General features: G+C 45.0%; 2 protein-coding genes across 2 annotated transcripts in view; both read right to left on the reverse strand.

Moving 5' to 3' along the window:
• Positions 1–30,812: 30,812 nt before the first annotated feature.
• DAGLB (diacylglycerol lipase beta) lies at positions 30,813–47,887 on the reverse strand. The gene is made up of 16 exons (XM_077275038.1): positions 47,691–47,887; positions 42,041–42,192; positions 39,728–39,902; positions 37,548–37,809; positions 35,971–36,093; positions 35,771–35,898; positions 35,393–35,519; positions 35,231–35,314; positions 34,743–34,820; positions 33,023–33,103; positions 32,810–32,937; positions 32,448–32,516; positions 32,295–32,367; positions 31,898–32,148; positions 31,433–31,625; positions 30,813–31,324 (listed from the first exon to the last, which is right to left on the reverse strand). The coding sequence occupies exons 1-16, from the start codon at positions 47,783–47,785 to the stop codon at positions 31,298–31,300; spliced, it is 2,046 nt and encodes a 681-aa protein (XP_077131153.1). The 5' UTR covers positions 47,786–47,887; the 3' UTR covers positions 30,813–31,297.
• Positions 47,888–61,596: 13,709 nt separating this feature from the next.
• The window catches only part of KDELR2 (KDEL endoplasmic reticulum protein retention receptor 2), a 19,566-nt gene continuing 9,073 nt past the window's right edge, over positions 61,597–72,089 (reverse strand). Inside the window, exons 3-5 of the mRNA XM_077275039.1 lie at positions 69,331–69,489; positions 67,825–68,077; positions 61,597–62,819 (exon numbers count right to left, since the gene is read on the reverse strand). Coding sequence (XP_077131154.1) covers positions 62,785–62,819; positions 67,825–68,077; positions 69,331–69,489 — 447 coding nt within the window. The 3' untranslated portion in view covers positions 61,597–62,784. The remainder of the gene's footprint in view (positions 62,820–67,824; positions 68,078–69,330; positions 69,490–72,089) is intronic.

A 72,089-nucleotide genomic window follows, 5' to 3' on the forward strand; every position in this document is an offset into this window, starting at 1 on the left:
TCGGTCTTACCGGTGGAGGATTCAGGAGTCCTGACAGACCCGCTGGACCGTAAAGCGGAAGCTTTACTAAAAAGGTCGTGGGAAGCCAACAACGGGGGCGTTCAGGCCCGCCATATCTAGCACCTGCACTGCGAGGTCACTACTAGTGTGGATGGAGCAACTGGAGGAACAGATTAGAGGTAGAACTTCGAGAGAGTCAATCCTGCCGAAATTCCCTCTAATCAAAGAAGCAGTAGCATTCCTGGCTGATGCCTCTGTGGATTCGCTACGCCTAGCAGCCAGGTCAGCCGGCCTAGTGAACACAGCCCGGCGAGCACTCTGGCTAAAGAACTGGAAAGGGGACGCACAGGCCAAAGCAAAACTTTGTGCGATCCCCTGCCAGGGTGAGTTTCTTTTCGGAAAAGCGCTGGATGAGCTCCTGAGTAAAGCAGGAGAAAGGAAAAAAGGCTTCCCTAACCAGTATCTTCCATCCTACAGGAGAGCCTTCAAAAGACGTCCCTTTACCAGGAACAAGCCGTTCGAACAAAGGGAGCGATGGGAGTCGAAGGACCCGAAACAAAAAGGTGCCTTTTTTAGCGGGTCCCATAACCCGAAACGCAAATACCGCTAACCAGGAGGTAGGCGGCAGATTAAAATTCTTCCTCCCCAGATGGGAACAAATAACATCCAGCCAGTGGATTCTGGACATTGTACAGTACGGCCTAAAATTGGATTTTGACCGAATCCCTTGGGATTCCTTTATAGTAACATCTCCAAAAGGTCAAGACCAACAAAGGGCTCTGGAATCAGAGATCCTATCTCTTCTGTCTAAAAAAAGTCCTGATAGAAGTTCCCCAGGATCAAGAAGGGAAGGGGTTCTATTCCCCTTTATTCTTGATCAATAAGCCTGATGGTTCATTTAGAACCATCATAAACCTCAAGAGATTAAACGCCTTCCTGCGTAATCATACCTTCAAAATGGAATCCATTAGTTCAACCATAAAACTCTTGTTTCCTAGGTGTGTCATGGCCGGAATAGACTTAAAGGATGCCTATTATCATCTTCCCATACATGCCGAACATCAAAAGTATCTAAGGGTAGCAGTCATCCTGGAAGGACAGGTTCGTCACTTTCAGTATGTTGCAATGCCATTTGGGCTTTCTATGGCTCCCCGCATCTTCACTAAGGTGATATTAGAAGTGATGGCTCATCTACGTCAACGAGATACCTTGATAATACCCTACCTAGATGACTTTCTAGTGGTGGGAAACTCTATGCTCCAGTGTAAAACCCGTCTATCTAATACGATCTCTTCCCTACAGGAGTTAGGTTGGATCGTCAACTTCGAAAGATCCCGGCTGAATCCAGAAACCGTCCAGACATTTCTAGGAATCCAGCTAGACTCCGTAAGTCAGAGATGCTTCCTCCCCCAGGCAAAGAAACTGACTATACAATCAAGGGTATCAGACGCAACCCCTACATGACACTAAGGAAGGGCATGTCTTTGCTGGGGTCATTATCATCATGTATCCCTGCTGTACCATGGGCACAATTTCATACTCGTCAATTACAGTATGAGGTATTGTCGGCTCAGGGAAAAGACTGACATCTAGAAAGCAGAATAACTCTTTCCAAAGATGTCTTAGAATCACTATCCTGGTGGCTAGACATGGACCACCTCTCAGAGGGTGTGCCATGGATAATAGACCCGTCTAAAATAATTACCACCGACGCCAGCCCTATTGGGTGGGGAGCACATATGAAAGACAGTCTGGCCCAAGATACTTGGGACCAGGCAGAATTGTCATGTTCCTCCAATTGGAAGGAGTTAAAAGCGGTAGAATATGCCTTAAATCACTTTCTTCCGCAGATTCAAGGAGCAAATGTAAGAATTTACTCGGACAATTCCACCACAGTGGCATATGTGAACCGTCAGGGTGGTACAAGGTCAGGAAGTCTAATGACCATAGCTGCAGACATCTTCCAGCTGGCAGAGACTCATCTAACATCCCTAACAGCCCTGCACATCAGAGGTGTAGAGAACATCAGGGCAGACTACCTCAGCCGAAACGAGTTACGTCAAGGGGAATGGACCTTAAACAGATCCATATTCAGTATAATAACAGAATCATGGGGGATACCACAAATCGACCTATTTGCCACAAGAGACAACCGGCAAGTAAGAAGGTTCGCTTCCCTGAACGCCATGGATCACCCAGAGATGTTGGACTCTCTCCACCATCCTTGGAGGTTCCAGCTGGCATACGCCTTTCCTCCAATGTCTCTGATTCCACTAGTGATCAGAAAAATCAGGAGGGAACAAGCAAGACTGATCCTCATTGCACCATTCTGGCCGAAAAGACCATGGTTCTCTTGTCTCCAGACCATGTGCCTATGCGATCCATGGATTCTCCCATCAGGCAAGAAACTGCTGTCCCAAGGCCCCTTTTTCCACCCGCAAGTGAAAGGTCTTCACTTGACGGCGTGGAATTTGAGAGGCAACTACTAAGATCAAGAGGGTTCTCAGCAGAACTAGTAAACACCCTCTTATTGAGCAGGAAAAGATCTACCACCCTGATATATAGTAGGGTATGGAATAAATTCTTAGACTTTTACACGGTACCGTTCACTAAGCAAGTTCCAGTCACACCTATTCTAGAGTTCTTGCAAAAAGGCCGAGAGTTGGGGTTATCTGTAAATACCTTAAGAGTTCAGGTCTCGGCATTAGGAGCCCTGTATGGATGCAATATAGCAGCTAATAGGTGGATCTCCAGATTCATAAAATCTTGTGAACGTAGTAAACCGGTCCATATTCCCCGTCTACCTCCGTGGGATTTAAATCTAGTGCTAGAGGCCTTAACCAGCTCCCCATTTGAGCCACTAGATTCAATACCTTTAAAAGTCCTGACATATAAAGTAGCCCTCTTGGTAGCCCTAACCTCAGCTAGACGGGTTAGCGACATCCAGGCCCTATCAGTAGACCCACCCTTCTTACTGATATTCCATGATCGGATAGTCCTAAAACCAGACCCCTCATACCTCCCTAAGGTAGCGTCCACCTACCACAGGTCCCAAGAGATATTTCTCCCTTCCTTTTTTGATTCACCTGTAACTCCAGAACAGCATAAATTCCACACCTTAGATGTCAGAAGGGCCATCCTGACCTATATAGAAAGGTGTCAGACATGGAGGGAGAGTAGGGCTCTGTTTATCTCCTTTCAGGGCCACAAGAAAGGACATGGGGTCACGAGAGCTACCATATCTCGATGGATCAGAGATGCTATCTGCTTGGCCTATACGTCAAAAGGCGAGATTCCTCCAGCGGGTATTAAAGCGCACTCAACACGAGCCATGGCTTCCTCCTGGGCGGAACAAGCGGATGTACCGATCCATTTAATATGTAAGGCCGCAACTTGGTCTACACCTTCTACCTTTTACAACCATTATAGACTTGATCTATCTACATCTTCTGATCTGACCTTTGGTAGAGCTGTTCTTAATACAGTAATCCCACCCAAATAATGAATCTCTGAAAATCTCTCATGTGGGGTGCTGTCGTGGCGAAGGGTAAAAAGCCGGATTACTCACCGGTAATGCTCTTTTAATGAGTCCACGACAGCACCCATTTACTACCCTCCCTAAGTTATGCACAGCTCTTCCTTTTAAATTCACAAATAATGGTTGTATAGAGTTTAAGATATTTTGCTGAATAAGAATTAATACTAAAGCTTTTGCGGTTCCCTTTTTGTACTCTGTAAACTAAACTGAGGAGGAGAGGGGACCGCCTCCTTTTATTCTGTAGGTTTCCTGTTCCTATGGGGCGGATCCCTCTCTCTCATGTGGGGTGCTGTCGTGGACTCATTAAAAGAGCATTACCGGTGAGTAATCCGGCTTTTTTTTTTACCATGTTAACTGTGCAGGTGCCATATTTAAAGTAGGAGGCAGATCCATGAAGGTTCAGTAACCTGTCAATTAAGTCAGTATGATGAAGATGAAGCCAGAGCACCAAAAAAAAAAACTGCAGGCTGCCCCGTAGCACGAGCATATCATTAACTCAAAACATAAAACACAGTTTAAACAACCACCACAAGACAGATTTCATCAACCAATGTATAAATTTAATCAGTATAACGGCGCTGACCTGACTGTAGGTTACTCAGCCTAAAGACTACCTGTCATCAAGATTTTGCTAGGTTCACACATCTTTTCACCCATAGAAAGTAATGGGTAAGTGCAAAAAATGAAGGTACCAGGTTTTGCTGCAAAAAAACGTAAACGTTAAATCTACATTTTATTTGGGGCACTAAACTATCAGCATTCAAGAGACAACAAAAATGCAGCAAAACTGACTTTTTGTAAGCAGTTTCTTTACTGCCAAAAGCAGGTTTTGCATGCAGCAAAAACGTAATGTGTGAATATAACCTAAAGAGGTATATACAGAATCAATCTGCCAAGTATTTACATTACATATGAAATGTTGTCAGCTCCACTTTGCCTCTTATATTTCTGGATTAATAATAATAGAATATTAAAGTAACTCTATGTGCCATAGAACTTGTACTATTGTTTTGTTTGTTATTTTGCTTTATTTTTATAAACTTTTTAAGGCTTGATAATGCAAATTTGCAAGAACTAACTCAATTGCTCATTGATTTAACCAGACTAGTCCAGCCTCAAATCTTGTAATCGCACCCCTCTTGGCCTGCTTGACATCACACAGGGAATGTCATCATTGGGTCTCTGTAAGGCTATGTGCACACGTTGCAGATTATTTGCGGTTTTTTAGCGTTTTTGCGCTATAAAAACGCTATAAAACCGCAAATAATCTGCATACATTAAGCATCCCATCATTTTTAATGAAATCCGCAATTTCTCTGCACATGATGTGCGTTTTTCCGCATGAAAAACGCATTGCGGAAAAATAATGAACATGCTCATTAATTTTGCGTTTTTTTTCGCGGTTTTCCCACTGTAATGCATTGGGAAATGTCCGGGAAAAAACGCGTCAAAAAACGCGCTAAATGCATGCGGTTTTCATGCGGAAATCCGGCAGAAATGTCCGGATTTTCACAGGAATTTTCTGCATCAATTCCTGAACGTGTGTAGGGGGCCTTAATCTTGCACATCCGTGCGTGGGTGCATTAGTAACACTGTTCCTGCATAGTAGCTAGCTGCGGAGGAGTCCATAATGTTCCCTTGGGTGTGTACATTGCACTGATGAAGGCGAGGGGAGCACACCTGACTTCATTGCGCATGTGAAGGCGGATTTAACCTTATCGTTGTGTAGTCAGAGGAGTCAACAGGTTTTCTTCAAGGGGGGGGGGGGAGGATTAAAAAGGCAAAGGGAGGAAGGTACGTATGGTTAGATTATATTGGTTGGTTCCCTTTCAGGGCTTGTTCAGACTAATCGGTCCATTTGTGCCCATGGCGCTATGTGGCAGTGAACATGGTCTATTTTGCACACGGACTTTGATAACGAGAAGAATGTCATCTGCAATTGCCATCGAAGAACGGTTTGTCAAGAACTAAAAAACTATGGCCGCATGCACACGTCTTTGTTTCAAGAACCTTGATTTCTGTATCGGTCGTGGGTCTCCACTCCCGAAGTCAATGGCCTCGTATACAGTGAGGAAAATAAGTATACACTGCTGATTTTGCAAGTTTTCCCACCTACAAAGAATGGAGAGATCTGTAATTTTTATCGTGAGAATCTAAAAATATAAACCAGAAAATAAATACCGTAGTATGATTTTTAAATAAATTGCATTTATTACATAAAATAAGGATTTGATCACCTACGAAACCAGCAAGAATTCTGTCTCACAGACCTGTTAGGGTGAGTGTCCATGGTAAGTAAACGCTGCGTGTTTGACGCTGCAGCGTCAAACACGCAGCGTCCAGATGTTCCAGCATAGTGGAGGGGATTTTTTGAAATCCCGTGTCCACTATGCGTGGAAACCCGCACGCGGCGGGCCTGCGACTCCGGACATGCTGCGCGTCTTTTCAGATCGCAGCATGTCCGTGCGCAGGTAATATCACAGGGCCCTATGGCGTGGGGTGCGATGATCCCGGATGTGTACTGTACACATCCGGGGTGCGATGATCCCGGATGTGTACTGTACACATCCGGCATCATCGCGTCCTAGAAAGGGGGCGGGGCTTAGCACCGAGCGGCTCCGGCGATACCGCCGGCCATCCTGATCGTGGACACGCAGCCACAGTGTTTCTTTATGAAGCCCTCCTACTCTGCACTCATTACCTGTATAAAAGACACCTGTCCACACACTCGATCACAGACCAACCTCTCCACCATGGCCAAGACCAAAGAGCTGTCTAAGGATACCAGGGACAAAATTGTAGACCTGCAGAAGGCTGGGATGGGCTACAGGACAATAGGCAACAAATGTTGGCATATTTATTAGAAAATGGAAGAAATACAAGATGACTTCCTCTTAAGGATGATTCTTAGAAAGGTTAGGAATAGGCTCAGAATTACATGAGAGGACATTGTCAATGACCTGAAGAGAGCTGGGACCACAGTCTCAAACATCATTAGTAACACACTATGCCGTCATGGATTAAAAGCCTGCAGGGCACGCAAGGTCCTCCTGCTCACAATAGCACAAATACAAGCCTGTTTGAAGTTTGCCAATGACCATTTGGATGATCGAGAGGAGGCATAGGAGAAGGTCAGATGAGACCAAAGTAGAACGTTTTGGTATCAATGCCACTCGCTGTGTTTGGAGGATGAGTACAACTCCAAGAACACTGTCCCAACAATGAAGCATGGTGGGGGAAACATCTTTGAGGGTGCTTTTCTGCAAATGGGACAGGATAGCTGCACTGTATTAAAGGGAGGATGGATGAGGTCATGTATTGCAAGATTTGGCCAACAACTTCCTTCCCTCAGTAAGATGGGTTGTGGCTGGGTCTTCCAGCATGACAATGACCCAAAACACACAGCCAGGACAATGGGCGGTAGATGGGAAAACTCAGGAGTGTATCAAATGCTTATTTTGCCCACTATATACCTATGTAGCTGTTGAGTTTGGGTCAGAAGAAAGGCGGCCGGTCGAGCTAGACATTTTGAAACAGACATGTGAATGCAGCCTTACGGTGGGTTATAGAAAACGCTACGAGACCTTTATCAAATGCCTTTTTGGCAACTAAAGATGTAAAGGAGTACAAGGATCTATCACTTTCACTGTTGCGGTTTTGATGGTCCCATTATTTTGGTGGGGAATGTTTGGAGATCGCTAACTTCCATTTCCATGTAGAAATGTATAGTCATGGTTTAACGGTACATTTATCCAAAGTGTATTTTTCCAGTCTCTTTTACAGCAGCAATGCCTGATTTTCCTTCGGGCCCCCTGACCTGAACTAACAGCCTCATGGTCAAATAGGAGTCCGGTGAGGAGACTCGGGAATTACGTCAGAAACAAAGACCGTAATATACAGCTGCTGTGTGAACGCACCCAAAGAGTGAAATTGGTCTACAGGATTGTGCTATTGGACCTGGTGAGCTATTTGTTGGTGTGGCCCTATATAGTAAGTATGTAGAATTTACACTATTCTGTTTCCGCACCGTTTTTGTTTGGGGTCATTTCAAGAAACAACTAGTTTGCATTTAGTTCAGGATTTTACCAGGATTTTTTGTTGTTTTAGCCACTCGAAAACTTTTTCTTTTTTTATATATATATATATATATATATATATATATATATATATATATATATATATACACATATATACACTCACCGGCCACTTTATTAGGTACACCATGCTAGTAACGGGTTGGACCCCCTTTTGCCTTCAGAACTGCCTCAATTCTTCGTGGCATAGATTCAACAAGGTGCTGGAAGCATTCCTCAGAGATTTTGGTCCATATTGACATGATGGCATCACACAGTTGCCGCAGATTTGTCGGCTGCACATCCCAAAGATGCTCCATACAAGGCAGGATGGATCCATGCTTTCATGTTGTTTACGCCAAATTCTGACCCTACCATCCGAATGTCGCAGCAGAAATCGAGACTCATCAGACCAAGCAACGTTTTTCCAATCTTCTACTGTCCAATTTCGATGAGCTTGTACAAATTGTAGCCTCAGTTTCCTGTTCTTAGCTGAAAGGAGTGGTACCCGGTGTGGTCTTCTGCTGCTGTAGCCCATCTGCCTCAAAGTTCGACGCACTGTGCGTTCAGAGATGCTCTTAGGCCTACCTTGGTTGTAACGGGTGGCGATTTGAGTCACTGTTGCCTTTCTATCAGCTCGAACCAGTCTGCCCATTCTCCTCTGACCTCTGGCATCAACAAGGCATTTCCGCCCACAGAACTGCCGCTCACTGGATTTTTTTTCTTTTTCGGGCCATTCTCTGTAAACCCTAGAGATGGTTGTGCGTGAAAATCCCAGTAGATCAGCAGTTTCTGAAATACTCAGACCAGCCCTTCTGGCACCAACAACCATGCCACGTTCAAAGGCACTCAAATCACCTTTCTTCCCCATACTGATGCTCGGTTTGAACTGCAGGAGATTGTCTTGACCATGTCTACATGCCTAAATGCACTGAGTTGCCGCCATGTGATTGGCTGATTAGAAATTAAGTGTTAACAAGAAGTTGGACAGGTGTACCTAATAAAGTGGCCGGTGAGTGTATATATATATATAAGGGACATGTTTGGTTTGGACAAAAATAGTATTTTTTAGCTTCCCGTCATACTGGTTGTCAGTGAGGGCTGGAATGTCTGGTTAAAACCAGAAAGATGATTGTTTGCATTTTGGGTGAAACAATTATGGAACCCCTGAGGACAGCAAAAGTGTGTCATCTAAATGTAGAATGTTGTCACAAGGAAATCTGCCCAGGGACTCTTTTAGGTACTCTCTAAAGTCACAGGAGTAGGTTATAAGTCAGGGGGCACAGTTTTGTGCTGATGTTAAGCCCATAGGAAGTTTGGATTTTGACGTTATGGAGTTAGCAGAACGTTGGCTACAGTTCAGCTGTGTGCTCTCAGTGACCCCGCTCTGTAACTTTACGTGGTCTCCTCTTTGTGGCTGAGCAGCTACGGTTCCTAAATAATTATGACAAAGCGCCGGATATTATACACCTGTGCCGATGGAACTGATTAAAAAAATCCAATACGTTTGTTCAAATTGGGTAATTAGTATTGTAGGGGGTAAGGTGCATTTCCAGACTCAACCCAAGAGCAAGGGTGGCACTATTACGTGGTTGGGGTTTGAGCAAACTTTTTATTGTTGAAACCCTGATTCAATAACTCATTAAATGCAGATACAATAATTAAAGAGAACCTATCAGGCCCCCTAAGCATCCCAAACCACCATCATAACCTAATCGGTACTGATTGCTATCTTCTAATAGACTTAAGTACCAGACTGACATTTTTATCTTTTAAAAATTAACTTTTAATCCATGTCTCGATATATTAAGTTATGCTAAAACTGGTGTCAATAACAATGACTGTACTGAAAATTCCCTGAAAAAGTTCAGGTAAGCACTTCCTCATCGTATCGGGCTCCTGGGGTATGATATGACCACGGGCAGATGAGAGGAGGTGCACAAAATTTCCAGCAGTCCTACCATGCCATGGATTGTAGGGATGACATCAATTTCACCAATGAGGGGAAGGATTAGAGGATCTGAGGCAGGAATAGTCTAGGGGAAGCGACACCTTGCCAAATTAGTCTTGACTAGAAATGGGCAAATCCAAACAGTAAAGTTTGGGGTCCGTATCGAACACCTACTGTTCAGGCATGGACCTCGAACATGAGACTTCACCAGGAAGTCTGTTTTACTGTCTAGCCCCCCGAACATCGGGTATTTCTCACGCTGTCATGCAGATGCGAAAAACACCGGTGGCTCTGATCGGCAGTAAGATTAATACAACCAGTCAGAGAGCTGCGGTTCTCATACTGTCATGACAGTATGAGCCCGCAGCTGTGATCGGAGGTAAGAAGTTTACTTCCGGTCACTGGCGTCAGCTGATGGAACTACTACTCCCATCAGCCTACAACTGCTGCCACTAATAACAGCAAGAGCAGGCGTCAGCTGATGGGAATTATTTTTGATAACCAGCCAGGCAAAACTGACAGCTGCGGGCTGCAACCCTCAACTGTCAGCTTCAGCACGGCTGGTTATCAAGAATAGAGGGGTCCTCACGTTTTTTTATTATTATTATTTTGACAACCAGCTAAGCTAAAGCAGACAGCCGGGGGCTGGTATTCTCAGGCTGGTAAGGGGCCATGGATATTGGCCGACTCCAGCCTAAAAATAGCAGCCTGCAGCCGCCCAGAAAAGGCACAGCTGTTTGTTATTTTTTAAATAAAAAAATAAGTGTTTTTTTTAATTTCAAATAAAGGACTCTAGTCTTGCTGTGTGTTTACTTACAATATAACTATACGATTAGTAATGGATAGGTATCTTATAGATGCACATTCATTATTAAGCCATGGGCTTGATGTCACCAGACAATACAAAGGTGCCATCAACCCCACAAATATGAACCCCACTTGCCTTCGCCACAGGGCAAGTGGGGAGAGCCGGGCCAAGTGCCAGCATTGGCCCATCTAATAGCACATGATCGCTTAGCAAACACTGGATGTTCAGGGCCCCCATTCAAGTGAATGGGGTCTGAGTTCGGGTACTGTTCTGGTTCCTATGAGCTTTCCTTCTGACAATGATTTTTAGTCCGCTTCCCACGCTCAATTCTGGAAATCCAACAATTTAGTACTCTGGATTATGGATACTGCTTACATTTTACAGTGCAGAGGCTAGGACGTGTTGAGGTCAAGATTTATTTTGTGATTTTTTTGTTGTTGTTTTCTTGGCTTATTGAAGTAAAAACTGGCTTCAGACTGTTACTTTCCGGCAGTCTTGATAATAAGCAGATGTATTCTGCTCAAGTAACAAGACGTAACTAGAATGGAATTCCAGAGAGAACTGCGTGCGTTTCAAGACGACGAGCCTCATTGGTTAAACAGCCATGAAACATGTGAAGGAAACATTCCAGCTTGTAGCATGTCGACGTTACAGATTTCCAAGACTGATACAGGTCTGCGACCATCGTAAAAAGAAAGATGTGATGCTTTCTGTGCAATCATGTGTCCTAAACTATGAAAATGTGGAATAAAAGTCACAGGAGTCTATAATAATGGTCGCAACGAGTTTTATTTTGGGAAGACCGCGGGTAGCAAAAAAGGAAAAAATAACGTGATGGCGTATATATGGGTGTAAAACCAATCTGCTGTTTACGACTTGTCTAGGCTCAAGGTGATAATACGTCAAACACTGAACTGATTGACGGATCCATGAAGAATAAATGCTCTCTCTTTGGAACCACCCATCGATAACTTTTTTTCTTGTTTATCTTGGCGTTACAGGTTTTTAATAGACGATTGTTCTTGTGTTCTTTCTGTTCCTACTATAGCCAATGATTCATTTTTATATTATTTGTCTTTCTGTCTAGCAGGAAGTAGAGAGAAAAAGAATGCAGGCCGTTAAGTTTTGCTAAAACCGGTGTCAATAACAATGACTGTACTGTAAATCCCCTGAAAAAGTTCAGGGAAACACGGTCATCGTCCCGGCCTCCGGCCTCCTGGGGTATGACGTCTACGTTCTAGGTAATGTCAAATACGCAAATATATAACGTACATCCTAGAAATAGGATTTGTAGTTCTTATATTAACATGATATATGTAATGATTGACAGAACACCATACTATAAGGTTTCATTCAGGCATACATGTTGTATCCGTATTTTTCACAGGTTGGCAAAATTGTCTCTTCAAAGATAAACAGACCTAGAACTCTAGCGCCACTTTTGGAAATTTCAATGCTAAAAATCAATATCGGACCATTTAACGAGCCTTGCCACAGGACTTTGGATAAAAGCCAAACCAAATACTATTTGCAGACACGTGTTTCAGGGTGTTTGCCCCTCATCAGTGCAAAGCAAGAGATCTGATTTGGCTGGGTGAGAGGCATCGGCTGGAGTGGCTCGTTTAAAGGTTGATATTGACTTTTAGGATTGCTATTTCCACAAGCAGTTGCTAATTAGGCCAGTTTTTATTTATACATGTGTATGAACAACAACATCACAACAACAGAATGCTCTTGAATTGTTGTTTCATGTGTAATACTAGAATTTACTAAAAACATGTGTCAGCAGAGGCGAATCGAGTGACTCACAAGTGATGTTTTGTCTAAATGTAGACCTTGCTTCTCTTTTTGCTCTCCAGTTCAGACCACCATGACGACTATTCTTGATTAGTGATGAGCGAATATACTCGTTACTCGAGATTTCCCGAGCATGCTCGGGGGTCCTCCGAGTACTTTTTAGTGCTCGGAAATTTAGTTTTCCTCACCGCAGCTGAATGATTGACATCTGTTAGCCAGCTTGATTACATGTGGGGATTCCCTAGCAAACAGGCAACCCCCCACATGTACTCAGGCTGGCTAGTAGCTGTAAATCATTCAACTGCGGCAAAGAAAACTAAATTTCCAAGCACTAAAAAATACTCGGAGGTCACCCGAGCATGCTCGGAAAATCTCGAGTAACGAGTATATTCGCTCATCACTACTCTTGATCACTACAAAGGATTCTATTGAGACATCTTTGCTGCTTGACTTTGTAATTATTGGCTGATGGGTCACTCTTCTCTTGGTGGCCCATCCTCCCTGCACACGTGCCATCATTGCCTGGGCTTGTTTCATCAGAAGGGACAATGCGATAGCCGGTCAATTGATCTGTGCCCGGGAAACAAAGCCTATAAATGTTAAACTGGAAAATTTGGTGGCCAACCCCGTCTCAGTCTTAGCCTTTCACGGATGAGGCAGAATTTACTTAAGTGGTCAGGACCTGCACTAAGATTGTGCTGTAGAAACTGCAGAGAGCCACTAAGATATGTTGTTTCATAGAAATGAATAAGATTAAGGAAAGAGGCAGACGGCCGTATAACTCGGGAAGAGGGTCACAACGCAATGCTCTGACTGGATGGCGACTCTCCCCACCAGAGTGTGACATCTTCATGTATTTCTATGCAGCTGTCCCACTCGGGTCAGGAGAGCCACCGGCCAGTCCAAGCATTGCGATGCAATCTTTGTCTGAGTCATCTGGCCGTCTGGCTCTTCCCTTACGGAAAATTGTGTCGCCCAGCGGCGTCCATTGCTCCACCTGCAGTGGTCTAAGCTGGACCGGGTTATTCCCGAGTTGGGTGTCACCTTTTACAATAAGAATCTACACAGGTGAGGCAGGTGGCCTCATGTGTAAAATATAATTAGCAAAGATGTCAGGCGATTTGCAAGTTACAAACGCTCAGAACAAAGTATCTGATCAGTTCTGTATAGATAAAAACTAACAGACGAGTACAAAGATACAGCAACGATCTCCAAATTCATCACATATTGACATATACCAGATAAAGAGAGAATCTGTTGCTGAATACCAGGGAGCCGAAATTCCCTGACACTAATTATACAAGGAATACATCAAAAGAAGGGGCTTACTCATAATCTCTTAGAGGTATGTAGACTTACAGGGGCCAATAGTATGGTACCAATGTACATGATGCTAATGATCATGTATCGTGACCTGGTTTCAGTAAAGACTAAAAATAATATACTCGGGCATAGTGTCAGACTAGGGTTGGCAAGGGCCCACCAGAAACATTGACTCGTGGCCACTGTTCAGCTCCATGCAAAAATTACAGAGTTTACCTCTATATAATAATATATTGCTTAGTTTGTTGAATTAATGATTAGATGTTACTTTTGTCTGTAAACATAGAATAAAATGCATTGGGCTAATGATTGCTCATGGTGGGTGGGGTAAGTGGTTTACTCCTGCACAGGGGCCCACTGGTGGATTCACGGTGACTGACTACTGACCAGTCCAACCTCAGATGGCCCATTTTGGAGCGACCCACCAGGAATCTGACCGGTACATCAGACTGTCAGTCCGGGCCTGCTATAGCATAACTCATAGGTGCAATAACAAGGAAAGTCTAGGTCAAATTATGCTTAGGCCTCATTCAGACATCACTGAATTTTTATATCTCCATAAAAATGGTGTGAGATTCGTCAGGGTTTGGTTGGTGTGTCGGTTTTTTACCATCCGTGTTTCATCAATGATTTTCTCAGATGAAAAAGAATGAAAAGTTGCAAAGCTTCTAGCATGCGGTTCAATGTTAATTACGGACATGCACAAGGATGTCACCAGTATGATGTCCCAGATCTTACACTTGTTTGAATGATTTTGATCCAAGGTGCTGGACAAAAACGGACGTCTCAGTGATTTTACCTGAAGTCAAAGTCCACAAAAAACAGACATGTAAAACGCTCCATAGACTATAACAGATACAACACATATATGAAAACCGGACCCCTGAATGAGGCCTTAGGCTATGTTCCCACAATGAGCTTTTGATGTTGCAGATTTTCTGCATCGTTTCTGCACCCATTATCGTGGGGTGGGGTGCCTGTCCTTGTGGGGTGCACATATAGTGCTGGTCAGCCGCCTGATCAAATTGTACTGGCGTCACTATATATACACAAACATTGAATATATGACATTGGAATTGCATTACTGCTGGAGAAAAATTAAAAAATGAAGATACCCAAGCTCACAAATTGGTCAATTAATGTGTACCCCACAGCCACGACAAGGCATGCCCTCTTGTTGGGACCCTGACCTAATATGATGCCTCGCCCAGGCTAAAAGCTTACAACAGGCGCCCTATACAAGCCTTATCTGTGTTCATATATAATACTAGGCAGGCACCCCAACTCCCTGACTACAGATTGGCTGAAGAAAGTCGCCCTGATTATGTAGAGATCAAGAGATTCATATACAGAAACCTGTTAACCTTTGGATCCTTAGATCCCGACACTTTGGAATTAGGAGTCTTGTGTGTGACGGAGGACAGTCTTAACGATGGCCACCGGAGGAAATTAGAAAGCTACGGCAGTCATGATACAAGCTGCACCCTGATGATAACCCTGGGGATCTGATGTCTCCAGGCTTTGAGTTTGCAGCAGAAGTTTCTTACTGATAATAAAATTAGGAAGTTGCAGATGACACACATTTATAAATATCAGTTTCTTATAACCAAAAGATTACAAAGTTCATACATATAGATTTCCTTTTTTTAAAGTACTGAGAGCGATCGTCGTCGGTACAGTCTGCTCTGACAAACCCTGTAACCCCATGATAATGACTCAACAGGGTGACAAAGGTAGCAGATAAGGAACGCACTTTATGAGAGACGTCACTGATGGTTTCCATCAGATTACGGATAGCGATGAGCGAGTAACATTGTTGCTCAGGTGATCTGGTATTTGGATGTGCTCGGAGAATTAGTTTTCCTTGCCTCAGCGGCATGATTTACAGCTTCTGGACAGGCTGAAAACGTGGGAATTTGCTAACAGGATTCCTCACATGTATTCAGCCTGTCTAGCAGCCGTAAATCATGCAGCTGCGGCAAGGAAAACTAGTTCTCCGAGGACATCCAAATACTCGGGAGATCACCTGAGCGTGCTCGGGGAGACCCGAGCAACAAGTATACTCGATCATCACTAATTACTGACAAAGAAACCAACAGATGAAATCCCAATTATCAGGTCCCATGCAGTAATAAGTTTATCTAAACTTTTTCGGTAATTGTTGATTAGTCTTGCACATCGGCTTGGAGGAAGTTTAGCCCGTTCGTCCCTACAAACCAACTTCAGCTCCTGTCACGAGACTGTAACAGCGTCACAATGTGAGATTAGTCTAGAAAGTACCATGTCACACACATGCTGCAGCTGGCGATGACTGGCTTCCGTACTTCCGGTCTACGTTTGGCCTCATAGGCATCGGCAATCTGTGCTGCTTTAGTCACGTCCCTGGGCTCTCTGTCCATCACGAACTGTCGCACCTCAGCTGGGCAAAGATGTAAGAACTGGTCTTTGATCATCAGGTCCCGCAGCTGTGCAAAGGTGGTCACTGACAGTCTTTGGGTCCACTGGTCAAAGTGGGTCCCGAGTCCATGCACCACATCGCTTTAACTGCCGTGTGGGCCATGTTGGAGGTTCCGGAACTTTCTAAGGTAAACCTCAGCTGTTAGCTGGTACTTGGTTATCAGGGCCTGCTTGATGGCCTCATAGTCGTCATCTTGGTCTAGCGGGAGAGAAGCAAACGCCTCCAGAGCTTTACCTTTTAGCCCTGGGGTCAGGTATCGGGGCCCATTGGTCCCCAGGCTTTCTCAAAAGGCCAACAGAAAAGTGTCCAAGTCCCCGTCCTTTTCCTTCACAGGAAAGTGCTCTGGCCGGGGTTTAGGGGTCTGAGCACTGTTGGGCTCGCCGCTGGTCTGGGACGACCTCTGCACCTGGAATCGGGCTAACTCCAGCTGGTGCTGCCAGTCCGCTTGCCGCTCTGCTTCTGCTTTCTCTTGGTATTGCTGAATCAGCTGCAGACGTCCATCACGGTCGTCGGCGGGGAGTTGTTCCAAGGCCGCCAGCAGGTGGGGGTTCAATCCGCCCTGGTTGCAAGTAGGGCCGGCATTCAGTGGTTGGACCTCTGCTGCAGCACCATTTTTGATGGTGCTGGCTACTGCGGCCACTGTGCTCTGAGACCGGGCCTGGTCTGCTTCTATGGGAAGTGGGATATAGATAAATCCCCTTCAGAAGGAACCAGGGGCAATCAAACAACCCCGGTTTGTGACAAATTGGTGTGAGTAGTGGGGACGATAAAGATATCCTCCCCGGGATCACTGACATACTGCTGGATCCGTGACCTATTGTTGGCAGCACGGTGTGAACCGTGACAGCTCCATATTATGTTGGTCGGTTTTCTCTAGTAGCCTTCCACGACAGCCACAGGAGGTTGTCTCCACACCCTAATGGGGGACAGGAAGCACAAGAGGTTAAAAAACCCTCCCACCTCCCATTAACCAGTGTCTTTCCTGTCCCCCATGGGGCATGGAGAGGTTTCTGGTGCGCTGCGCGGCCGGCTCTGGCAGTGTACCTTGTATTTCTTAGCCGGGCACTGGTGGTCGGGCCCCAGGGCTTCCTCCTCCGTTTTTGCTCCCGTCTCCTCTGTATTCTGGGACCGTGTTCCCTCCTGCGTCCCCTTTGCGGGGGTAAAGCGGGCCGGTGATCCCATCCCGGAGGCCTCCCTGAGCTCTCCGGCGTCTCCCCCTCCTGTGCGCGCTGTTCGGCGACCCAGAAGTCACGTGGTGCCTTCACTTCCGGGTCAGCGCTCCTGCAGAGGAGCGATCTCTGTCCGGTATTATGGACTACCTAACGGCGTGTGAGGCACGCTGCACCCTCGCATGCCTGCCTAGGACCGTGGAGGGGGAGGGGCGGCTAATTGCCACGCGCTGGTGCAGTCTTATTTTCTATATAAGCTGCGAAGATGTCTCAGGTAAGCCTGCTGTAAGCATGGATTCGTCTTGCCCTGCAGCTGCAGAGCCCAGCGCTCCTCAAGCCCTAGTAAGTGTGGCAGAGATGGGTCCCATTTAAAGGTAGATTTAAGTATACCTTCTTACACCGCTTCCTCTCTCATTTCAGGGAGTCAAGCCTGGCCCTAGAACCGTTACTAAACGCAAATGTGCTACCTGTAATGTGAAAATGCCATTAAATTGGGAGAAAAAGTTGTGCCAACCTTGTACAGATAAAGTAATCCGGGCGGAACACCCTTCATTAATTGAAGAAATTCGCTCCCTGGTTAGACAGGAGGTTCAAACCTCTTTGGCCACGCTCGCCCCCCCCCCCCCCTCCACCGCCACCACCATCCTCACCTGGTCCATCACTTCCCAAAAAGAGGAAAATCCAGGAGTATTCCGGGTCAGAGTCTGAAGGGTCTTATACGTCATCTTAAGTCAAATGGGAAGATGTGTTACCCCATAAATCTGCGGAAATTAGAAAATATCTTTTTTCCTCTGAATACATTGAGGAATTGGATGAACCAGTTCCTCAGTCTATACAAGATGAATTATTCGGTATACATACTGAAAAACAACCTGGGTTTCCCGTACATAAAAGTATAATAGATATGATTAATAATGAGTGGGAACTGCCTGAGAAACGGCTAACTACTCCTTCAGACTTTAAACATCGGTTTCCTCTAGATGAGGATTCAATCAAATTGAACATCCCAAAAATAGATGTTCAGGTGGCTAGAGTGGCTAAGAAGACGGCTCTGCCGTTCGAGGATTCTTCCCAGTTAAAAGACCCCTTAGATAGGAAAATTGAGAGCCTTCTCAAAAAATCCTGGGAAACTTCTACCTCAGCCCTCAGATTCAACATTGCATCCACCTGCGTGGCCTGCTCTCTCTTTTGTTGGATAGAAGAGCTAGAAAACCACATCTCTCAGGGTACTCCGAGAGAGGAAGTGTTGGACTCCTTGCCTATTTTACATAGAGCAACTGGTTTTCTTGCAGACGCCTCACTGGAATCTATCCGTGTGGCCGCCAGATCTCTAGTCCAAATTCAGCCAGAAGAGCTCTCTGGCTAAAAATGTGGAGCGGAGACGTAACTTCAAAGATAAAACTCTGTTCCATTCCCTTCAAGGGTGACTACGTGTTTGGGCCCTCATTGGAAGACATCCTGGAGAAGGCCACGGACAGAAAGAAAACTCTTCCTGAACAAAGGCCTCCCAGGAAGCGTTTTTTTTCGAGCCTCCCAGTCCCAGCCCTCCCAGGGTAAAGGAAAAGGGAAAACCGGGAGGTGGAGTTATGCTAAGGGGAAACCTAAAAACATCCTTATTCCCCAACAAACACAACAAGAAAAACAATGACTCCGATCCGGTGGGGGGGAGGCTTTCGAACTTCGATCACAGTTGGCAGAATATCTCCAACAGCCCCTGGGTAGTGAGTGTTATCCAACAGGGTCTTCTGATAGAGTTCGATGCGCCTCCTCCCAGGATCTTAAGAGTCACCTCCCCGTCATCTCGGGAGACTCAAAAACTGATGATGGCAGGAATACAGGACTTACTAGACTCGAGAGCTATTTCCATGGTCCCGGTAAACAAGCAAGGGAAAGGGCACTATTCCCGTATCTTCATGATAAAAAAGCCCTCCGGGCAAACTCGGATCATAATAAATCTAAAAGCTCTCAACAAATACATAACTTACCGCAAATTCAAAATGGAGTCAGTAAAAACAGCCATCCCTCCGATAGCTCCTCATTCCTATATGGCAACAATAGACCTCAAGGATGCCTATTTCCATATTCCAATGCATCCTCGCCACAGGAAATACCTAAGATTTGCGGTCCAATTCAATCAAAAAATCTTACATTTCCAATACAATGTTCTCCCGTTCGGGATCTCCTCGGCCCCAAGGGTTTTCTCCAGAGTCATGGCGGAAGCTGTAGCTCATATCAGGAACCAAGACGTCGCTATAGTGCCGTACTTGGACGACCTTTTAATAATTGGTCCTTCCGCTGAAATTCTCAATCAGAGAATTTCCAAAACTCTGAACATCTTACAGCTTTTGGGTTGGATACCCAATCTAAATAAGTCTCAACTATTACCATCAAAGGTGATGAAATTCCTCAGAGTCCTTTTGGACTCAGGAAATCAAAAATCTTTCCTACCAGAGGAACACCAGATGAACCTGATATCCAAGGTCCTAGACTTCAAGAAACAACAATCTCCGACTCTGCGGACTGCAATGTCTCTTCTGGGGTCGATGACGGCCTGTATACAATCAGTCCAGTGGGCTCAAAGCCACTCCAGAGTACTGCAGGCACACATCCTAGGAAACTGGAACGGAAATCCAAATTTCCTGAACAGAAGAGTGTACACTCCAGGGAAGGTAAAAGCCTTGTTAACCTGGTGGGCGATCCAATCAAACCTGCTAAAAGGAGTGGACTGGATACAAGATCCGCTGGTCACAGTGACAACAGATGCCAGTCAAAAAGGTTGGGGAGCAGTTGTCTCGCAAATTCCATTCCAGGCTCACTGGAATCAGAAAGAAAGCTCCAATTCCTCCAACTTCAGAGAATTGATGGCAGTGGAGAAGGCCCTTCTGGCCGCCAGCAGTCTCATTATAGGTCAACATGTCAGAATCTACTCAGACAATATGACGACTGTAGCGCATCTAAAACACCAGGGGAGTCCGAAGTTCAACCAATTGAGAGCAATATCAAACAGAATATTTTGCTGGGCAGAGAAACATCTCCTCTCACGATCAGCAATACACCTCAAAGGGTCAGTAAACATTCATGCGGATCTCCTAAGTCGTCACGATTTACATCCAGGAGAATGGAGCCTGAAGGCGGACATTTTCAGAATGTTGATGGACAGATGGGGACTTCCCGACATAGACCTTCTAGCGTCAAGCCAGAATGCACAGGTCGAGAACTACTTCTCTCTAGACCCCAAAGACAGGTCTCAGGGAGTAGACGCCTTTGCTCATACATGGAGGTTCCATCTAGCATACGTGTTTCCTCCAATACCGTTGCTTGCAAAGACCCCCCGGAAGATCCGAGACGATCAGGTCCAGACTATTCTAGTAGCTCCGGCATGGCCGAAGAGAAGCTGGTACCACCTCATCAGAGAACTGAAGGTGGATGGTCCAGTCTTTCTTCAAACATCAGAGGATCTACTCTGCCAGGGCCCCTTTTATCATCCGGAACCACAAAAGTTCAAACTGGCAGCCCGGCTATTGAAGCCCAGGTACTAAGAGCTAAGGGTCTTTCAGAGTCAGTAATCGCTACCTTACAGAAGTCTAGAAAACCTGTCACCAATGCCATATATGGCAAAATTTGGAATAGATTCTCCTCGTGGTGTCATCCTCATAATCCTGACCCTTTCCATCCTAATATCTCACAAATATTAGATTTTCTACAAAAAGGATTGGAGTTGGGGCTGAAGCCAAGTACCTTAAAAGTTCAAGTGTCAGCTTTGAGCTCTGTCTTCGACCAAGACCTTGCAGGTCATCGTTGGATAAAAAGGTTTATGGTCGCAGCATCAAGGCATTGTCCAAGAAAACAAATCTTTGTGCCATCATGGGACTTAAACATAGTTCTAAAGGGCCTTACGGCTCCTCCATTTGAGCCATTATCATCTTGTTCCTCACAGCGTCTGCAAGACGAGTGGGGGAAATACAAGCCCTTTCAATTAGAGAACCTTATCTTACCATAAGAGATGATTCCATTGTGTTCCGACCAGATCCATGTTTTCTTCCGAAGGTAGTGTCAGAATTTCATCGATCACAGGATATAGTCCTCCCATCGTTCTGTCACAATCCTTCAAATCCGGAAGAACACAGATTTCATACCTTGGATGTACGGCGTATAGTGTTATACTACTTGGAACAAACTAAATCATTCAGAATTGACACAAATCTCTTCGTTCATCTATCTGGCAGAAACAAGGGCAAAAAGGTAGCGAAGAGTACCATTGCCAACTGGATAAAAAAGGCCATTACTGAAGCATATCTAGCTCAGAATATAGCTGTTCCTGCGGGCCTAAAGGCTCACTCCACCAGATCTACTTCCGTCTCTTGGGCTGAAAGGGCTGGTGCTTCAACAGAGCAGATTTGCAGGGCTGCAACATGGTCTTCTTTGCACACTTTTACCAAGCATTATAGATTGGACTTCTGGTCCAACCGGGATCTTGCCTTTGGCCGAAAGGTTCTTCAGGCTGTGGTCCCTCCCTAAATACAGAATTGGTTGGCATTCCTCCTGTGGCTGTCGTGGAAGGCTACTAGAGAAAATAGAAACCGAATTAACGGTAAGAATAATTCTAAGAGCCTTCCACGACAGCATTAATTACCTCCCAATGTTCTTGGATATTTTTTTCTGAGAACCGAAAAGGTAACCGGTGCTATGGGTTCAGTTGTAAGTCACTGGTTAATGGGAGGTGGGAGGGGTTTTTAACCTCTTGTGCTTCCTGTCCCCCATTAGGGTGTGGAGACAACCTCCTGTGGCTGTCGTGGAAGGCTCCTAGAAACCGAATTAACGGTAAGAATAATTCTATTTTCTCCCATGAACTGCTCGCTACAGGTCCTTCCACAACATAGCTATAGGTTTAAAGGTCCAAGACTTGGCCATTCCAAAACTAACCTCTTTTTGTAGGATGACTTGGGTATTTGTCTCTCTCAGTGACCCACGTTTTCTTAAAGGTTTCCGCTACTTTTACATTGATGGCCCACCTGGCTGCTGCTGACACACAACAGCTGATTGACGGGGTGCCGATTCCCCTGCCAGACAGCCAGACATTGATGACCTATACTGAGGATAGGGCATCAATGGAAAAGTAGTAGACAACCTCTAAGATTCAGCTCATTGACAGATGTCCTGATGTGTTCCTTTAGAATTTGCTGGTAGAATTCGGAATTCAATGTTCCATCCTAGCCCAGATGACACAAAACAGGTCCAAACCATGATACCACCGACACAGCGTTTCACAGATGATGGGAGTTTTTTTTATGCTGTAATTCCTTCTCCAAACATAAAACGCATCTCATTTAAACCAAAGAGCTCTACTTTTAATTTCTCTGATCTGTCCACAAAACACTATAGCCTTCTGGCTTGTCCAGGTGATCTTTAGCAAACTGCAGATGGGCAGTAATGTTATTCTTGGAGAGCAATGACTTTCCGTTTCCAAACCTGCCATGTAGACCATTGCTGCTCAGAATCCTCGACACTAAAGTGAGAGAGTCCTTTAGTTGATTAGAGGATACCTTGGGTTCCTTTGTGACACTGCAGACTATTATACGCCTTGTTCTTGGAGGGATCGTACCTGGTCAATCACACTTGGGGAGGGGTAATGTTCGTGAATTTCCTTTTTTTTCTTTCTACACAGTCTGTGATTATGAATTGGTGGAGTCCAAACTTTTTAGATGGTTTTGAGCATCAATAATCCACATGCTGAAGTCCCAGATGTGATATATAAATATTATATGGAAAATGATGCAATATCTATAACTGATATTGACTCGATTGTGTGATTTGGCTCTTTTAATCTACTTTTAAGACTTGTGCGACAATCTTATACAAATTTAAAGTTAAGTGTATGCAGAAACATGGAAGGGTTCACAAACTTTATAAATATATATATATATATATATATATATATATACACACACTCACCGGCCACTTTATTAGGTACACCTGTCCAACTTCTTGATAACACTTAATTTCTAATCAGCCAATCACATGGCGGCAACTCAGTGCATTTAGGCATGTAGACATGGTCAAGACAATCTCCTGCAGTTCAAACCGAGCATCAGTATGGGGAAGAAAGGTGATTTGAGTGCCTTTGAACGTGGCATGGTTGTTGGTGCCAGAAGGGCTGGTCTGAGTATTTCAGAAACTGCTGATCTACTGGGATTTTCACGCACAACCATCTCTAGGGTTTACAGAGAATGGTCCGAAAAAGAAAAAAAATCCAGTGAGCGGCAGTTCTGTGGGCGGAAATGCCTTGTTGATGCCAGAGGAGAATGGGCAGACTGGTTCGAGCTGATAGAAAGGCAACAGTGACTCAAATCGCCACCCGTTACAACCAAGGTAGGCCTAAGAGCATCTCTGAACGCACAGTGCGTCGAACTTTGAGGCAGATGGGCTACAGCAGCAGAAGACCACACCGGGTACCACTCCTTTCAGCTAAGAACAGGAAACTGAGGCTACAATTTGCACAAGCTCATCGAAATTGGACAGTAGAAGATTGGAAAAACGTTGCTTGGTCTGATGAGTCTCGATTTCTGCTGCGACATTCGGATGGTAGGGTCAGAATTTGGCGTAAACAACATGAAAGCATGGATCCATCCTGCCTTGTATGGAGCATCTTTGGGATGTGCAGCCGACAAATCTGCGGCAACTGTGTGATGCCATCATGTCAATATGGACCAAAATCTCTGAGGAATGCTTCCAGCACCTTGTTGAATCTATGCCACGAAGAATTGAGGCAGTTCTGAAGGCAAAAGGGGGTCCAACCCGTTACTAGCATGGTGTACCTAATAAAGTGGCCGGTGAGTGTGTGTATATATATATATATATATATATATATATATATATATATATATATATATATATATATATTGCATAAACACTTTAAGGAATGGCTCCTTCAAGGGAACGTGTTATCTGAAAATTACCTTATCCATGCAAAAACAGCTGACCACGAAAGATAAGAGATCTACCTGTGGTTTCTAACCAAGAGCCCCTTATTTAACTTTTTGCATTTTAACACTTAAATACAAAAATATCATATAAACAGTAAGTCATTTTATGATGATTGCTTATGGTCTTTAATAGATTTTCCCTTTTACTTGCAATAAACCTGTTAGTAATTAGCAGCAGTTTCCACCAGAGGGCAGTACAGTAATCAAGACGCTGGCAGTAATTAGCAGTAACCACTAGATGGCAGTAAAGTATTTCCATTAGTGAAGTCTGTTATGAACTGGCTATAAAAGACCACCAAATGACGCCCCCAAAAACTGACTTTGGGGAGTGCATCTAATGGGAAGGGGAACTGTTTCAATTTAGGTTACCTCATCTGTGGGCATAAGGAAAAGAGTATAATCACACACAATAATCAACCTTGACAAATACGTGTGTTTTACTAGTCTTTAGCTGCAAAATTATAACCATTGGTTGTCACATCTCACCCCTGCATTATAGGAGACATGGCATGACAACCATTCGAAAATAAAGTAATACACGGGCAGCCAAGAATCTGACTGCAGCAATAATGAGCACCTTTGATGTCATATAACTGTTGCAGCCAAAACAGAGTCTGAAGCAGAATCTGAGAGCCGGCAATGGAGCTGGGGAGGGTGAGGACCTGCTCTGCTATTTTACAAGTATAAAAGCTTTTTAACACCACTTCTCTTAAAGTGGAAAACTGATAAACCCCTTTAAGAAACAGCTCTAGTCTCTAGATTGCGGTCAAGAATTAAACCTCAAAATGAGTCAGGCTCTATACATAAAAAAATAAAATGTATTTATGTCCCTACATCATGCTGCTTTTACATTGCGAAGCATGACCTAGTCAGAGACCCTGATTCCAGCAATGTGTCACTTACTGGCCTACTTGCTGTAATTTGATAATATCACCGTTTTATATGCCAGCCTCAATGGTGAGGTCTGCGTAAGGCTATGTGCACACGTTGCGGATTTTGCTGCAGATTCGCAGCAGTTTTCCATGAGCAAGACTTTCCGCAACGTGTGCATGTAGCCTTAGTCTGCCCGCACTACTGATTGACTGTGCTTAGACAGAGAGCTGTCAATTAGTGGTTCGGTGCGGTGATAGACAGGGCTCATGAATATCGGAGGTCTATAAAGCAGGAGTTCATCACGGAGAAGACTAGCAGAGCTGCAGCTGAAATGTTTATATCAAAACTACAGCAAGTAGCCGAGTGAGTGACCCAGCACTGGAATCAGGGTATCTGACTTTACGTTGCTTGCTGATGGTGGATATAAACACCTGGTAACAGATTCTCCATTATTTTAGCTTTTATATGTTTGTTCACCTGCATATGGTCGCTTCTAGTTTGCCAGTCAATAATGCAATGCCACAGCTCAATGGCTGTACATGAATGGTCACATATGGTTCCAAGGGGGCTCCTTCAGGAGTGTACTAATATGGTAGTGGTCTGAACTCCCCCTTTGTAGTTCAGCAGTGGGGGTCCTGGATTTAAGCCTATGTATCCCTAAACTAGGAATTTATTAACATGGCTTCCCTGCTTGGACTGAGGGGAGGAGCTGCTGCCAACCCCTGCCCAGCTCAGAGGAGGGGAGGAGCTGCTAACGCCAACACCTGCCCAGCTCAGAGGAGGAGAGAAGCTGCTTTCAACGCCTGCCCAGCTCAGAGGAGGGGAGGAGCTGCTAACGCCAATACCTGCCCAGCTCAGAGGAGGGGAGGAGCTGCTGCAAACACCTGCCCAGCTCAGAGGAGGAGAGAAGCTGCTGCAAACACCTGCCCAGCTCAGAGGAGGAGAGAAGCTGCTGCAAACACCTGCCCAGCTCAGAGGAGGGGAGGAGCTGCTGCCAACACCTACCCAGCTCAGAGAAGGAGAGAAGCTGCTGCCAACACCTGCCGAGCTCAGAGGAGAGGAGGAGCTGCTGCCATCGCCTGCCCAGCTCAGAGGAGAGAAGCTGCTGCCAACACCTGCCCAGCTCAGAGGAGGAGAGAAGCCGCTGCCAACACCTGCCCAGCTCAGAGGAGGAGAGAAGCTGCTGCCAACACCTGCCCAGCTCAGAGGAGGAGAGAAGCTGCTGCCAACACCTGCCCAGCTCAGAGGAGGGGAGGAGCTGCTGCCAACGCCTGCCCAGCTCAGAGAAGGAGAGAAGCTGCTGCCAACGCCTGACCAGCTCAGAGGAGGGGAGGAGCTGCTGCCAACGCCTGCCCAGCTCAGAGGAGGAGAGAAGCTGCTGCCAACCCCAGCCCAGCTCAGAGGAGGGGAGGAGCTGCTGCCAACGCCTGCCCAGCTCAGAGAAGGAGAGAAGCTGCTGCCAACACCTGCCCAGCTCAGGAGGGGAGGAGCTGCTGCCAACGCCTGACCAGCTCAGAGGAGGGGAGAAGCACTGGCCAGAGGCAGGTTCTAGCTCCAGTGCTGTGGGACAGCAGCATATCCATTAGACAAAAGAAAAAAAAAGTACCAGAAAGGTTTTAAGATATTTTATTCTGAGAAATGTTTTTATAACAGCATTCACAATGTATGTACATGAGCACTTAGACAATGCTCAACATCCTCAGTTCACAATGTGCAAAAGTGTGAAATGAATACGGCACCGAGCTGAGAAATAAAGAGGGGAGTGAGGGGCCACGTATGCAGCGGACCCTCATACATTCATTGGTAGTGATTGGGACGGGACAGATTGCAGATTTACAGGCAGCTGCGGCTCATTCTGGAGAAAACTAGACTAAGACTAATTTCTTTAAAATGTGTTGTCCAGTACTTTTAGTGATGGCCTCTCTTTACAACAGGTCTTCAATATCAAGCGGTAGGGGTGGGGACACCCAACACCCCGCCGAGCAGCTGTCCCCGATGCTGGCGGATGTGATCGGCTGCGGAGCTGCACAGCTTAGTCACCTGTATAGCGGCCGCGTGCTGCACATCCGTCCCCTATTCATATAATTGGGAGTGGATTTGCAGTACCCCGCTGTGGCAGATGATGGCGCTGATCAGCAAGGATGGGGGTATCACACCACCACCGATCTGGTACTGATGACCTATCCAATAGGTAGCACAACGTTCATTCCACAAGGAGAAACATTACCCCTCCGCAGACCCTCTAGAGGAGAAACATTACCCCTCCGCAGACCCTCTAGAGGAGAAACATTACCCCTCCGCAGACCCTCTAGAGGAGAAACATTACCCCTCCGCAGACCCTCTAGAGGAGAAACATTACCCCTCCGCAGACCCTCTAGAGGAGAAACATTACCCCTCCGCAGACCCTCTAGAGGAGAAACATTACCCCTCCGCAGACCCTCTAGAGGAGAAACATTACCCCTCCGCAGACCCTCTAGAGAAACATTACCCCTCCGCAGACCCTCTAGAGGAGAAACATTACCCCTCCGCAGACCCTCTAGAGGAGAAACATTACCCCTCCGCAGACCCTCTAGAGGAGAAACATTACCCCTCCGCAGACCCTCTAGAGGAGAAACATTACCCCTCCGCAGACCCTCTAGAGGAGAAACATTACCCCTCCGCAGACCCTCTAGAGGAGAAACATTACCCCTCCGCAGACCCTCTAGAGGAGAAACATTACCCCTCCGCAGACCCTCTAGAGGAGAAACATTACCCCTCCGCAGACCCTCTAGAGGAGAAACATTACCCCTCCGCAGACCCTCTAGAGGAGAAACATTACCCCTCCGCAGACCCTCTAGAGGAGAAACATTACCCCTCCGCAGACCCTCTAGAGGAGAAACATTACCCCTCCGCAGACCCTCTAGAGGAGAAACATTACCCCTCCGCAGACCCTCTAGAGGAGAAACATTACCCCTCCGTAGACCCTCTAGAGGTTTAGCTTTGCCATAGCTGGAGAGCGACAGTTCAGAGACCTCCGATGTAGACCTCCTACTTACAGACCATATAGAAGTGAAGAATGAGGAATACTCCTGCACTTCAGTATCAGAGTCTCATAGGAATGAATAAGAATTGATCATTTTGATAACTTTTTTTTAAAAGGGGTATTCTCAAGTTTGGAAGTTTTCCCTATCCACAGGGTACTTCCCGATAGCTGGGGGTCCGACCCCTGGTATACCCACCGAGTCCAAGACCTGAATAGAGAGGAGGTCGATCGTGCGCACTAACACTCCATTCAACATAATGGGACGCTGGAGACTGACGATCTTCAGCATTCCCGTAAGAATCAGGAAGTTACCCATATCCCATGGACGGGGTCTAATTTCCAAACTTAATATCCCTTTAAGCAAAGACAAACTGTGATAAATGTTTAACCAGAGTCTGACTATGAAGATTGGGGATTTTCCTTCTTGTAGGACACGCAGCGCCTTTACCTGTGCACCACGGACGACGTACCAATCTTCCAGGCGGTGTAAGATACCGACATCGTCAGATATTAACATATATTGTTCCCAGCCCCTATGGCTCAGGTATAGCGAGGGGCAGCCATATGTGAGGATTCGTAGCCCACGGCGCTCAGTGACCACTCTTTATCCAGGGCAGATCATACGCAAGTGTTGTACAAAGGCAAAATCAGCCAACGTGGATCTAGGGAGGCACTAATGATATTTAATAATTATTCTGGCCTCCTGGTGGATCTTATTTTAGAGGACTGTCAGGAAGGAAAAGAAGCATCTCTTGTACTGGAGGACCGGTCACATCAGCGCATTACTGTATGTGCACAGACTACAGGAAAAATAGATCTGTTCCTTTTTAGCCAGTAGATACAAAAATATTAATATTTTAGAGTCCTAAGTGGTTGATACCTTTTAATGGCTAACTGAAAAAGATGGTAACTATCAACCATCGAGGACTCAAATTTTAATATTTGTTTATTAATTTGATGTGAAACTGTAATACATCATTACTCCTGTGGGGGTGCTGCAGAAGAATTTAACACTTCTATAGATTCCACATGATCAAAGGGAATCCCAACGGATAAGATTATAGGCGTGACCTCTTAAAAATGGGACAATCAATAAAAAAAGAATATATCTATCAACCATGTACAACATAGGAATAAAAAAAGATGGTATCACCATTAGTACTAAATAGGAAATATTCTGATCTTTAGCAATGTGGTTCTCTTCATATGCCAGGAAATACAGATCCGTTATGTAGAAATCTCTCCAGAGGCCATCAATCGCTTAGCGAACTACAACTCCCAGCATATTCAGACTGCCTTGGTGAAAGTTGAAGTTTCACAAAAAAACAGCTATATCCCATGTGTTTTATTTGCACTTATATCAATCTGTCATTTCTGTTGAGGGCTCATGCGGACGTCCGTGGAGCTTGGTCCAATCTTAGACTGGTGGCGGGGTCTCCTGAGCAGGACGGCTTCATAGAAATACAAGAAGCCGCCATGCTCTGGGCAGGAGACCAGCAGGTGGTCCGAGATGGATGCACCTCTCCATGGGCCCTAGGAGTATTAGCACCAGTATCCCGGCCAGCATTAGGGGCATCTCCCGTGGTTAGACCTCCTGCACCCCCTACAGATAGTCTCTAGGTACACAATGGCGTAACATTGGTCTGCATGAATAGGAAGGTGAAAGAATTTACAGGACTACAAGACCTCCCGTGACCTGCGATGGCCGGAGCATCCAGGAGGTGACCATGCTATTGAGATGGGGCAAGTTTAGAAATGGTGAAAACCCTCCCTTTAAATTGACCTCATCAATATTACGTATGGGTGTCCCCAACTCATGAAACGCTGAGTGCTGTCATTATTAAGGAAAAGATGAAAAGCCGTTGCCTACACTAAGCTGACACTGCAGTCCCCTCTATTAGCCATTGTTGAGGACTCACGTAGGACCACCGAAGGCGACCTCAAGGGGCGAGACCCCTAAATCTCAATCAGGGTTCCGACTTTTGTCCGATATGGCATCAGTAAAGCTTACTGAACGTTGGACGTGCAATGTATTGTAATTCATAACGTATGGTAACTCGGGAGCCTTTGAGGAGGATCTTGAGGTCCCAGGCTACAGGGGCTGCTGTAATCTACTCACGGCCTGGGGTCCAGTATAAATCTTACTTATTGCATCTTGAAGTATCCCTTTATCACTGCATCCCCGATATGGCGCAAAAGGTGCTATAACAAGACTTGTGCTGTCGATTTCCAAACACAGAGACAAAATGCTATGGGGTCCAGCACCTTTTAAATGGGCACCTGCTTCTAGAAGTCATTAGACACGTCTGTTGCACATCCACGTAGACTATTACAGGTGTAGACACAACAAACTGCTGGGCAGACATGGACCTCACACACCACGGTCTACAATTTTTTTTTCCCCGATATCTTTTGTGTTTACAAAGATCACAGCTTACTGTAGTCAGTGAATGAGTCCATTGTCCTATATATTCAAAGGCAGCAAACCTAAGGAGACCTCGTCCTTCTCTCATCTAAATTACAATGCCAAACTGATACCCCTGCTGAAGCACATTGTGCGAAACCCCTGATGGAGCACATTGTGTGAAACCCCTGATGGAGCACATTGTGCGAAACCCACAACTGGCTGCCTATCGTGACTTACGCCCTTACCTCTGGTTGGTATTGTTATATCTGGCTCTGCATTACATATGTATATGGTTTCACTATATATGTGCTTTTATTAATATGGCTGCCACCATAGACTATTAGATCTATACTTACTATTTATTCCATATGGATTATATGTTGTGTTTTTATATTTTTGTTTTTCTATACGTTTTTCTTACTGTATACTCTTAAAGCTTATTATGTTTTATGACGTTATTTGGTCATAGTCATGATTTCTTCAGTGGGTTACTGGTTTCGTGTTTGCATGAGACCCTGTATAGGACTTTTTTTCTAGACTTCATTGGTGTTATTATTGAAGCAAACGGTGCTAGAATTGTCCTACTGCTGCCGAGACTGACCCAATTCTTGGCCGTCAGAAGAACTAGATCTGTATGCGTTTTTAGCATCGGTTTGTACAGAAGAATGTAATCGTTCACTGACAGCATGCAGAGATCTGAACACAGAGCACATCAGGGGGTTGTAGGACGTTCCATTTTTACAGTGCATTCGCTTAATTTGGTTAAAAAAAAAAAAAAAAAGGATAAAAATATGAGACCAGACTGTTCCAAGAAAATATTAAACTCACTTGTCCAAAGAAACACAAAGCATTGTGTAAAAAGCAACCTCACTTGACTTGTTTCATGCCTCCAGGATCACCTCCCTGCTGCGGCGTCACCGTCCTGCAGTAAAGGGAACGTTCCTGCGTTATTAATACTCATGTGAACGCGGCTTCAATTGTCCCCCCTGAATCCAGAGGCGAGAAGGTGCAACACGGCAATGGCTTAGACCTGATTTGTCCGTAAAGTCTGCGGTGTGGTCTGACAGGGGCCGCAGCCGGACCGCTCCTGACACAGGCTCCTGAGAGCGCTCAGCACAATGTCCGGCATGTGGTCGGTGATCATCCTCGGGCTGATGTATATGCTGCTGAATGAAGTCTCTTTTGACCACCGGGCGTTGTATTTCACATCCGAGAAGCAGAGCCTGTAAAGAAAAAGTGACGTGATCTACGCTGAAGATGCCCAGTGAAAGCAATAAGAAGGGAGAATACATGTGGATTTAAGTTTACGCCACCAGGGTAAGGCCACACATGGAGGATCTTTAAGGATCTGCATCATGCTCCAATTTCGGAGCTGGATTTCTTTCCTCATCAAGTGCAGATGGGGCTGCAGAGTGCACAAAAATCTGCAACTCCACCTCGGCCAAGTTGGACCTCACCTTTACTATATGCCATGCAACGCATAGGATAGACTCACCACCCTGCTCGGCTGTCTTCTGTAATATGGATGACTTTCCCTGGTAGATACAGAGGAGCATATCGAGGAGAATCAGTAGGGGACCCCTCAGTTAATGTGTTGTAGGATGACGACTTCGGGATCAATAAAGCATGCTCAGCCAGCAATGGCTGCGTTAGGGACGCCACGTTTCCACCATCCAGTTCTGTCGGGAAACCATCTGGACTACCACCGAATATTTCATACCAACATCCATGAAGCAGGATCCGATACTGAGAGTAAAGGAAGAGACATTCAACGTTACCGAGAAATCCTGTGCTATAGAATATGACATCTGATGATCTGGCCTCCCTCCGACTCCAGGGATAGTCATCTTTCACCATCTAGCGATACATTGGTTCTCCCCACAATCACATACCTTGGGTCGGTTACAGTTGACCAACATCCTCAATATTCGGCACTTCAGATCCTCCATGTTGGGTAAACTCAGCCTGTAGGGGAAGATATATGACCATGAATGGGACGCATGGAGCTTACTGTATCAGGGGTATTCCAAAAACAGAGCCCTTACCTTGGCACCAGATCTTTCCCAACTATTATCGAGATGATGAAACTTTTGGAAAAATCAGCAAGAGCTTTGCTAGAGGAAGGAATCAAACAGTTAAAACCCAGTAAAAAATTAAACCACCAAAATGTCAAAGAACTTCTCATTCTGCGTGATGACCACGCAGCAAATTCTGGCAACAGGGACCCCAATTTCTGTGTGTCACTTACTGTAGTTTTCATAAAATCCCTGTTTTCTCAGCAGGAGATTATCGTTACAGGACTGGTAAACCTGCCGCCATGTCGTCCTCCAAATTCAGGAGCTCTGTATAACCCCACCCACCCCAATGATTGGCTGCTTTCTGCCTAGGCACAGAGTAACATTCTCACCTGAAAAGGCCTCCTGGTGGTGAAAACGCATAGCACTTGAGAGTAGGAAAGGAACTTCGAAGCTGCACTGCCAACACAGAAGCGGCTCCAGCCCCTAAACTATGTCCTACAATGACAAGCTTGTATTCCTGGCAAGAAAAGATTAAAAAAAAAATTAAAAAATGGTGGCAGAGCCACGCTGCACCGCTGGTCATCGAGGCAGTAGGCACTTACTGGAGCGACGGTGAACGCTTGATTCAATATGCCATCGTTTATGAGTCTTCTGTAGATGTAACTTGCAGCCTGACTTATACCCTAAAAGAATAGGATTGTACATAAGAAATGTCATGAGCAAAAACGAAAATCCAACTTATGCCTAAATATCATCTCTGGAAGCCACAGCTGCCGCCATCACTGCAAGGAGCCTGCAAACGGCCGAGCGTCCAGGACTCCTAGGATTATTAGTCCTCAGAAGGCCGGTTTTCACGTACATGGTCTATCCGTGTTTGTCATGGGGAGAACATGTTTGTTCACTGACAAAGACATGAACAGTCTAGAATTTTAAAGGGTAGGTTAATTTTAACATTGAGAGATAGAATATCAAAAATAAAATCCAGAAAATCACATTGTATAAATTATATAAATTAGCATTTTGCAGTGAGAAATAAGTATTTGATCCCTCTGGCAAACAAGACTTAATACTTGGTGGCAAAACCCTTGTTGGCAAGGACAGCAGTCAGACTTTTTTTGTAGTTGATGATGAGGTTTGCGCACACGTCAGGAGGAATTTTGGTCCACTCCTGTTTAAAGATTCTCTCTAAATCATTCAGACTTTGAGGCTGTCGCTTGGCAACTCAGAGCTTCAACTCCCTCCATAAGTTTTCTATGGGATTAAGGTCTGGAGACTGGCTAGGCCACTCCATGACCTTAATGTGCTTCTTTTTGAACCACTTCTTTGTTGCCTTGTCTGTATGTTTTGGGTCATTGTCTTGCTGGAAGACCCAGCCATGACCCACTTTTAATGTCCTGGTAGAGGGAAGGAGGTTGTCACTCAGGATTTTATGTACATGGCTCCATCCATTCTCCCATTGATGCGGTGAAGTGGTCCTGTGCCCTTAGCAGAAAAACACCCCCAAAACATGTTTCCACCTCCATGCTTGACAGTGGGGACGATGTTCTTTGAGTCATAGGCAGCATTTCTCTTCCTCCAAACACGGTGAGTTGAGTTAATACTAAAGACCTCAATTTTTGTCTCATCTGGCCACAGCAAATTCTCCCAATCACTCACAGAGTCATCCAGGTGTTCTTTGGCAAACTTCAGACAGGCCTGCACATGTGCCTTCTTGAGCAGGGGGACCTTGTGGGCACTGCAGGATTTTAAACCTTTATGGCATAATGTGTTACCAATGGTTTTCATGGTGACTGTGGTCCCAGCTGCCTTAAGATGATTAACAAGTTCCCCCCATGTAGTTTTAGGCTGATCTCTCACCTTCCTTATGATCAAGGATACCCCACGAGGTGAGATTTCGCATAGTGCCCACGTCCGATGTCAATTGACAGTCATTTTGTATTTCTTCCATTTTCTTACTATTGCACCAACAATTGTCTCCTTCTCACCAAGCATCTTATGGTTTTGTAGCCCATTCCAGCTTTGTGCAGGTCTATGATCTTGTCCCTGACATCCTTATAAAGCTCTTTGGTCTTGCCCATGTTGTAGAGGTCTGACTGATTAATTGAGTCTGGGGACAGGAGTCTTTTATAAAGGTGACTATGTAAGACAGATGTCTTTAATGCAGGTAACAAGTTCTGCAAAGACTGTTCATGTCTTTGTCAGTGGGCAAACTTACAAAATCAGCAAGGGATCAAATACTTATGCTTTGATCTGTGCCCCATCAATTTGGGCTGTAAAACAAGGAATGGCAAGAGAGCCCAGGCAGGGCATCCAGTTCTTTACCTTATGTGAAAAGCAATCGCCGTCCACCCCATCTGTGTGCAGATTCTCGCAGTCTGCAGATAGATCAGTAAGGACGTCCTACAGAGGGCAGAAGTCAGGATTAGTGATGGCAGCCATGAGACAATCCAGTTTCTATTAAATATACATTTACAGGCGTGAAGCAATATTGTAGTAGCCAATACTGCACTACTTCCAGTTTCGGGCTTGGACATCACCCTTGTTGGTCATGCTCTATTTATGGAGTTAATCAAGAATGGAAAAATATAATTTCATTGTTGGCTGTCGGACCCTCAGAACCCACTTTAATCATCAGAAGGAAGTGCAGGAGCTGCCGTACCAGGCACAGGGACTCGTACGACGACAAGCTACGAGCCCGCTCTCACAGGCCACAATGTGAAGCTTCATTTGCCAGATCCAAAACAAACAGAATCGCACCCCCATAACCGGTATCTGCGGACACAAGTAAATGTCCGATGCTCATCACTCACCTGAAGGGACAATGTTCCTCTTACGGCTACCAAGATGGCTTCTGTTTTGTGATCAAGGGCAACAAAAAATGGAATTTCATAGATCTATAAGATAAAATATAAAAAATATTACTAGGATTGTGGTTTTTTCCCACCGCCGGGACATGACGGTTATTGTCTCACCCGGTTATGAAAGCTGATGTGGATGAAGTCCCGGTACTGCAGTCCTGTCGTTTGCAGAATGGAGCCAAAATGGCAATTGAGGTGATCACCTCCCACAATATCGCTCTGCGCTCTCCGGCTCTGGCAACTGGAAGAAAAATAAGGATAGGATTCATCGGAAATATAATGGGACGGAGGGTCCGGCATACTGTAGGTGGACAAGCTGTCAATCATTCACAGTGGGCGGGAAGCAGGACTTGTAAACCTTCTCTAGGGGTCCTGGCAACAATTATTAGTCCCCTCCTTTTTGATTTTATGTAAGGAAAGGCCGACGAATACAAATCCAAAAGGATGAACCTAACCTTCTTCAAAATCAGACAGATGACTCCGCACACTCACCATTCTCCGCACAGTTTGCACAGTCCGGTTAGGGGGTTACTGTACACATAAAGGGGCCATCCGTAGGCAGCGGCCGCAAACTGCATGTAGTGAGCGGCCTTGTGCAGCTCCGCTTCCAGATCAGCTCTCTGAAAGCAGAAGGCAGGCAGGTTTATACGGAGAGCAGCTTACTTTAGAGGGCTCCCATTAACACGACTGACCTCAGGATGCGATGGTGACTCGGACAACACTTCATCTGGATCTAGGCTCCGTTCAATCTTATCTTGCTCCTGATGAAGGAGGGTCAGTCCAGCGGCTATGTCACTAGCGACCAAGTCTGTGTCCTGAAAAGGAGACGAAATACTAATCCAGAACTGGCCACCCAGAGCCTGATGTCTCCAACAGTAACTGAAGGGGGTACTCCCATCTCCAAGATCCTATCCCAATATGTAGTAAGTGTAATAATAATAATATTAGCAAATACCTCCAATTATAAATGTAGTATAGTTCTTCTGATTCACTATGCAGGGCATTGCAGTAGCTTGGGTATCCATGGATACAACCACTCAATTACAGTAAGATAGTGAGCTAGTTGCTAGTGGTCATAACCATGGATACCTAAGCTACTGCAATGCCTGCACATGGAGTGAGAGACATAGCAAATCAGAAGAACTTTACTACATTTCTAATTGGAGGTATTTGCTAATATTATTACACCTACTACATATTGGGATTGGAATAACCTTTTAAGAAACAGTCTAGATAAAACTGTTACACGAAGTGCAGGGGTTGAGGAGACCATGCATGTGGTGCGCACCCCCCTCTCAGGTCCAGAGTGGTCCATTAAATGGAGACACTACATCAGATTTGGTGCAGACTTTAACCTTAAACACTTCAGATCGGTGATCGGTAGGAATAAGGGCAAGAACAACTAACTATCCAGGCTTAAAGGGAAGGTCACATGTTAAAGACGTTTGCTACATAAATATAATTCGAGCTCCCATATATGCATTTTTATATTTAATGCATGTATTTTTGGCAAGAAATTTTTTTATTTTTTTTTAAATAAGGTTTCGTTAAAAAATGTTGGACCATTTGGCTTCTCCAGCCTCTATGTACCACAGTACATACACTACAAAATGAGCCAACAGTGAATATATCAGTTCCGATGGCGGGTCTATAAGGATTCTCTTTACTCTCTTGACCAAGTGAATAAGTGGATTTGTGACCAAATCCAAAAAGGTCAACTATTAAGTGCCCAGAATTAAGATAGAAGAGAAGTATTACACACAAGCTGTTAGAACAAGCTCACTGACGGATTCATTGTTAACTCATCTACAACTTGCTATGTACTGTGATACATAGAGGCTGGAGAAGTGAAATGGTTTAAAATGGTTAAAGAAACCCTATTGCAAAAATGCTTTTTTTTTCTCTCTAAAATTTATCCCTTGACAAACATTGCTACAAGACTCCTCAAGTAGTACATCAGGGGGGCTGCTACATGCAGGCGCACCCACTAATGAGCCTTTAATAAGTCTTGATTATAGCAATCATGTCAGCTGTGATTTTATACCCCTAGAAAAATCTGCCACAAACTCCACATCTTACAATTTGGATTCATCTCGAAAATGGTGCAGAATGGTCGAATTTAAAATCAGCAGCAATTCTAAGGAGGAAAATTACGGGCAGCGCGAATCTACTATTAGAGCCATATATGTCTGAAAAGGGAAAAAAAAAAAAGCCCTGACGGCAGGTTACAACAGCAAGCTGCAAGAACCGGATTGACAGAGCGGCTTACGGCAAAGTAGCTGCTGAAGAGTTCGGCGATGCTGGAGAAAGCCACCCGGTTGTCGTTGTCATTGCCTAAGCAGCAGCACAGCAGGCGAATGCGCGTCTCCCACACCTTGGTGGCCGTCTTCTTGAAGTTGTACAGCAGCTGCTCGGACTGGCTGCTCTCCAGGTTGTGATCTTCGTCTGTCACGAAATATAAAGCTTTCTTGCGTCCCAGGGGATCGAAAACGATGATGACAGCTATAGTGGTCAACAGCATGATAATCCAGCTGTAATACATGGAGAGATGGCAGGAGGTGACACCCTGCGTCTGGTAGGCATCTTATTAGTCTAAGCTCTAAATTTTGATAGTGTGGTATTCCCATCTCTAAGATCCTATCCCAAAATGTATGTGGTGTAATAATAAATATTAGCAAATACCTCCAATTAGAAATGTAGTATAGTTCTTCTGATTCACTGTTGCTTACCCCATATGCAGGCATTGCAGTAACTTAGTTATCCATGGTTACGACCACTCATATAGTGAAAGTTTATTCATCAGCACAACAAGACTGATTGGATCCTAGATCAAAGCTAGCTCGATTCACTGCTGTAATAGGCAGATGCCGGCTGGGCAAAACAGACAGAATCTTCCGACTTTAGTGCAGGCTCAATTGCTGAGCCCACTCCAAATATGCACACCCAATGTACTATTATGTCCGACATTGAGAGGGGCATTCAAGGTTTTGTATCAATATCAATATCAGAACGAGAGCACCTCCACCAATTGTCTGAGAGCGTAAATTAAAATGAAGTGTACTTTATAAATTATCAGAGTCAAAACTACATAAACAGGAGCTCTAACACTATGTAAACTGGAATTCAACCACATATGTCATAAGACTAAAGTGGCTGCAGGGCAATAGCCCAGGGTGATAGCAGGATAACCAACAAGTCTGCAGGGCAGTGGCCCGGGGTGATAGCAGGATAACCAACAAGTCTGCAGGGCAGTGGCCCGGGGTGATAGCAGGATAACCAACAAATCTGCAGGGCAGTGGCCCGGGGCGATAGCAGGATAACCAAATCATCATCAACAACTTACTAAGGGTACTGTCACACTCTGCAACTTTCCAACGATCACGACCAGCGATACGACCTGGCCGTGATCGTTGGTAAGTCGTTGTGTGGTCGCTGGGGAGCTGTCACACAGACAGCTCTCCAGCGACCAACGATGCCGAAGGCCCCGGGTAACCAGGGTAAACATCGGGTTACTAAGCGCAGGGCCGCGCTTAGTAACCCGATGTTTACCCTGGTTACCATCGTAAAAGTAAAAAAAACAAACAGTACATACTCACATTCCGGTGTCCGTCAGGTCCCTTGCCGTCTGCTTCCCGCTCTGACTGAGTGCCGCCGTAAAGTGAAAGCAGATCACAGCGGTGACGTCACCACTGTGCTCTGCTCTTACTTTCCGGCCGGCAGTCAGAGCGGGAAGCAGACTGCGAGGGACCTGACGGACACCGGAATGTGAGTATGTAATGTTTTTTGTTTTTTTTTTACTTTTACGATGGTAACCAGGGTAAACATCGGGTTACTAAGCGCGGCCCTGCGCTTAGTAACCCGATGTTTACCCTGGTTACAAGCGAACGCATCGTTGGATTGGTGTCACACACAGATCCAACGATGACAGCGGGAGATCCAGCGACGAAAGAAAGTTCCAAACGATCTGCTACGACGTACGATTCTCAGCAGGGTCCCTGATCGCTGCTGCGTGTCAGACACAGCGATATTGTATGGATATCGCTGGAACGTCACGGATCGTACCGTCGTAGCGACAAAAGTGCCACTGTGTGACAGTACCCTGAGATCTCAGTGTAAGTGCTCACTCAGACGTCCGCAAACATTGGTTCAAGATTGTGCTGCTAATGGCACAGACTATCCTCGGGCCTCTCGACTCAAGTATGGTACCTTCACACATTTCTATGATGCTGTCACGCTCGGATCGGGAGATCCAGGGCCAGTTGGCACATTGCAGTCTAATCTCTGATGTGCACAGACGTCTGAGTCTTTACTCAAGAAGCTACTAAACTAAATTAATCAATGAACTCATACCTCCATGTGACTCCTATCCTGCTCACCTTCTGGTCTCCAGCGCACAGAGGCACAGACTCACCACTGCCCTAGTAATATGACTTAGGTTGGGAGTCTTACCTAGCAATGACGGTCAGCAGAATGACATGCACCACTGTTTTATCACACTGAAATCCATTATCCGACACCCAGACTGCCCCCATGATGGCCCAGGCGAATTCTGGAATATAGAGAGCCAGGCGGACATAGACCAGTTTGGGCATACACTTTCTGGGCCCTGGGTTGACGATTGTACCTGCAAAAGCACAAAGACAAAAGTAAAGAAAACCCAAAACACAACACCTGTCAATAAGTCTAGTCTGACTACAACTCCCAGTATGCTAGCAGCTGCCATCACAGCACTTCAGTGATGTCTATTGACACAGATTGAGCTGTAAGGTTATGATCTGTCCCACAAAGTGGTATCCAGTTTAGAAAACCCAATTTCAGATGCCCTACTATGAGGAGGGAGTCCCCTGTTCTAGGGTCTTTGTCTCTGGGTGGGAGAAAAGTTAGGCCTCTCGATCTTGGGGATCTGTCCTGCATTACACAGATAGCACATCGATGTGGATGAGTCCGGTGTAATGTTTCATTTTCCCCTGTGGTGGCGCTGTAGGGTTTCCACAAAGATAACTAATTAATAAGAGACAGTAGGCCCTGCCACTTGCCATAAATATGCTTTTTTTTTTAACCTGGTGTAAATCGCCCAGTTCTTCCAAATCTGGCACAGGGTCTTTTATTTCTGCCCCTCTCCTGAGATAACGCCCTTTATTCCATGTACATATCTAGTATTTATATCCAACTAGGTGTGGTCAAGAAGACTCCCATAAAGTTAAGGACCATGCCCAGTTGGCTAACAAGACATCCCCTACAACATTGTCTGCTGCCATCATGACGTCAGCGCAACAGACAATAACAGGCGCCAGGTCAGTGGTGGAGACTCTTCATTAGACCTGGGAAGGGTGAGTAAAGGACAGTTTTGTTTTTAAATAAACACCATGGTTTATTCATCCCTCCAAAATCTAGCGATGAGCCTCCATCTGTGCCCCTGGTATCTTATTGTCTGCAGCCCATCAGTGACTGCCAGAGTAGGCAGCATGAGCTGCTGAGTTCAGTCATTGTGGAATCAGCACTGCAGACGCATAAGACACCAGGAGCAGCGGCTGAGTCTTAGTGCTCTACTCAGAGAGAGGGAGAAAAGCACTTTTATTTTATATTATTTTTTCAACCACAATATCCAACTGGGGACAGAGATTTTCTGAAACCGGCAACCCCTTTAGTTATCAAACAGTGACTGATTGGACGGCCAAACACAAGGATTCAGACATTTCCAATTACTTTGATTTCTCAGCCAATAATCGGCTCCAAATGTATCGGGAAGCAACTTGCCCCCAGGTACTTACTGTAATGTCATGCCCATTGGGGCAAAAGCTATAGTGGGTCTATGATCCGGGCTTATTAGGGTCTTACAATGTGAAAAGGCAGAACTCGTATACTTTTTTTTGTTTTAGAAAGTTTACAATTGAGAGAGACAAGTACGAGCTCGTTAGAAATCCAACAAGAATTCTGCCCGAAGCCTAAAATCTGCGCTAGGAAAAAAGGTGGTCTCCATACAAGACAGGATGAGCAGAGAATCACAGAAAGTAATGAATATGGACATGTAAAGATGGGCGATTTGAGGAGGAAAAAAAAATAATCAGTGTGAACAACATAATATGTAATCAGTGGGGACAGCTGTCAATCAGCTGCTTAAAGGGCCAGCACATTAATGGCAATATCAGCCGCATCCTTACTGTATGGGATGTGCTCAGTAATGTAGTTTTTTCCCATTGAAGGGGATAAAAGCACTACAATACCCAGCACAGCTGCTGCCATCATAAAAAGGCAATGTTATCATTTAATAATCAGTCATTTCGAGCAGATGGTTTTTTTGGGGGTGATGAGGTTTATTTTATATTTCCAGGCACGTGACATGTATCTTTTTTGGGGGGGTGCCAACTGTACTCAAAGCAAAATGTTACCAGCTGGACCCCAATGTAAACACATTACTAAAGAGACCACTTATACCTGGTGAGTTTTGTGTACTTACTGTGACAATCCACATCAGAACGCCTGTAAAATCCTGCTAGAGCTGGCCTTAAATGTCCATATTCACGAAAGGCAGGAAAACTTTCCAAAAGAATTATACAAACATTCTGACATGGATTTTCAAAGCAAGTACACCAGCCTCATCAGGGCTAACAGACTTATGTAATATTATATGCAGATTCTATTGTGATATCTGGTGACAGGTCCACTTAACTGGCTCCTGGGATTTCTTCAGACCACATTGAAAAGCAAGGCCACTGATCACTACAGGAACCACAAACAAGCAATAAAATTACACATTCCCACCTTGCATACTGACATAGACAATGGCCGAAATTGAGCAAATAATGGCAGCCAGCATGACGATAAGTACAATGATGTAGCTCTTTAGGATGGGCCCGCCGGGACAGTCAAAGTGCCCTTTATGGACACAGTAGAGGGACAGGACCCCAATCCACCTGGAAAAGAGAAGCAAACAGTTTGAACACAAAGTATACTGATCATCTTGGAAAATCCCTTCAATTAAAAGGGTCATTCCCAGAATTGTCAGGGCACAGGGAGGCGGGACAGCGCAAAACAGGGCACAGAGAGGCGGGACAGGGCACAGGGATCCATTCACCGTGCAGTAGCCGTCGCTGAGAGCCGCAGATCAAATCACACTCACTTCAACAGCAGGCGACTCCCAGTTTTTGACAACAGCCATTTCACAGTCATGCTGTGTCCAATCCATTCTCTGTTTATACCTGTCCGGATGTGATTGCTGCTACCGATCGATATTGATAACCAACCCACCGCAACACACACACACACACACACACACACACACACACACACACACACACACAAAGCCCGTCAATGCCAGATAATTCCTTTAAGGAGGGCCAAAGGGAGGAAGGGAAAGGTCCTTTTAGGAATTTATGAATGTCAAACCAGCCGCAACGGGGCACTACCCAGCCCCCCGAATATTGAGCTGCTTGTAAAATTAGCCACGAGACAATAAGAGCAGCTTAAAAATAATTATAGAGCCCAACGGTGAGAATCTCTGACCCAGGTCCAACGCAGCTCCCTGTGCTTTGACCACAGATGATGTGATTGCCATCAAGTCAGCCGACAAGCTGACAACACTCGATAGCCTAAGACACACAAGGTCCTTTCTCCGATAAATGGACGCCCCGTCGTTTTCCAGGGTCAATGGCATTCATTTTGTGCAAACCATCTCCCTCGTACATATATACGAGACACCAACAACATAAAAAAAAGACTGGGGGCACTGGTGTCACCCAATCCTTCTCCGGCTGTCTTCATGTGGGGGCGCAGTGTAGCTTCACACCGTATTGCGAGGTTGCGCAGCGATGCCTAGAAACGAGGGGTCTCTAATATAGGAGTCACACTAGGACTCTAACAATTCATCTTAATGGAAAATTATTCCAAATCCACCCTTCAGTAACCAATTGTCTGCTAGTCTGGAATAGTCGCCATTCCGCACCACTTCAGAGGAGATCCCAAGGGGCATACATCAGACGGAAGAGGAATTTCTCCAGGACAGGGAAGCTCAACTACATCCAGGGACATACAAAAGACCCCTGAATGATATGGAGGGATGCTTACACTAAATCTTTGGGAATTACGGAACTAACCCCAAGAGATAGAAATGAACAAAAGGAATCAGATGTGCTTAGTGGACATCTCCAACCACCTGCACAAGGAGACAGAAGCCAGACATTGTGGAGTATACTTTGGATAAACGTCCTCCCCAGATCAGCGATAACATACAGTACAGTGACCATCTGGACCACCACCATTACAATAAGAAGAACTAACTCTAGGCTATGCGGCTGAAGCAAAATAAGGGCACATTTAAAGCGTGGATATTAAAAAGCATAAAAACATATCCATAAAAATATCACATTCGTGAGTTCCTCTACTGACCAGCCTTATAGCAACAGGAATGGCACCTGCAAGACCAGGAGGAGTCGGAATTGGCTACCTGTGACTCCCATCATCTATTTGGGTAGCAGGGAGTCCAGGTATATGATACTGGACCATGTTGGTTACATTAGGAAGGGAGAGGACATCTCCCTACACAAAGAAAAACTCACAAAAAAGGGCACATTTCTATGTTATAGAAGCAGATGGCCATAGAGGAGGTGCTTGGGACATATGACTGTACGCTCAGGGACCGAGCCAAGTACTAGGATCAGGCTGAGAGGTTGGATAATATGATTGCTGATCTGACATACAGAACTGTATCATTACTGATTTACCATACAGTCTAAGGCCGCGTTCACACGCTCAGTATTAGTAAACCAAAATCAGAAGTGAAACAATCAGAAGAAAAGTATCATAGAAACACGTCACCACTTCTGTATTTATCACCCACTCCAGGTTTTAGCTTATGGACAATACTGACCAAGTACTGACCATGTGAACGTCGCCTGACACAGGTTTACATCATCGAGTTCGGTGCAGTCATCAGACCCTCAGAATTGCATAGTAGAGGAAAGTATTTTAACATTGCACTGATGTCCATCCATGTTTTTGGCTGTGCATTCACAGATCTGCCCCTCCACTATGAGCTAATGAATGCATTTTGGGGCAATGGCCAGCCTATAATTACAGAGGCAGCACAGAGCGGCTCCTCGCACTTTTACCTTTGTACCTTTGATTGGCTGATTGGATCCCAAGGTCAAAATAACAGGCACAGACGTTGCAAAGCTCGGCCAGCATCCATGCTAAGGGGTGGCACATACCACTGCCCCTATCCAGAGGTGAATCACCAGACTTTATGATTACACTGCAGAGCCCCTGATGAATCATGACAGCAATCAATGATGAAACGTGTGCGTTAGGGCAGATTTTTAAATTTTTTTTTTTTGCTTTGGCATCTTTCTCATCGCCTTTGCTATCCTAACCAAGGACCAGTAATCAATCAAAATCAAATAGATGAAATGGGGCAACACGCAGTTCTCCAATGATTGAAATACTGCTACATCAGGGAGACCGTAGGAATGGATGCTTCTACAGAGGAGGGTGAAAGACTGAGAACAAAGACGTACCGAGAGGAACCATGGTACTTTCAACCAATGCTCTTCAGATGTCCATCCAAGTCTTCTAGAAACCAAACAACTTCAGATAGGAGGGTAATGGGGCACTTTGTGGACCTCCAGCCTTGGGCGCTTAGAAAGCTTATCCTGCCATTGTACAACATCCCCACAATCCAGTGAGTATCTGAAGATCGTATTGATGGAGATCTGGAGACCTAACATCAAGAGGCCACAATGCTACATAGCGGATGTGCCAAAATGCCATAGGACAAGAATCTTTACTAATAACCTGTGGATCTCTCTAACTACAACCCCCAGCATGCTCAGTCTTAGGTTTTCTCTATAACCCACATAAGTAAATTCTGTCTGGTTCCTCTTACTGGTGGTGGAGTTACAACATTAAGTTTAACTGTTATCGTCTTTCACCATTTCGCATGACAAAATTACAAAACGCATAAAGCAGCAATAATGAGAGGGCAGCAGGACATGCTGGTAGTCATAGATAAGAACCACACTGCAACATGCAAAAGATGCCTCCTGTGCACACCTGGCGCAACCATCCACAAGGCTGCAGCAACACAGAAACTCAGCTACCAGACGGCCTTTTGGTAGAATATATATATATATATATATATATATATATATATATATATATATATATATATATATATATATATATATATATATATATATATATATATATATATATATATATATATATATATATATATATATATATATATATATTTTACACATATATACATATACACACTCACCGGCCACTTTATTAGGTACACCATGCTAGTAACGGGTTGGACCCCCTTTTGCCTTCAGAACTGCCTCAATTCTTCGTGGCATAGATTCAACAAGGTGCTGGAAGCATTCCTCAGAGATTTTGGTCCATATTGACATGATGGCATCACACAGTTGCTGCAGATTTGTCGGCTGCACATCCCAAAGATGCTCCATACAAGGCAGGATGGATCCATGCTTTCATGTTGTTTACGCCAAATTCTGACCCTACCATCCGAATGTCGCAGCAGAAATCGAGACTCATCAGACCAAGCAACGTTTTTCCAATCTTCTACTGTCCAATTTCGATGAGCTTGTACAAATTGTAGCCTCAGTTTCCTGTTCTTAGCTGAAAGGAGTGGTACCCGGTGTGGTCTTCTGCTGCTGTAGCCCATCTGCCTCAAAGTTCGACGCACTGTGCGTTCAGAGATGCTCTTAGGCCTACCTTGGTTGTAACGGGTGGTGATTTGAGTCACTGTTGCCTTTCTATCAGCTCGAACCAGTCTGACCATTCTCCTCTGACCTCTGGCATCAACAAGGCATTTCCGCCCACAGAACTGCCGCTCACTGGATTTTTTTTCTTTTTCGGACCATTCTCTGTAAACCCTAGAGATGGTTGTGCGTGAAAATCCCAGTAGATCAGCAGTTTCTGAAATACTCAGACCAGCCCTTCTGGCACCAACAACCATGCCACGTTCAAAGGCACTCAAATCACCTTTCTTCCCCATACTGATGCTCGGTTTGAACTGCAGGAGATTGTCTTGACCATGTCTACATGCCTAAATGCACTGAGTTGCCGCCATGTGATTGGCTGATTAGAAATTAAGTGTTAACAAGAAGTTGGACAGGTGTACCTAATAAAGTGGCCGGTGATTGTGTGTGTGTGTGTGTGTGTGTGTGTGTGTGTGTGTGTGTGTGTGTGTGTGTGTGTGTGTGTGTGTGTGTGTGTGTGTGTGTGTATGTATATATATATATATATATATATATATATATATATATATATATATATATATATATATATATATATATATATATATATATTTTCAGATGTGCAGAGACTTAATCAAACCTGTGAAAAAGAAAATGTACTTTTTATGGCTTGATAAAGGAAGGTTGTGATTTTTCTGTACTAATAAAGTTGCCAAAAGGAGGATGTCTGGTGCCCTGGACTTTTCTTAGTGCCACACTCCTGCATAGCCTCCCTTTATATGGAAATCTGTGGGTGACGTATACCAACGTGTTACATAGGAGGGAATTGGGGGGGGGGGGGGTCAGTTCTTAAAAGGACAATAGATGCCATCTGAGGGCAGTACCGCTCGGCACCACGGTAGCTCAGACTTGGATATAGATGGAGGGTGATGCCATCTACACTTGTATCCTCCATAATATAACCTTCTTCTTAGATCTGCTCCTCTATTGTTCCTCCTGACAACTGGGTGATACAAATTCTCGCATCAAAGAGACGCCTCAGTCCAATACCGGCAGCACTGATTGTCCAGTGTCGGAGCACTAAGGACCCGCATCCAACTGTCTTTAGTCCCAAGAAGAATGACAGATGTTATGAGAAAAGTTGCAACACAATTTTTGATGAATATTTACTAAAGCAGATGTGTCAGGAGTGAGGACGGGTCCTCTTTAAAGGCGACATTTTGTACTACGGGGTGATGGAAAATCTGTAATCTGCACCCCCTGTAAATTGTGCCTCTATCCAGGCAATGATTCTAACAGCACTTGTGGGACCCCCAAGCAGGATCAGGGTGGGGGGACACGAGCTCCATCCCCATTCTACCCTCTGGGTTCAGGGACTGTTTTATATTCAGCTTTTCATTGTCATATAGATTTAGTCACCATCAGTATCTGGTATGGGGGTCTGACTGCAGGATTTGGGGGTTATACGGCCACTCTCCATTATATGGATATAGAACAGCCCAGCTATAGCCTGCATGTAATGACAGGTAAGGGCCCTGTAACCAGGCATCACAAGTGCATTGTGGGATCTGTAGTCCCACAGCACCACAACACTACACTCACCAGGATGAGTAATGAACAGCTGAAGTATGCGCTCAGCTCCGCAGGCACGTTACCACAGCAACCAACACTACAAGTCCCAGCATACTCACCAGATGAACCTAATCAGCAGCTCAAAGGCTCCGGGAAACACCAGATCATCGCTGGCTATGGCCCAGCGCCGGGCGAAGAGCTGCAGCCCCGGCATGTTGATGGAGGACGGAGCAGGAGCTCTGCCGGCTGCTGACTGCTCCCTTCCCGCAGCCCGACTGACACACACCAGCTTCCGTCACGGTAGAGACTAGAACAGAGTTGATTTTTTGAGGTAATGACGTCACCGGAAGGGGCGGGGCCTCCTTCAGTGCAGTCAGTGAGTGAAGAGCAAACACTATAGCAGGAAGCTGCGTTGTGCTGAGGCTGCTGGAGAAGAGAAGCGGGAGAAGAGGGGCTGCACCATGGAGCCGTGTGAGGAGAGGACCGAGGGGCTGCACCATGGAGCCGTGTGAGGAGAGAACCGAGGGGCCGCACCATGGAGCTCTGTGAAGAGAGGACCAAGGGGCTGCACCATGGAATTGTGTGAGGAGAGAACCAAGGGGCTGCACCATGGAATCGTGTGAGGAGAGGACCGAGGGGCTGCACCATGGAGCCCTGTGAGGAGAGGACCGAGGGGCTGCAACATGGAGCTCTGTGAGGAGAGGACTGAGGGGCTGCACCATGGAACCGTGTGAGGAGAGAACCGAGGGGCTGCACCATGGAACCGTGTGAGGAGAGAACTGAGGGGCTGCACCATGAAGCCCTGTGAAGAGATGACCGAAGGGCTGCACCGTGGAACCGAGTGAGGAGAGGACCGAGGGGCTGCAGCATGGAACCGTGTGAGGAGAAAACCGAGGGGCTGCACCATGGAGCCCTGTGAGATGACCGAGGGGCTGCACCATGGACTCCTGTGAGGAGAGGACCGAGGGGCTGCACCATGGAACCGTGTGAGGAGAGGACAGAGGGGCTGCAACATGGAGCCGTGTGAGGAGAGAACCGAGGGGCCGCACCATGGAATCGTGTGAGGAGAGAACCAAGGGGCTGCACCATGGAGCCCTGTGAGATGACCGAGGGGCTGCACCATGGACTCCTGTGAGGAGAGGACCGAGGGGCTGCACCATGGAACCGTGTGAGGAGAGGACAGAGGGGCTGCAACATGGAGCCTTGTGAGGAGAGAACCGAGGGGCCGCACCATCGAATCGTGTGAGGAGAGAACCAAGGGGCTGCACCATGGAGCCCTGTGAGATGACCGAGGGGCTGCACCGTGGAACAGAGTGAGGAGAGGACCGAGGGGCTGCACCATGGACCCCTTTGAGGAAAGGAGTGAAGGCTGCACCATGGAGCCCTGTAAGGAGAGGGCTGAGGGGCCGCACCATGAAGCCCTGAGAGGAAAGGAGCGAGGGGCTGTACCATGGAGCCGTGTGAGGAGAGGCCGCACCATGGAGCCGTGTGAGGAGGGGATGCACCATGGAGCTGTGTGAGGAGGGGAACCACCATGGAGCCGTATGAGGAGTGGACCGAGGAGCTGCACCATGGAGTCGTGTGAGGAGAGGACCGAGGGGCTGCACCATGGAGCCGTGTGAAGAGAGGACCGAGGGGCTGCACCATGGAGCCGTGTGAGGAGAGGACCGAGGGGCTGCATCATGGAGCCTTGCGAGGAGAGGACCGAGGGGCTGCATCATGGAGCCTTGCGAGGAGAGGACAGAGGGGCTGCATCATGGAGCCTTGCGAGGAGAGGACCGAGGGGCCGCACCATGGAGCCATGCGGGGAGATGACTGAGGGGCTGCACCATGGACCCGTGTATAAATGGGAATGAGCGCACAGGATTTGGCATGCGTGCTCTGAGGATGAATTTTGGAAAGGGTTGATGTTACTTAGGAAAGATAAGGGGCTGTGTAGAGAAGAGGGGGGTGATGAGGGGCTGTGGGGAGAAGGGGAGATTATGAGGGGCTGTGCTGGGGAGGATGTGGAGCTGTATGGGGAAGGGAGATGATCCATACTGGGTGGCTGCAAGGCGAGTCGGGTGATGTAACTCCCTTGTACATAAAATTGAAAAAAAAAAACAGCTTACCCAAGCTCTAGGCGCACAGAAGCATGGAATCCATGGGAGCAAATGTAAAGTATGAAGAAAATCCAGGTTCTTGGGAATACGCAAAATTTATTGAAGAATAGATAAAAAGTCAACGTGCTAAATTGCAGAGACAGCATAGCAACGCATTTCAAACGCACGAGGCCATGTGCGTCTGAAATGCGTTTCTATGCTGTCTCTGCAATTTAGCATGTTTTTATTTTTTTTATCTATTTTCCAATAAATATCAATTTCCAAGAAGCTGGATTTTCTTCACATTTGTAAATCCCTTGTGGCTGTGTCGGGAAGTGGGTGATGTCACTCGTGAGGCTGCATGTTGGTGGGGCTGTAGGTGGGAAGAGGATGCTGTCAATCGTGTGCTTTTTTTGTTGCTTATCTCTAAAGTAGATTAGTTCTACATATTGACTTGTAAAGTTTATTGTTATAGACTTGAATATATAAATTTATATCTTTCTCCTTTTTGTTAGAATTATTTGTGTTTTTAATAAAACAGAACTATGGGTTGAATTTTTATTTCTATATTTCTAGCGCTCGGGGTATGTTCATACATTGTAATTTTGTTGGGAAAACAATCTGCAGTTTTGGAGCAGGGTCACAGTAGGCAGGGTCCCTGCTGCAGGAAGCCAACAGCAGAAGTGCGGCGAGGCTGCATGACTCCAGCCGAGATCCCAATCTGTGCATGTGCCACCTGAGGCGGCCATCTTCCTGAAGCCCGGCCACTTCTTCCAGCCCAGGACCCGCAGCCTTGTAGCGCTGGGACACCCTGTCCTCCCACCAAGTGCCTGCAGCACTGCCCCATTGCCGCCGGTTTCGTGCAACACAGACCCTGCCTCCTGTGACCCAATTCACTGCCCCCATGTAAGCTACCGTAAGTGCGGACTGTAAGAGCCTCATTTTATAAAAAATCTTTTATATTTTCCTCACCAAAATTTGGAGTGCCTATTACACAGGTCTGCAAAAAAAATTTTTTCAAGAGCTGTTTTGGTTATTTCACGTAATCTTTGTTTGACCTCCGTTTTGTCATAGGACATCACGTTTTTTGACAATTTAAGTAACTATGTTAAATAAGACAATACCTCAAAATAAATGAAAATAGACTCATAAAATTAATTTTTTACTACAAATGTTTCATGAAAATCATTTTTTAACTGCAATGAGCTCACTAACACACACTAAAATCGATTCTTCTTCCCTGTGAGGCTTCTCTTGGTACATTTACACTTGTGAGTAGCATCTGGAATGTCTCTCTGAAGCGTCCAACAGTAGTCTGCCATCATTGTAATGCTCCATCTTCCCTGGTATCTTCTTTCCATCTCTTTAATGTCCTGGTGGAATCGTTCACCTTGCTCTTCACTCACAGCTCCCGAATTTTCAGGAAGTGGTCAAGGTGGGAATGCAGGAAATGCGCTTTCAAACTCATCAGGCAACCTAAAGCTTGAAATGCTTTCAGCATTCGTCCGACGATTTTTTTGTAGTCAGGGTCTTTGTTATTGCCTAAAAATTTCTCTACGACCTCTTTAAATGCAAACCACCCTTCTTTTTGAGGATGCGTCATGGTATTGATAAACTCTTGATCAGCTATAAGCCTAATGTCTGGTCCGACGAACACACCTTCCTTCAATTTTGCCTCCGAGAGGCATGCAAACTTGGTGACCAAGTATTTGAAGCATTCTCCATCTTTTGGAAGTGATTTTACGAATTGCTTCATCAATCCCAATTTTATGTGGAGAGGTGGTAGAAGAACTTTATGGGGAGGAACCAAAGTTTCTCAGAGGACATTTTTTTCACCAACTGTGAGCACCCTCGGCTGCCAATTCTTCTTGGTCCAGTGATTTTGTCGGTCTCGACTGTCCCATAGACACAGAAAACAAGGGTATTTGGTATACCCAGCTTGTTGCCCGAGCAGCATGCACAAGACTTTCAAATCCCCGCACACTTGCCAACCGTGGTCTTCATATTTAAGTTTACGAAAAACCAATTCCAAGTTCTCGTAGGTTTCCTTGAGGTGTACAGAATGACCTACAGGGATGGAAGCATAAAAACCGCCGTTGTGGAGTAAAACTGCTTTGAGACTTCTTTTTGAAGAATCTATAAAAAGACGCCATTGCGCTGAATCATATTGGATTTTGAATTGACCCATCAAACCTTCCACATCGATGAAATAAACCAACTTATCTTCCTGGGCAAAGTAAGGAACGAACTTGTTTTCACGATGTCTGAACCATGAAAAAGACACTCCTGGCAACAATAAATTCTTGCTTTTGAGCCTTGATCCGAGTAACTCAGCGGCATCTTTGGGAAGATTCAAGTCTCTTATCAAATCATTCATCTCCTGGGAAAACAATTTTGGTCTTGTATCATCTTCAAAGTCAGAACTTGATTCATCTGGTTCAGGTATGACTCCACCTTCATCGGAGCTAGTTATCTCTGCCAAGGTAGCAGGGGCCTTGGGTATTGGTATATCTGTGCCATGGGGGATGGGGCGAATTGCTGAGTGAATATTGGGGTATGAAATGGAATGCTTCCATTTTGAATTATACCCTTTCACATCACATGAACAAAAGTAACAATCGTCACTATGGTTCTTTTGCTCTCGCCATACCATAGCAATCCCATAACGGAAAGCTTTTTTTCTTACCCTTGAACTAATTTCGGAGGTCCTCAACACACCGTTTGCACACTTTATGAGGCGCCCAAGCTTTATCTTGATCTCCAAGCTTTAGTCCGAAATAAGCGAAGTATACTTTTTTCCCAAAGTTTGTAATATTCAGCTCTTGCTTCAACACTATATTCACCACAAATGTAACAGAAACTGTCAGGCGAATTAATACACTTAGCCATAATGCTAATTTTGGGAAACACGGTTGAATATGACGAGCTAACACAAACTGAGATGAAAAAGTGTGAACAGGCGAGAACCAAGATAAAACTATTGAATCAAGCCCGAGCATGTCAGAGCCTGCTCGTTCAGCTTGCAACATGTTGATGCTGGTTTCATTAGCTCACTCTGAAAGTTCTTTTCTTTGAAAGTTATATTTTTTTGGCATTGTATATCTTCAATGCATTGATGTGAATTAAGTAATAGTAATTTTGACTTTCAAAACCCTAAGATAAAAAAAATACCAAAAATTGAGAAAAATATACTAAATTTGAAGAGAATTTTGCATTTTGTGCAAATCCTGACGTCTAGGATTTTTTTCAATATTTTTTTCGTTTTCAGCACACCAAAATACATGGAAATTAGATGAAAATAATCAAACAGCTTTTTAGTTGCAGACCTTTGTTATGGTTCGAAAAATACAGCAAAATAAAAACAATTTTTTAAGGCCCAGCAGAGCTTCTCTGTACATCGGCCTTCTGTGGCCACTTTCCATTCTCTGTCACCCATACAACCTGGTAAGTTGTAAAAGTCATATAGGTTCAACATTTTTTAATGGATTTTTATTAAAGGGCCATCAGTTGCTGAGGGTCTGACTGCGGGTGCCCCCACTGCTCCCATAGGACAGACTCTGGCAGAAGGCACAGTACTTATTTTACAGAGGGGTAAAAATACTCAATTTTGAGTATTTCACTGGTCAACACAAAAACATCATCAGCAAAGGTAATATCTGTTTTATGGAGTTTGATGTGCTGATTCCAAAAATATGCTTAGTTTTGCTCTATCACATACAAACAGAAGTAACACTTTAACACAATTTTTCACAGTTGATGGACCAATGGTGTACTGTAACAATGTGAATGGCCTCTTTGAAGAACTTAAGAGTATTTTGTGGCAGATTGGTGATTGTTTATTGACTCATCCCAGAGAAGTTTGAAAGCAGTGTTGCTTCACAATGGAAATATGAAACCATCAATCCCTACTGCTCACTCATGTCATCTAAAGGAAAGTTATGAAAATCTGTCAGTTGTTTTGGATGCTATACAATATAAGCATCACCAATGGAATATCTGTGGAGATTTGAAAGTGATTGGTCTGCTAATAGGAATGCAAGGAGGTTTCACAAAATAGTGTTGCTTCTTGTGTTTATGGGGCGGTAGAAATACAGCGGAGCATTATGTTCGTCGTGATTGGGGACAGAGACATCTATTCTCCAGGTGGAGACAATGTTCAGCATAATCCTTTAGTTGCTCCAACAAAAATCTTTCTCCACTACATATAAAGTTGGGATCGATTAAAAATTTAGTGAAAGCCATGGCAAAGACAAATTTACAAGGGTTCCAGTACATTTCATAGAAATTCTCCAGCATTTCACCAGCAAAACTGAAGGAATGAGTATTTGTTGGTCCTCAGATCAGAGAGCCTATGACCGATGATGTGTTTGAAGGAACGCTAAATAAGGAAATTGACATCTTGGAAAAGCTTCAAGTGGATCTGTGAAAACTTCTTAGGAAAACCTCTAGAATATGTTGAAGGTGTTGAGGAACTGCTAAATGCATACCAGTGTCTTGGATGTCGCATGTCTCTGAAAATGCACTTTTTGCATTCACATTTAGATTTCTTCCCTCAAAATCTTGGGGATGTAAGTGATGAACAAGGCCAGCAGTTTCACCAGGACATTAAAGTAATGGAACACCACTACCAGGGTTTTCGGAATGACTCAATTATGGAAGATTACTGTTGGATGTTATATAGGGACAACCCTGAAAAATCGTATCAACGACAATCTAATGTCAAGCACTGAAGCATTTTTTTCTAATATGTAAGTTACTGTTTTCTTAATGTCACCAGTATATTTCCTATACCTTATAATAATAATGATGCTGCTCCATGGAAACTACGTGCTACTGAAAAACTATATTCATTTTTTAAATCAGGACAAAGATTCAGAAAAGTACAAAGTCACCTGTGATGATTATAAAATAATATTTTTTTGTAGACCTGTGTTTTTAGCCAAGGACATAATTTGCAGTAACTAAAATATATGTACACAGTATACATTAGACCTGGGCATAGTGCAGCAGGCAGGAGATCCGGCCCTCTGGCTGTGGACTGAGGCAGCCAAAGGGCCTGAAAATTGCGGCCCACGTGTGCTGCACCATGCGATTGCCCTCTCGGCATCCAAGGTTTACAACTATCCAGAAATTCCAAGACAGTCTATGAAAACATGGCAATTTTTTGCCCGGTCTGCAAAAAAAAAAAAATAACGGTGGCCATGATTATTTTTTTTAAGCTTAAGAAACTTATGCAGATAATTTTGATGAATTTTCATAATTTTATAGTGAATGCAGCTATTGTCTATGTGTATGCCTATGGTATATGTACCATTTACAGCCATAATGATTTTTCAATGTGTCCATAAAAAAAAAAAATTTGCCTGATTTCTTTAATTAGCTGTCCAGAAAAAAATAAAGTCAAGTTGGCAACCCTACCGGTGTCCCAATATGTGGTGGAGAAGGCAACCCTATTGGCCTCTCAATATATAGTGGAGGCAACCCAATATATGGAGGAGGCAACCCTACGGGTGACCCAATATATGGAGGAAGCAACCCTACAGACGTCCCAATATAATGTGGAAGAGGCAACCCTACTGACGTCCCAATATATAGTGAAGGAGGCAACCCTACTGGCGACCCAATATACGGTGGAGGCAACCCTACAGACGTCCCAATATACGGTGGAGGAGGCAACCCTACAGATGTCCCAATATACGGCGGACAAGGCAACCCTACCGACGTCCCAATATATGGTGTAGGAGGCAACTCTACCGACATCCCAATATACGGTGGAGGCAACCCTACCGATGTCCCAATATATGATGGAGGCAACCCTACAGATGTCCCAATATACGGCGGACAAGGCAACCCTACCGACGTCCCAATATATGGTGTAGGAGGCAACCCTACCGACATCCCAATATATGATGGAGGCAACCCTACCGGCGACCCAATATATGGTGGAGGCAACCCTACAGATGTCCCAATATATGGTAGAGGAGGCAACCCTACAGATGTCCCAATATATGATGAAGGAGGCAACCCTACCGGCGACCCAATATACGGTGGAGGGAACCCTACAGATTTCCCATTATACGGTGGAGGAGGCAACCCTACCGACGTCCCAATATATGGTGGAGGAGGCAACCCTACCGACGTCCCAATATATGATGGAGGAGGCAACTCTACCGGCGACCCAATATACGGTGGAGGAGGAAACCCTACCAACGTCCCAATATATGGTGGAGGAGGCAACCCTACCGATGTCCCAATATATGGTGTACGAGGCAACCCTACCGACGTCCCAATATTTGATGGAGGAGGCAACCCAATATACGGTGGAGGAGGGAACCCTACTGACAACCGTGCCTGCGTGAATCTGTTGCAGAAGGCAGCCGTTCGCTGCTCCCACTATTCAGCACATCGGTGGGATGTTACCTTTAGTAGCCATTCAAACCCATTTGTCAACTTCTGTGCATGTTATCTGGCCAAAATCACCAATGTATGTGAACTTTTGATCAGGGTCATTTGGATGTTTTGGGTTGTCATGATTTAAAAAGAGAAAACACAGTAGTTTGACATCTTTATATCTATTCTAACCTGTCACGCTGTGAATTTACTGTGCATGGCAGATACATTGCCGGCTTTTCATCTTTGTCTATATGTTTTTAAGAATATTTCCATTGAAAACGATATGTAAATGACAGAGAATTGCTCTATGTAAAAGCTCATGTTAAAATCGCATTGCAATCAGCAATCACACTGCATTTGGATGTAAATCAGATGCTAGTTGTGAAAAATTGTATTGTACTCGTATGGCACTTGCATTACACTCGTGCGACTCTCAGCAGGGAGATTCGGACTGATTATTTTATACGTTTAGTGTGACTCCAGCCCAAGGGTTATTCTCACGGTATCTCTTGAGCAGCGCTTTGCAGTCTCCTTACTTCCTGGTTGCTTGGTTTGGCGGGTGCTCCTCCTCGCGTAACATCTTCTGAGTAGCTTCTCCGTACTACACATAAAATGGGATCTGTCATCAGGTTTTTGCTCTCCCATCTGAGAGCAGCATGATGTAAAGGCAGAGACCCTTATTCCAGCGATGTATCACTTGCTGGGCTGCTTGAAGGAATTTAGATATTATGCTCTATCTGCCACAGATCTAAGTTATCTGAATGTTGAGCTGTGTAACCCTGCCCACATCCCTGATTAGCAGATTTCTGCCTATGCACAGTGTACACAGCTGCTTATTAGTGATGAGCGAACGTGCTATTATCCGAGCATGCTCGTGTACTGAGTGTGGAAAATATGTTTGAGTTCCTGTGGCTGCATGTCTTATGGCTGTTCGACAGCTGCAACACATGCAAGGATTGTCTAACAGACAATCCCTGAATGCATTGCCCCTGTCGAACAGCCAGTAGACATGCAGCCTCGGGAACTCGAACATTTTTTCGAGCATGCGGAAGTCACTCGGTTAGCATCCGAGCATGAGTACACCTTATCCCAGCATGTTTGTTCATCACTAATTGGCAGCTTTGTGTTCACTGTGCATAGGCAGAAAACTGCCAATCAGTGGTGCCGGTGGGTTTATACAGAGCTCCATAGCAGCAGGTTTACTTGTCCTGTAGTGATAATCTGCTGCTATAACTGTGTTTATCAAAACCACAGCAAGCAGCCCAGCAAATGACACATCACTGGAATCAGGGTCTCTGTCTCTACACTATGTTGCTCTGAGATTAGGCATCATGTGATGCTATTTAATGGTCTGTCAGTGTTTGCTCCGAGTCTTCACTGCTATCACTGACAAGAGCCGTGTCTGGATTGGGGGGGAGTGAGTGGCTAAGATTTGGAGGAGGATTTTGGAGTTTCTGCTCAGTGGCTAAGCGCACAACATTTTTTTCTTTCACCTGGATTCCACCTGAAAAAAAGCCCCAAAAGCGTGCCATGAACTGAACGCACAGCAATGTCAAAACAGCATTACTGTGATCGTTCCGTCTTGTGTCCCGTCTACTAACCGTTTCAGGATCTGGACACCCTGAAGCAGGGGCTTCTGCCCAGAAGTCATTACTCTGTACTTTGCAGTATAGAGAAGACGACGTCGGCAGGGTAGCCACAAGAACAATGGCGAGGCAGCCTAAGGAAAATGACCCTGCGGAAATTTGGAGGCTGAATCGGAATCTAAATCATGTACCTACATTTTCTGCTAAAAACTCACGTGAAAATATCCGAATTGTATGCCATACGTGGATGATGTGTGGCCACTTTGTAGGCTTCTAATGTAAGCACAGCAGTAACCAGCGAGCCATTGATTCCGGCTGAGAAACCAAACGGATCATCATTGGGAATTTTTCTAGGTAGAACCAGCAGCAATATCTGATCTGGACGTGTCTAGCATAGTGTGACGGCGAGGATTCTTCGCGTGAACAAAAAAAAAAAAATGTTAGGAATGAATATTCATGAATGCAGAATAAGTCCTGATGTGCGGAACGTGATCCGTGTGCTCAACAGTAATTAAAGCTAATTTATTCATAGACAACATTTATTTTTAAAGCGTAAGGCACACAGAAGTGAACAGAGATGTATTATTAATAAACGGTGGTAGGAATCGGTAATTGGCCACATTATTCACGTCCACAGGACCTCCCAAGTGTCCCCCATCAGTACATATGGGAGGAAAGAAAGCTCAAGCTTGTTGGCGTTTCTTACGCTAATTGCCTTCACCCTGCAGTTCAGTTGCGCCGTCTCAAGACCCGTTTTCGATTCTGTATCTGGTTTAGGACAGGATGCATGGTTCGTTTGGGAAGATGTATGGAATATCCAAGGACAAAATTAAAATATCTAAAGATAAAATATTTTAGATTTCCTACCAATTTATTTTAAGGCCAGGGGCAACATGATGACATTGCCCTCAAGAAAAGTCATGGCCGAAGATCACTTTATGACGCTGCTACACCGCAGTGTAGGTGAATAGGGTCGCATTAGAACCTGCAAGATACCACAACAAAGTCGGAATGATTTGGATTTTTTGACTCTTGTCACAGTCTTGGCTTACACGTCGCTATGTGACTCCGTTCACTTGCACTATACTGCATGTAGCAACTACATCCATCCATCTTTGGCCGCGATACCTGGGTCTTTCAATTATAGCTTCTATTTGAGTGCCATCAGATGGCCGTGAAATTCACTCTAAGATCAGACCACAATGCATGGACTGGCCAGCGGCTCTCCTGACCTGGGCGTGACAATTTCATATATTTCCATGCTCGGGAAATACTGATGTGGGAATAAGACTGGATTCACACCATAAGAGGTGCTGAAAACCAAAGCCCCAAAAACCATGATTGAGGTTCTCATCAGAGGCCGTAGACAAACTGTGCAAACAGGGTCCAACACATACAACTTTGTCCTTCATTTGATCTTTTGGCAGTGTCCATCTTTTTTTAGCGTAGTAGGGTAACCTGAAGTTCATGGCCCTCAACTATCAGTTTTTTCCTTTACTTGGACCTTTTTGGTCGCCCCCTGCTCCTTCTACAGTTATGTCCTTGGTCATAGACTAGGTTATTGTGTCCAGACCACTGGGGGGAAAAAGGTAAATCGGAGCGCAACATTGCTTGTTTTTACCCGGAATGCATACTTGAAGTCAATGGCCCAGTTTTGGACACGTCGGAATCACATTTGAGACTTTAGCTGGAAGTTCCCAACCAAAATTATGAATAGGTGTCCAGAACCAGATCAGTGATATCGCTAGACCGATTAAATGGAATTTATCAAGACCAGTGATTTGTAAGCCAGAGTTGAACCAGTAGAAAATGGTGCACCAAATTTTTTTTTTCGAAGGGACACACCTCTTAATTAATCTGGTACATCTTTCGTCACATGCAACTGTGACTTACGTGTGACTTATCTGCTCCTTATCTGCTCCTTGGCCATTTTTATAACTAAATCAAAGCTCTAAAATAGCCATGAGGCAGTAAGTTGCGCAGATGCTTTTAGTCATGTGACTTGAGAATTGCTAGCGTGCGACACTTGCCGTGTAGCCCCATCCGATTTCTTAAAAGTATCGTAACAGGGTTATCTTTCTAGAAGGATATTGTCAGACAGGGCTTGGTTTTTAAAGCACTATTGTAATTTACTGCTTAGTTAAATTTGGTGCTATTCTTGAGATATTCGCACTTTTGTTGACCACTCGGGGGGGAGAATAATGTCAAAATTTGGTACAAATTGTTCGACTTTCAGAATATTTTGCTCCCCCCTTGTTGGCAGCAGCTATAAATGTTTGCTAAACGGGAACTACGAGGTGACTTTGGCCGCAACACTTATCACGCAGCCAAAGTTCACTAGATGTCGCTGCTATGTTGCAGAGCAGTACAAGTGAATGTCGTGATGAGCAAGTTACAAGAAGTCCAACCAGGGCAGATTTTTGGCAACTTGCTTGTTGCAGTACCCTCGGGATCCACAATGCGATTTTATTCACCTATATTGAACTTCAAAATAGCAACAACACTTCGCAAACATTGGTCGCATGACAGCAGTGTCGCCCGTAGCCTGAAAGCAGCATCTTCCACTTTCAGCATCTCTCACTTTTTTGCATCGGTAGCAGAGAATAGCAGCCACATGGCTTTTCCCTACTGAACTATGACTTGCCTATGCTGGACACGATACAAAGACAGCAATCATCACTGGAGAAGGACATCACGGTTAGAAGAAACAAGGTGAAGAGGAGGACCTGCAACCCAATGGCTTGATACAATCAAGATCACGCCAGAAAAAAAATACCTGGAGGACCGATCTAGGCTTGTACAAGATCGTTCATCCATCAAGGCCCTATGATTCGAGATAGAGCCGAAAGCATGGACACGATGTATGATACGGCCCAAGGCAGGAGAACTTTACAGCTACAGAAATCCGCTTAAAAGGGAATCAGTCAGTGTTATTAAAGGGGATATCCTTGACTTCACAAAAAAATAAATAAATAAATAAACCCTAACAGGCAGGTAATTGGAGCTTACCCTGCCTGTTGTGTCAGGCCGCATTCTTTCCCAGCACAGACCACTCCTGCCGGGGATTCAGCTTCCTATGCTGACATGACAGGGTGGGACTTCTCAGGTCATTCTGATTGACAGCCGACTCCCCCAGTTAGGCAGTGAGGATCAGGTTGCCAATCAGAAAGACCGCAGAAGTCCCCTCAATGTCAACAGAGCGGAAGAAGCCTCAGGTAGGTTAGCGGCACAGTCACCGTTCTGCAGATACAGAGAGTCATCTGTAACCGTGCCCGTTGGCCCTGACTTGACACTTGTTCTGCATTGGGGGTCAGCTGTCAGTCAGGGACGAGGGGGGCGCAATTAGTAATTAGCGACTAGTGATGAGCGAGTATACTCGTTGCTCGGGTGGTCTCTGAGTGTTCAGAGATTTAGTTTTCATTGCGGCAGCTGAAAGATTTACAGCTGCTAGCCAGGCTGAGTACATGTGGGGGTTGCCTGTTGCTAGGGAATCCCCACATGTAATCAAGCTGTCTAGTAGCTGTAAATCATTCAGCTGAGGCGATGAAAACTAAATCTCCGAGCACTAACAAATACTCGGGAGGTCACCCGTGCTCTGGAAAACCCAAGCAACGAGTACACTCGCTCATCACTAGTGATGACTGAACGTGCGTCGGCGCTGCCCCAGTGACAAACTGGAAGGCTGTGTGGGGTACATGTGGGCACCGGGCAGCTTAGTAACACTATTAACCTGCACATTAACAGCCTTCTTTCTGGTGACAGGTTCCTTTTAAGTTCCCGACAGAATTTTATCTATAGGCCAGTGAATACAAACAGGGAATTTGGATCTCTACATAAGTGCAACAATCTCTAAATATTAGGAAGTTAAAAAGGATGATGATGTTCAATGTCAGAGGGAGTAAACTGCATTGTATACTTGTCCCGTGTGTGCACTGAACGGTAACGAGTAAAGAAATAAAGCTCGGTTTTGAACATATATACTTTTACTTCAAACCATTGATATTTCATATCAATTTCCTTTTCAACACAGAATGTACTGCAGGGTTAGATTCCAGAAAACAGCGAGGCATCAGAAATGGCTTCGTTGTGGCTCAGAAGCTAATAAGAGGCCAGACCCATAGACACCTGTCGGGATGCGGAGAGCTGGAGTCACAAGTAAGCCACTCGCATTACTAAAGAGTGCGAAACCGGCATGAAAACCGAACATGTTTCTACCCATGACAGGTTCAGAACTCAGTGCTTGCACCAATAAAGCCATTGTCTGCCAGGAAAAAAAATGTCCTATCTATCATTTTCTAGGGAATCTGTGACCTTTTTTTGTATAAAAGGTTCTTATCGATTATTTAATGGCACTTCTCTAGTTGATCTTTCAATCTTCCTTTAGATGATTAAATCTGAAAAAAAAAACAAAAAACAAAAAAAAACCTATACACTTTGTGACATGTATAAAATGTGATTTTTCTTCTTCTAACGGGAATTAAACCCATTTCGCTTTATTCTGAGAACCAATTTCATGAATACACATTAAATGAGACATTTCTTGAGATAACCGATTTAAAAAAAAATAATAATTATGCAAAGTTTCTCCCCGAGAGAAAATAAATTATAGTGGAATGACTGGAAAATATTGGAGTTATTAAAAACAGACTATTATAGAAATCAAAACGAAAAAAAAAAAAAAAATTACAAATCATTGGCTCTTCAGAAAAAAAAAAAAGCTAGTTACTGGGGGAGGAAAAAAAACAAAAAAAATGCAAAAATTTGCACTGAAACCTAATTGTAAACTGCACAAAAAAAAAAAAAACTCTCATTTTCTTTTTACATCTATTGAATTGAAACTGCGCTCTGGATCTATTATTACAGCATACCTTTTATGTAAAAAAAATCTTTATACATCAGAATAAAAAACAAGGAAGGCAAGATGCGTAAAACAAATCAGCTGGTATCCGAGAGTCATCAATTAAACCACTTTTGCTGTTGGAGGGGCTGGCGTCGCATTCTGTCCCGGGGCCTCTCCGGCAGCAAATACGGCAGTTCTGCATAAAAAAGTAGTGTATCTGACTCTGCTTCAGGCATCTTACACCTTCGCTCATAGTATGGATTGTTCTGTCCACGCGGTGTGGAGGACAGCAGCTGGTCCCGAGCTTTGGCACTTATGCTGGCAAACTTAACTTCTTTCCTTTTAGTACTGTAAATGGAAGAAAAACAAAACGTGAGTAATACATTAACGCAGTGGACTTCATAGAGAGAGATGAGCAAGACAACCTTCTACATTAAAGGGGATATCCGGGACTTTGCAAAAGAAAAAAATGTATCCAAGCACTAACAGGCAGGTAACTGCCTGTTGTGCCCAGCACACTGTGACCGCTCCTGCCAGGGATTCAGAAGCCTTTGCCGACGTCACATCTACACAGCGGAGGCTTCTTTTCCGCTCTCTCGACAGGGTGGGCTTTCCGAGGTCATTCTGATTGACAGCCGGTTCTCCGCTGCCTAACTGGGGGAATCGGTTGTCAATCATAATGACCTCGGAAGTCCTGCCCCATGGCATCAGAGGCAGCTGAAACACTGGCAGGAGCAGAACGGCGCCATGCACAACAGGCAGGTAAGTTGCAATTACCTGCCTATTTGTGCCAAGGCACTTTTTTTTTTTTTTTAATAAAGTCCCAGAAAACCTCTGTAAAAGTAATATGCCACTTAAATGCCCGGCCAGCGCTGCCAGACTACGCAGCTCAGGACCAGTCAGTGGTGTTGGACCCCCACCAATCACACATTGGTAAGATTAGACTTTTGTTCAGTAAAATGCAAATTGATTATTGACCTGCCGCCACAGTTTCCACCATTAAACAATCCCAACAATTTATTTTTAATATATATATATATATTTTTTTTTAAAGAATGTGTATTTTTACTGGCACTTTTACGACTTATTAGTTCACTAAAACACCATTCTGAGGGGTTTTTTTGTCTTTTTTTATTTTTATTCCACTGCCAGAGTGGTATCGCTAAGGTCTGTTCCCTGCCTGTAGTAAAATACTTACTCCGGTGTCGCTTTGCAGTCTTGTGACCACAGCTCCTGACTGGCCAGAAGTAATAGCCAACAGTCGTAAATCTGGCTATACACATTAGATGACCTTAGGCTTAAATATTGTCCGTCTGATCGCCAACTCCCCCGAACATTCAATTCGGCCGAGCGCTCCTGAGCGCTCAATGAGAAGGCTGCTGACTGATACATCGGCTCGTGGATTATCTCAGGGAGAACAATGCGATCAGCAGTCCAAAATCAGACATGCCCGATCGACATCTCTCCGCACCATCAGTCAACTGGCGCCCCATACACATTAGACCTTCGGCCAAACCTGGCGACATTGGCGGCTCAGCCTTCTTTTTAGCATGCTCATCGACTATGGTAACGCATTGAGCGCCATCCGAATGGATTAACGTCTTTTAATCACAAACTTCTTTCAAAGCCTGACGCATTTTCAAATGGCTCAAAAGCCTGAACATATGAACAGCACGTCATTTCCCCATTCTAATTAATAAGCCCGTTCTTTTGATCATGGTTAAAGCCTTTTCTGCCATTTTTTTTATTTTTATTTTGGTGGAACTGCTCAAAAAAAAAAAAAAAAAAGGTGGAAAAAGATGCAGTGTGAACATACAAGGTAGTAGGTATCAGTATATATTAGGGAATAAATGACAAGCAAATGTTAAAGGGATTTTTCTCATGTGCATTTTGAAAAAAAAAATATTTAAAAGCAAGCTCCCTTTACTGCACCGCCATGCTGCCTCTTCTACTGCTACCCAGGTCCACGACATGTCATCGGCAGACTAGGATAGGCATCTGACCACAGAAGTCAATCACTGGTCACAGAGGACATGGTAAGTCTTTTGAGAACCTTGGCTAGCTGACCGGTGGTGATTTTACCTGCCGATCAGAAGCAGCGTTTGCCACGCTGTCATGCACATGACAGCGTGGCAAACACTGGATGTTCGGGCCCTGTTCTGGTACCCAAATTTTGTAACTGTTCGGCTGAACCAGAACATCCAGGTGTCCACCCATCTCTACTGCAGGGTGGTCTCATGTCTGTCCAGAATGGAAAAGGAGCCAAGGAGACTGGCAGGGGATCACGCAGCAATAAGAGGAGTGTCAGGCTATGTGCACATGTTCGGGAATTTTCGCATTTTTCGCTATAAAAACGTGATAAAACTGCGAAAAAAACCGCATACATTAAGCATCCTATTATTAGAATGCATTACGCTTTTTTTGTGCACATGCTGCATTTTTTCCTGCAGTGGAATCGCATTCTGGAAAAAAACGCAGCATGCTCATTCTTTGTGCAGAATCGCGGGGATTCCGCACGCATAGGAATGCATTGATCCACTTACTTCCCGCATGTGGCTATGCCCACCATGCGGGAAGTAAGCAGATCATGTGCGGTTGGTACCCAGGGTGGAGGAGAGGAGACTCTCCTCCAAGCCCTGGGAACCATATAATTGTAAAAAAAAAAAAAAAAAAAAGAATTAAAATAAAAAAACATGATATTCTCACCTTCCGGCGTCCCCGGCAGCCTTCCCGCTCCTCGCAATCCCAATGCTGCTTTGCAGCAATGACGTAGCGGTTTCAAGAGACCGCTACGTCATCTGGGGTCATTGCCGCTAGGCATTATTGGGACCGGAGCATCGCGAAGAGCGGGACGGCTGCCGGAAGGTGAGAATATCAGCAGAAGATTGAGAACATTAGAGACAGTTTTAGTCGACAACCCCCAGAGCCCTTCCTCCCAACTACCCAGCCCTCCACCTCCAAAACCAACTTCTCCACCATTACAGAAGATCGACTCTCCACTCTACTCTCACCACCTGTGCACTTGACCCGATCCCTTCCCACTTCATCCCAAACCTCGTCACAGTCTTTATCCCAACCCTAACCCATCTCTTCAACCTATCAGTAACAACAGGTGTTTTCCCCTCAAGCTTTAAACATGCCTCCATCACACCTATCCTCAAAAAGCCCTCTCTTGACCCATCCTCTGTATCTAGCTATCGCCCTATATCACTTCTCCCCTATGCCTCAAAACTACTGGAACAACGCGTCCATCTTGAACTGTCCTCCCATCTATCTTCCTGCTCCCTCTTCGAACGCTTACAATCTGGCTTCCGGTCACACCACTCCACTGAAACTGCGCTAACTGAGGTCATCAATGACCTATTAACCGCCAAGAGCAAGCGACACTACTCTATCCTCCTCCTCCTGGACCTGTCCTCTGCCTTTGACACAGTGGACCATTCCTATTACTACAGACCCTCTCATCCTTTGGCATCACAGACTTGGCCCTATCCTGGATCTCGTCATACCTAACTGACCGGACATTCAGCGTCTCCCACTCACACACCACCTCCTCACCTCGCCCCCTATCTATATCGGAGTCCTGCAAGGTTCAGTCCTTGGGCCCCTGCTCTTTTCCATTTACACCTTTGGCCTGGGACAGCTCATAGAATCTCATGGCTTTCAGTATCATCTCTATGCTGATACACAGATCTACATCTCTGGACCAGATATCACCTCCCTACTAACCAGAATCCCTCACTGTCTGTCCACTATTTCATCCTTCTCCGCTAGATTTCTAAAACTTAACATGGACAAAACAGAATTCATCATCTTTCCCCCATCTCACGCGACCCCCCCCCCCCCAACGAACCCATCCATTACAGTACATGGCTGCCCACTCTCCCCAGTCCCACAAGCTCGCTGCCTCTGTGTAATCCTTGACACTGATCTCTCCTTCAAACCACATATCCAAGCCCTTTACACTTCCTGCCGCCTTTAACTCAAAAATATTTCACGGATCCGTACATTCCTAAACCAAGAATCTGCAAAAACCCTAGTCCATGCCCTCATCATCTCCCACCTCGACTACTGTAACCTCCTGCTCTGTGGCCTCCCCTCTAACACTCTCGCACCCCTCCAATCTATTCTAAACTCAGCTGCCCGACTAATCCACCTGTCCCCCCGCTATTCCCCGGCCTCTCCCCTCTGTCAATCCCTGCACTGGCTCCCCATTACCCAGAGACTCCAGTACAAAAGCCTAACCATGACGTACAAAGCCATCCACAACCTGTCTCCTCCATACATCTGTGACCTAGTCTCCCGGTACTTACCTGCACGCAACCCCCGATCCTCACAAGATCTCCTTCTCTACTCCCCTCTTATCTCCTCTTCCCACAATTGTATACAAGATTTCACCCCTACTCTGGAACTCTCTATCACAACACATCAGACTCTCACCTACCATCGAAACCTTCAAAAAGAACCTGAAGACCCACCTCTTCCGACAAGCCTACAACCTGCAGTAACCACCGATCGACCAAACCGCTGCATGACCAGCTCTATCCTCACCTACTGTATTCTCTCCCATCCCTTGTAGATTGTGAGCCCTCGCGGGCAGGGTCCTCTCTCCTCCTGTACCAGTTGCGACTTGTATTGTTATTATTATTTATTGTAATAGCGCCATTTACTCCATGGCGCTTTACATGTGAGGAGGGGTATACATAATAAAAACAAGTACAATAATCTTAAACAATACAAGTCATAACTGGTACAGGAGGAGAGAGGACTTGTTCAAGATTATTGTACCTGTTTTTATAATGTATACCCCTCCTCACATGTAAAGCGCCATGGAATAAATGGCGCAATAATAATAATGTTTTTTTATATTTTTTTTTATAAATTTTAACATTAGATCTTTTTACTATCGATGCTGCATAGGCAGCATCAATAGTAAAAAGTTGGTCACACTTGTGAAACACTATGTTTGGCAAGTGTGACCAACCTGTCAATCAGTTTTTCAAGCGATCCTACAGATCGCTTGTAAAACGCTAGCATTCTGCAAGCTAATTACGCTTGTAAAACGCTAGTGTTTAGCAGGAAAACGCATGCGTTTTTCCTGCGGCAGGGAGTTCCGGAATTGCCGCCGAAATTTCCGTGGCAATTCCGGACGTGTGCACATAGCCTCAGGGATGACTAAGACGAGAGTACTCCGGTGTTGGAAACTACCTTTAAATAGTCTCTGCTATTATTGATATACACAGTACCACGAATGGCAACTGCAGTATTAACAAAGAAAGTTAGTTCTAAGTCTGTAAATGATTGCCAGACTCCGGGCCAGAATGAAGCTTACATGCAAGAGAAGTGTCCTCACCTTTCGTAACATACAAGTAGAAGAAGTCGCAGTACAGGATGGTTTGGACCACACCTGCCACTATGGCAATCAAGTCAAAGAAGCCTTCGAAGGAATAGCGCCAGATCCAGTTGAAGAGATACAAGGCACGATACAAGCCCAAGAAGAACAGGTAGTGAGTAGTGATTGTCTCCGCTTCACCTGTTTTGCTGATCATGAAGAGTTGGGGCAGGATGGCCACCGACTCCAGATAAATGGAAAAGGTCCATAGGATCTACAAGGCGACACAAAACTTAATATCATCAACAACAGTTAAATGTTTTAATTCAAATGCAACTTTATTATTAGGTAAAAGGGCGTAACGCAACACCTGATTGATTGCAGGAGTTTGTTTGCTGTTTCCATGGAGTCACATGGCTCAGCTAGGGGCTGTATACACAAAACGGTATCCAAGACGCCTTGCAAAAAGGTTTATTTTTTGATGCACTGAAGTAATAGAACTGCAGAACGGCACAAATTATAACGTATGGCGGCATACTCGCTATATTTACTGCATGACGTCTTTTGTGGGAGAGGGGGATTCACTAATTGTTAGAAGATCTGGCTTGAATTTTGCTGGTTGATACATTTGTACTATAAAAGTCAGTATAGATACGCCACAAAAGTATCGTAGATCACAAAAAAGGAGGAGACAGCAGAAAAATCTTGTGAAAATACAAATACGAATGATAAAATGTATACATAGGAAAGTATTTACCATGAAAATAATGAGTATTTTTACTAAGTATCCATCTATTAACGGAAATAAGATATCGCATGTTGCAGCCAAAACTATGCTGCTACGTTGAGCGGTGCAGTTTAAGCACTTTCATAGTCAACGGCTGCATGTTGAGGGAAGCTACGCTGCATAACTAAGCGGTTATTACCTATAAAAGCGCTCGTAACGAGATGATTTTCAGCTGCAATGTGACTGCAGCACACAGCATGGGGGATATAAGAGGAGCCTGGCACGTCCAGAAATACTGTTTACCTGACGATATAAAGCTAATCTGAAGGTAAAAACATTACAATCCTACTTGGCTGGCTTACTGGAGCAGCGGCTGCAGGGAGAACATGACGTTCTATTCTCCCTGCAGCTGCTCACTCCCAGTCATAGGGGCGGTGCAGGGAGCCATTACAGCGCCTGCACTGCAAGCATGGCGCCATCACTCCCAGACACATACACTGCTGTGCCGTCTGTCTGAGTGCGGATGTTATTGCTCCTCTGTACTTACTGTATAGAGAGTGGTGACTAACCGCTCCCTGCACCTATGGGGAGCCAGACATGATTTTAATGCTATTTACCTGCAAAGTAACCCTATACCTGCAGGTTATAAATAGTGTTTCCTGATGTGACAAGATCCCCTTAAAAGTGAATCCAAGTGTTGAGAGATTTCCAAAGTTCCATAGGAAGATTAGCTTAGAAGAACGAAGAGGAAACAATCAGTGCAAAAAACTATTACTGCAGAACCATAAAACTAACAATACCTCAAGAGGAGAGAAATCGTGATTGACAAGGACGGACAATCCACCGACAGGAACCACAAGGAACTCCACCCGGAACGTGTCATGGTTTCCATCGTATGTTGCCTTGAACTTCATGTAGATCAGATAGACTGTTGCATATGCGCAGGCAATATAGATGAGCTGGAAGACAGTAGAATACATAATACATGAGACCACACGTTGGAATATCGCTCCGAGCTGGAATAAACTACGGATCGCTCTCCTGAGCGGAACACCGCTTTCCCTAGGATCTTACAGTGCCAGTGGAGAAGGTCTTCAAGAAAGGGTTGTCTAGGAATATTTATTTAAAAAAAAAAAAATTCTCCAAGGTTGTTTCCTTCCTACGGTCATGTGAATCTAGTCTTCGCTGTTAAAGGGGTCTTTCATCCCTTTATACGTTTCCATTTTACTAGGTGCTTGCAATTGCTAGAAAGTAGGAAAAAAAAAAAAAAAAGATGCACAATCTCATAATTCATCCTTAAGGGCAATCTGTCATCAGGTTTTTGGCCACCTAATCTAAGAGTATTATGTAGAGTCGGGGACCCCAATTCCAGCGATGTATCACTTACTGGGCTGCTTACTGTAGTTTTAATAATAATCACCGATTTATCAGCTGTAGATTATCACTAAAGGACTACTAAACCTGCTGCCAGGTAGTCCTCCATATTCATGAGCTCTGTATAACCCCGCCCCCAGCACTGATTGGCAGCTTTCTGTGTTCACACTGCAGAGGCACAAAGCTGCCAATCAGATGTGTGGGGTTATAGAGGGCTCAGTATTTAGAGAACGGCTAGATCTGCAGCAGAGAAAAGAGTTGCCCAGGACCTGCATATTTATGACTTGGGCCCCTTTCACACATCAGTTTTTTTGTTATTAGTCGCAATCTGTCGAATTTTGAAAAAAAAAGGATCCAGCGACTGATGCTGCCGGATCTGTTTTTTTTCTCAGACTTGTATTAGCGACGTATGGCCTCACGTTTCATCAGTTATTCGCCGGTTTCATCGAAAATTGTTGATCCGGCGGCCGGAGACAACGGACAAAGTAACATTTGTCTCCATCAAAAAAAAAAAAAAAAAAAAAAAACGGACAGCGACTGATCAGTCCCGTCCATTGTTTGTTAGAATGGAAGCCTATGGGCGCCAGATCTGTCAAATGACAGAATCCGGTGACGGATTCAGTTTTCTTTTGTTTTTTTAACCGAGCATGCTCCGATTTTTTTTAGGATCCTTTAGCCAGCCCGCCTAGTCGGATCCGTCGAAAAAACGGATCCATCGCATCAGTTTTTCACAATCTGTGACGGATCCATTGAGCCAACGAATTGTGACTGACTGCAAAAAAACTGATATGTGAAAGAGGCCTTACCCAGATTGGTGGGGTCCAAACATAGATGGGTAAACTGCAGTACCTGGAGGCGGCCACTAGATGTATGGAGCTGCGGCATTAGGCCATGTTCACACGTTGAGTATCTGGTCAGTATTTTACCTCAGTATTTGTAAGCCAAATCCAGGAGTGGGTGATAAATACAGAAGTGGTGACGTGTTACTATTATACTTTTCCTCTGATTTGTTCCTCTGCTGGGTTTGGCTTACAAATACTGAGGTAAAAAACTGACCAAATACTGAACGTGTGAATGTGGCCTTACACTGTGTATTCCACACTGCCGAAGCAGGTATCAGTTAATTGGTGGGGGTGCCAAGTGTCTGTCCTCAGCAATCTCACATTGATTACCTATCCAAAGGCTAGATCAATTAAAGTCCAAAGCAACCGCTTTAACTGATACTTGCTCAATTTGGCTCCAGATTTTGGTGCAGGCCTCATTCAGACATCTACTATGCAGTGAATTTTAGCAGTGATATTATGAAAGTTCGCCCTGGCCACACAGCAAGTCTACAGACACTAACTATAATGCTGTCACATTGGGTGACAATTCTGACCGTAGATCCAGGACCTGCTGCCGCAACACAGAAGCCAAACTGAGCCTAAGATGGCCGCCTGCATGAGAACTTAATTGGGTTGTCCATCTGCTCTCACTTCTGCATAAAGATGTGAGTGATGCCGATGACGCTGCAACCCACAGTGGCCACATGTCCTATTCTGTACCACAGCATGCATCCTGGCAGGTATGTGAAAACACACCTCACAACGCTGAAGTGAGCGGCTAAGGACAGGCCATTCATTAGATTGGGTAGCAATAAGGCCAGTTTATTAAAGGGGTTGTCCAGATAGAAATGGTAAGTCTGCCATCACTATATGACTGCAGAATTGCGGTAGTGTGTGATGAGCACACAGTCACAATTCCGCTGTGTTTTCCAAGTGGGTGTGGTCAGGTTACATCAGGTATGCGATCTTCATAATTGCGGTCATACACAGACTAGACGTAGCTGGTTTCTCTCAATTCTTTTCTACAGAGAAAAGCCAGATGATACTAATCGGCACATGACTGGTAGCATGCAAATCCCACAAATCCCATACATGTGGTCATCTGACGTCCCTCTCCCCTCACACAGGACAAACAAGAAATTTGGGAGTGAGCGAACCGCACAGTGTCAAGATTTGGCAGGCTGCAGTCACTCATATAAAGCAACTACAGACTTTTCATTTCACCCTGAACGACCCTTTAATACATAGTCTTAAAGGGCCCGTCAAGGCTTGGGGTTCAAGGCTGCAGTCACTATGATTATAGACTTGTGAATCCTCAACACGCAGAGTATACGCTGTCAAGAATTCACCACTGCCAGCAG

The sequence above is a fragment of the Ranitomeya variabilis genome, chromosome 7 (assembly GCF_051348905.1).
Source record: "Ranitomeya variabilis isolate aRanVar5 chromosome 7, aRanVar5.hap1, whole genome shotgun sequence".
Classification (NCBI taxonomy): domain Eukaryota; kingdom Metazoa; phylum Chordata; class Amphibia; order Anura; family Dendrobatidae; genus Ranitomeya; species Ranitomeya variabilis.

What these genes read in the sequence shown, in the direction of transcription:
- DAGLB (XM_077275038.1), bottom strand. Translation starts at nt 47,785, where the DNA reads ATGCCGGGGCTGCAGCTCTTCGCCCGGCGCTGGGCCATAGCCAGCGAT. An exon ending in TGTCTATGTCAGTATGCAAG is followed by an intron (nt 39,903 to 42,040) that starts GTGGGAATGTGT and finishes GTGCTTTTGCAG; the next exon opens with GTACAATCGTCAACCCAGGG. An exon ending in GGGAAAGATCTGGTGCCAAG is followed by an intron (nt 32,368 to 32,447) that starts GTAAGGGCTCTG and finishes CTTCCCCTACAG; the next exon opens with GCTGAGTTTACCCAACATGG.